The sequence below is a fragment of the Chelonoidis abingdonii genome, chromosome 5 (genome assembly GCF_003597395.2).
Source record: "Chelonoidis abingdonii isolate Lonesome George chromosome 5, CheloAbing_2.0, whole genome shotgun sequence".
NCBI lineage: Eukaryota > Metazoa > Chordata > Testudines > Testudinidae > Chelonoidis > Chelonoidis abingdonii.
The window spans coordinates 103,008,804-103,080,892 of record NC_133773.1 but is presented as its reverse complement, the minus strand read 5'-3'; the positions used below and the strand labels follow the sequence as shown (position 1 = coordinate 103,080,892).

Below are 72,089 nucleotides of genomic sequence, written 5' to 3'. Positions count from 1 at the left end.
TACAAACATCTAAGAATTATGAAATATTCGTAAAAGAGTATCTTGTGACAAACTATTGCTCAATGTTTACTCTTTCTGTTGCAAAATGCTCATCTTTTAGAGTCAAATTCTTCCACTTTTGCTTCTTTTGAATAGTACTTCTGCCGGCAAGAAATCCCAATAGAACTATTGAGGAATAAGGCTCCTTGGAGTAAGCAACTACTCAGCCTGAATAAGCAGAATATGACCTCACGTAATTCACTTCAAGGGTAGAATTAATTCAGTGAGGTTTGCCTAGCTGCTGCAACAGCACTTGTGCATAGTTACACACACTGTGTCTTGCCTAGTGCTTTACAAATTGTCATAATTACTGTACAGGTTTTTCAAAAACTAAGGTTCATTCATCATCTGCTAATACTTCCACAGATGCATGATTGTTTACAAGCCGTCTGTATAAATCTGTCCAAACTTCTGAAAATAATTCCCCATTAAGGAAGCAAATAGAAAACAAAACATAACAATATTCAAGAAAAACACAATTCTTTTAAGAAGAAGAGAAAAAAAAGCGCACACACCGATTCCAACGTCCTACCTGGCTGCTCAAATAAAACTAATAGCTCTAAAAGATTACAAAACAGGAAATTGGATTCAACATGCCTACTAAGTTAGACTCTATTTAACATCAACTGTAAACAATTTGTTAACCACAAAATATGAACTGCCTATTTCTCAATCCAAGCCTTACAGTGCTACTGGTGTATTATATTATATTAATTCTTGTCTGTAATATAAATGAGTTAATGGTGATAGTTTTCCTAGATTTCCGTAACTCGTCCATTAGTTATCGTTAATGAGCGATCTGATCTGATAGATATTAAAGAAACAAATCAGCTGAATAAGAAAATCCTCAGACAGCACGGTGGACTGGGGCTGGTTTCCTTTCCGAGACTCCCACGCATCAGACGTTCTTGAAACTAAACATGAAATTAACCAAAAAAAAAAAAAGTGGCAGGCCGGAGCCGAGCACATTGTACTTTGGGGAGTTACAGACGTGGGAAGAATCACCCAAATCCTTGCAAGTAATGAAACTTGCAAGCTCCCTTCCTCCCGTTGGACTTACCTCTGTGCTTTGGAAGAGACAGAGCTGGAGGAAGGAGGAAGAAAGTAGCACTTTAAATTCCTCTTTTGTCTATCCTACTTTCTCTTCCTTGTCCCCTCCTCACCTTCCGCCACCGTCTACCCTGTGATTTGCCCTAGAAGGCGGCGCGCTCGCGGGGTCCCATCGGGGTTCGGCACCGGGCGCCTGCCTGGGCAGGGAACTCCAGAAAGGCGTTGCTTGCAGCACCAGGTGAGGAAGGGAGCGGCCATGCCGGAAGAGCCTCCTGCTCAGCACCTGGGACAGGAAAGCAGCCCGCCACCAGGCCCGGCGCCGGGGAGTAACCCTATGCGCAGAGCCCTAGTGGGGGCGGATGCTCCGGGCGTGCTGGCTTGGCAGCGTATTTGTGAGAGTGCAGGAGGAAGCGAACTTGCAGTCACAAGCTTTTGCTTTGTGAAAGTTTGCTGCTGCAGCTAATTCCCGGTGGCTTCACGCATGCCTGGGTGCTGAGACACTTCCAATGCAGCAGTAGCAGCAGCATCCTGAAAAAGGTCAGGCTGTTAACACTTAGATCCCACTTCCCCAGGGGAGCCTGCTCCGTACACCTTATGGGATGCATTTACTACTTATCAGTAGCCCTTTGGCTCCAGCTAACATGGATGGAGGTATTTTCAAATCCCACCTCCATGCCCATGTTACTGTCATGTGTGCACATAACCCAACTGATAAACAAGAAACTGTTTCCTTTTACCAACCCGAAGAGCCTTTAATTCTTGGCTTGAAGCTCCAGGGAGAGTGCAGACAGGAACTGCGTTTGGCCCTTAGCAAACATGGTGTGCATCACTGTGTCATACAGATCCTTGCTTTCTGGATGTTAAAGCTATTGTTGGCCACAGGTTTCTTACACCTGTGTTGAGCTATCTACAACCAACATCACACTTGTCTACTGCGCACTGTGAAACCTCCCTGTAGCAGCAGCAGCTCAGGAATAAAATTCCCCTAGTGTAGTTGTTTTTCAAATTTTTCAAATAATGTAGTTTACCTTGTACCCCTCCCCTCCATCTGAGATAGGGTCATAATATACCTATGAAAATGGTGGGGGAGGGAGGTCTGTATGGGATAATACAATCTGTTGTTCACCATGACAGTATTTTTCTCACATACCCCCTGATGAGCGCTCATGTACCCTAGAGGTACATATATCCCACTTTGAAAAACCACTGCCCTAGTGCAAAAGTCCAGAGCACTACAACTTGAGCTAAAGAACAATTAATCTCCAGTAGTATAAGCAGTATGGGCCGCCGATGGGCATGAGTGAGTGAGTGAGTATAAGTAGTGTATTACCTAGGACACAGAGTTTAGCAGTCCTTATAGCACCCACAGCACCAGCTCTAGGCGCCAGCAAATCAAGTACGTGCTTGGGGCAGCAGAATTCCAGGGGTGGCATTCTGGGTTTTTTTATTTTATTTTATTTTGCATCGGCAGTTGCCCTGAGCATCCAGTAGAAGGCAGTGGTACATATGCAGACCCGGCCTTTAATTACACTGCTAGGTTGTGGTTTGCAGTATTACTTGCTAAAGGTAAGTGTTACAAAACAGTTCATACACACTGCACCTTCCTTCTCCACTTCCAGGAATGTAACTGTAACATTCCTAGAAGTGGAGAAGAAAGCTGCAGTCTCCCTTAGCTTTATTTCGTTTCACATTCATTGATGTATGCCATTACCTGCCTTTTCCATCAGCTCGGAATGAATGCATGCAAAAGAATCTAAACAAGCATAAGGGGGTCTGAGTTGATGTTTATGTACTTGTCAGTCATTGTGACCAGAAGTAACCACTGTATCAAGAAAAGCGAACACAAGGCAGGCACAGGAATGTGTAAAATAAACCTGACATTCCCATAATTTGCATATTCTTACAATTTAGTCTGGCTCATCAGGATATATGTTAGACTAGACTCCCTGACATATCAATCAGCAGGTGACATTAAATTCAAGGGAATCCAATGAATGACTACAAGGGAGTACAAATGTACATTTGGCCCCTTGAATTTAGCTGAGTACAGGCGTTAAATACACTTTTAAACAAGCGCAAACTGTCCTTGGGAATTACAGCTTTAAATCTCATATTTTCTTACCGTTACTTTGGTCAGCACTACTTTTAGAAAGAAGGAGGAAGAGAAAGTGCTCCATTCTCAGACCATTGTGGTTTAGTTTCTAATACCACACAGGATACTATAATTTAATATTTTATTGTTTTAATCAGGGATCAAGTTGGGGGGAAATGAAAATACTGTTCTAAGCTACACAGTTTCCTTGCTCCAGCTTCCATCCCATCCACGTTTCTGTACAGAATCTTTATCTACAGTTCTACTCCCCTCTCCACAGCTTCCTAGCCCAGGAGCCATTTCCCCAGTCATATCCATTTACACCCTCCTCTGTTTGGCTTCCTGAACTAAGGGTCTTTGCCCCAGTTCTATTACTATTACCATTCCTCTGCATGTGTGTCTCCCTAACTCCCAAGGTGGCTTGGGCTATGCCGGATGGAGGCAGATCCTGCTAACATAAGTGAGTCAGCAACAGCAGTTCCTTCTATTAGAAAAAGTGCTACAGACATCTGAGAATGGGATTTTGACTTTGGATTTTGACTGCCTCTGGATTGGCCAGTATCATCAGCATTAGTCCTAGGGAAATGGCTAGGAAATCAGAAAACAAATTTAGTCTTCATATCAGTGAGGTGGGTATGCTGGGATTCCCTCCAAGACCTCTTTCCAATTGGCTTCCTAAGAACTCGGTTTGGCTCCAGACTTGGTCCCTCATGTATCTGTATTTGGTATACAGCAATGCTGCACTGAGCAGACTGAAACCCAGGGGGTGGATGCAGGGTACATCACCCGTCCAAAGTTACGCAGAAACCCTCTCCTTTTATATACATTTACACATCTCATTGCACATACTATACATTGCATCACAGAGTTTGAGATTGGCTTGGTTACTCTGTAGGAACCAATACCTGTACAGCATGCTCTCTCCATGCAGTGTCCATGTTCCACCCACTCTTTACCTTATCTTTACATTCCCGACTATCCGGTCTATTGTTATCTTGTTCTTCATAAATGGTTCCCTGGGTGTTCCCTCCCCTTATCTTAGCTAGTTCAGACATTCTGTCTCTTAGCTCCCTGACCCATTTACCTGTCTTTTAGTTAGCACAAATATTCTGTTTTCAGTGTGCTGATCTATTTAACTCCCTAATCCTGTCTTCCAAGAAATGAGGCCTTTCCTTTGTTTCATTACTCATGTCAAGCCAGGCCTACAGGATATACTCTATATATTCACATACACCAACAATTTCAGCTCCGGGGGCAGAATTTTAAAGGTATTTACATGCCTAAAGATTGAGATAGTGCACGGTGGGATTTTCAAAAATGCCTCGATGTCTAAATCATATTGAAATCAATGAGAGGATGCCCAAGTGCTTTGAAAAATCGTAATAGGTACTTCGAATCTTTAAGTGCCTAAATACCATTAAAAATCTGCCCCCAGGTTTAAAAAACACAATTTAATTCTGTTTCCTAAATCTCCACCATGCAAGCAATTTTGGTACAAGAAAATCTCACTTAGCCACATGCTGTGCCTTTTGCTATGTTTTATAATGTAAAAAGATGACCTTGGGAATGTATTCATTATTTTGCTTTGACATTTTTCATTAACATTTTTCTTGCTGTTAGCTGCAACCTAGTCTCATATCCCACTGTACAGTCATCAGTGTCTTGCGAGTGGACCCAATCATTGGGTCTCATGTGGTTCCATGCTGCCCTCTCCAGTCTGATTTTACCCCTTCCTGTGAGTCCAAGGTTCATCAGTATTTCAAGCTGGGTAGAGTCCCTCCTACCCGCTCTCTCTTTGAAGTCCTTCTTAGGTGTGCCAATGGTCTGGTTCCTTTCACAGCAGAATCTTGTTCTTAAGTATAGTCTATGTCCCTCAACCAGGTGCGCCACCTCCTTCCCACAAGTCCCTGTATGGAAAAACCACTGGTCCTGGGGTGGGCCAGCAGTTAAGAGAAAACCCAAGTCAAGAATCCCAGATCATAGCCTTGATGGCTTCTCAGTGATAATCCTTTCTCGGGCAGAGTAGTTGTCTAGAATACATTACCACAGCAAGTTTAGACCTGTGCAGTCACAGTTCTAATATCTTCACTCACAGCACAACATAGGTTCATAAATTAATACCAGATATCAAGAGATGAGAGGTTGATGTTATTTGGTCACAGTACATATTTTTCTTTCTTTTTTTGGTAGGTGTAAACTCTCCAATCTTTGTTTTGTCCTACTTAGTTGAATACCTGTGTCTGCATAAATTGAATGTACAGTAAGATCACAGCATATTCTAATCTAGAGTATATCTACCCATGTCTGCACTTAATTTTTTTCTGCCTCAATCTCATGCCTCCCCATTAATATCAGACAACCTGAAGTTGTTCTGCACTTCCATTCTATATATTCTGTCATTTATATGCCATACGCAATTTGTTATAAAGTTAATTTGTATGTGTGGGGAATGTGTGTTATTTTATGACTTAAGCCCTATATGATAGAAGTGAAAAAGCTTAGTTTATCAGATTCTAGGATCTCTCTCAATTGGATGACTAAAGAATATTGTAAGTTCTCTGTCATTATGATAAAGCAGAGCTAAAAAAAAATCTTTACAAAAATTAAAAAGGAAGTTGCATTCCACTAACTTGATGCAATTGAGATATGACGTAAGGAACAACACTATTTTAAGAGCTGACAGGCTTGAAAACTCCAGAGATTTTATTATCTGATAATATCCCCTTCCCTTGAGTTTCTATGCTACTATCAAAATTATTTGTGAGGCAGTGGGGTTTTTTTTAAGTATATGGAGGTAAAATTGTCAGTTTAAAAATTAATTCTACACAGAAGTTGCAAGGCTTTTACTGCTTCACTAGCAGTGTTGATTTGCATATTTTATACATTGAGCAAACAAACCAAACATTTGAAAAAAAAATAGAGAGAGCAAACAGGGAGATATTGGGGCTGTTCCAGCCTAAAATATACACAGAGCTTTAAAGAAGGTTATGCATGATGAATATACAGATGTTTGCCACTAAAAGCAACTATACTCACTAATTTAACCCTTAAAACACCTTTGTTTCTCAAAAATTGGCAACAAGCATGATTTGATTTGCACACTATCTAGTCCATAAGAGTGGCACACCCAAACCTATGTTTAAGTAACTAGTAAATATTGACATCTAAAATACACAGGGGCAGATCCTCCTCTGGTGTAAATGGTCATAGCTCCATCACCTGAGGTTCTGCCCCAGACTTCCTCCCTCAGAGGTTTGCCCTAGGATTTGAGAGATTATTAAACTAGCATTACATTACTCTAGTGTGTTCAGTCAGTTTATAACACTGAGAAAAATCTTCCAATACACCTATATTTGCTTAAAACCACACCCAAAGGAAAACAAGTTATAAATGTCTATGTCCTGCCTATTTCATTTAAGAACGTCCCCAAAATTGATTAAATACACCAACAATTAGCTCCAGTTATAATTTAGGGGAAACAATTACCTCTCCTGTTATTGTACCCACAGATCTGATACACTAAACTAGGGCTGCCACCTGTTTCCAATTTACAGGGGGAGCAAAGTTTTTTATAGCTTTATTATCATTGCTATTATTATAAAGTCAGTATGGTCTGGAGGACTGCACACAGAGCTGGGGGGCAGAAAGGCAGAATACCAATCCTGGGTCTGCCACTGTGTCTTTAGGGAAGTTAGATCGCCTTTCAGGGTAAGTTTCTCCATCTTTAAATCGGGGATAATAATACTTACTAACATACTTAATAAGGGTGTTCTGAAGATTAGTTAGCGTCCATACAGTTTTTGGAATGCATCAAGCAGTATGAAATTACTATTACCAATGTCTCAAAGAACCAGCAGATATATATTACACTGTTTACGTCTTTTGTGATTCTGATATTAACCAGTATATCATGGTTAATCAAATATTGTATAAACTGACCATGGAAATTAAATAGCACCATTTTCACAGGAAATATTGTAGCATCATGTGATTATGAGGAAAAAAAAAAGTGAAAAGATTTTGCCCCTCAGGAAACATACAGGCAATTGAGTAACCTTAGCACAGAAATAAAAGATAGTGTTGTGACACTGGTCTGGGACTCAGGAGAGCTGGGATCAGGTTCTGGCTTTGCTACAGACTTTCTGGGTGGCCTTGGACATTTCACTTAGGGACAGATTACCAAAGGCATTTGAACACCTAAAGGTCCAGGTAGGTATCTAGAGGGATTTTCAAAAGTGCCTAAACTGGTTAGATGCCAAACTCTCCTGGGTTGCTTTTGTAAATCCCACTAGGCACCTATCTGCAGCTTTGTGCCTAAATACCTTTGAAAATCTGCCCCCTAATCTGCCTGCAAATGGGGCTACCTGCAAAATGGGGCTAATAATACTTCCTTTCCCCCACATATACTTTTGTCTTCTCTATGTAAGCACTTAAGGACAGAAACTGGCTCTTTTAAATGTGTTTGTGCAACACCACAATAGGTCCTGATCTAAACTGGGGCCTCTAAATGCTATGTAGTATTAATAAATAAATAAATAATACAGTGGAACAATTTACTAAGGGTCATAGTAAATTCTCCTTCGCTGAATTTTTAAAATTGGGAGTGGATGTTTTTCTAAAAGATCTGCTCTAGGAATTATTTGGGGAGGTTCTATGGCCTGTGTAGGAGACCATAATAGATTGTCACAATGGTTCCTTGTGGCTTTAGAGCCTATGAAGCTTTTGTTATTAATCTGTCTTTCCTTTTCTACATGACTGATTCTGTAGGAACAGAATACAACTGTCTTTAGCTTGTTGACACCATCCTTTGTAGGAATCCCTTCTTTAGGCCTGGTCTACACGACGAGTTTAAACCGAATTTAGCAGCGTTAAACCGATTTAACCCTGCACCTGTCCATACAACGAAGCCCTTTATATCAATATAAAGTGCTCTTTAAACCGATTTCTGTACTCTTTCCCAACGAGGGGAGTAGCGCTCAAATCGGTATTGCCATGTCGGATTAGGGTTAGTGTGGCCGCAAATCGATGGTATTGGCCTCCGGGAGTTATCCCACAGTGCACCATTTTGACCACTCTGGACAGCAATCTGGAGTCGGATGCACTGGCCAGGTAGACAGGAAAATACCCGCGAACTTTTGAATTTCATTTCCTGTTCGCCCAGCGTGGAGAGATCATCAGCACAGGTGACTACACAGAGCTCATCAGGTAACAATGCAGTCTCCTGAGAATCGAAAAAGAGCTCCAGCATGGACCACACGGGAGGTACTGGATCTGATCGCTGTATGGGGAGAGGATTCCATGCTAACAGAACTCCGTTCCAAAAGACAAAATGAAAAAACATTTGAAAAAATTTCCAAGGCCATGATGCAGAGATGCCACACCAGGGACTCAGTACAGTGCCGTGCAAAAGTTAAGGAGCTCAGACAAGCCTACCAGAAAACCAAAGAAGCAAACAGAAAGTCCGGGGCAGGGCCAAAAACATGCTGCTTCTATGAGGAGCTGCATGTAATTCTAGGGGGGTTCGCCACCACTACCCCACTCCTGTCTGTGGATTCCAAGGTGGGGGTGGTAATCGCAGCCATGGCTGAGGATTCTGCGGATGGGGAAGATAAGGAGGAAGAGGAGGTCAAGCTTATAGAGAGCACACAGCACTCCGTTCTCCCCAACAGCCAGGAGCTTTTCTCACCCTGACGGAATTACCTTCCCAGCCCTCCCAAGCAACTATCCCAGACAATGAAGCCATGGAAGGGACCTCTGGTGAGTGTACCTTGTAAATATAAGACATGGTTTAAAAGCAAGCATTTTTTAATGATTGATTTGCCCTGAGGACTTGGGATGCATTCGCGGCCAGTACAGTTACTGGAAAAGTCTGTTAACATGTTTGGGGATGGAGCGGAAATCCTCCAGGGACGTCTCCATTAAGCGCTCCTGGAGGTACTCCAAAAGCCTTTGCAGAAGGTTTCTGGGCAGCGCTGCTTTATTCCGTCCTCCGGTAGGACATTTGACCATGCCATGCATTTAGCAAGTAATCTGGTATCATTGCATGACAAAGCCTAGCTGCGTATGGTCCCGGTGATTGCTGGCATTCAAGCAACGTCTGTTCTTTATCTCGCTGTGTTATCCTCAGGAAAGTGATATTGTTCATGGTAACCTGGTTGAAATTCAGGAAGTTAAGTAAGGGGACAGAGATGGCCATTCCTACTGGGCTGTTTGTCTGTGGCTTAAAAGAAATCCTTCCCTGCAGGTAGCCAAGTAGGGGGAAGGGGAAAGGAGGGCGCTGGATAGATGAAGGCTGCAGAAGACGAAAGACAATGGCTTACCATGACTGCATGCAAGCCGAATTCTGCTGCCTGGACCTGTGTCTGTGATCTGTAACATCAAAGCCGCAGGCACTCAATATTAAGATGCAAAATGCAACCTTGTAATGAAAACACATGTGCTATGTAAGGTGAATAGTGTTGTTCACCGTGAAAGAGTATGACCATTGTTCTCTAAAATGTATATTTTTAAATACTCCTCTCCCTTTTTTCCCTCCTCATGGAGCTGCAAATTTTTCAAGCCTTCCTCTCTTTCCGAAGGCTATCTCAGATAAGGCAGTGAAAAAAGACACGAGAAGAATGTTTTCGGAAATCATGGAAGTGACCTGCAATGAAAGAGCTCATCTGAATGAGTGGAAGGACATGGTAGCAAAGTACAGGAAAGATGTCAGTGACCATGAGGACAGGAGGGACCAACATGAGGAGAGGAAGAGACGCTCGAGATGAGAGGAGAGAAACTCAAAGTGAGAGGTGGCGGCAGGAAGATCAGTGGTGGCAGGATGCAACTCTGAGGCTTCTGCGTGATCAAATTGACATGCTCGGCATATGGTGGAGCTTCAGGAATGGCAGCAGATCATAGAGTGCCGCTGCAGCCCTGCATAACCACCCTCCCCCTCACCATGTTCCTTAGCTCCTGACTGCCAGACGAGTAAGAACTCGTGGGGGTAGGCTCCATGCACCTGCCCACTCCACCCAGTGGATAGCCAACGAAAAGCTCTCATTATTATGAAATTTTTTAGTGGCCTTTTCCTTCCCTACTATCCTCCTCCCAACCCCACCTGGGCTACCTTGTCCGTTCTCTCCCTTTTTTATAATTAAGTAATAAAGAATATATGATTTTTAAATGACAGTGACTTTATTTCCTTAGAAAGCAAGCTGTGAGTCAATCAAGGAGAGTGGGTTTCATCAAGGAGAAACAAACACAACAGTCACACTGTACCCTAGCCAGTGATGAACTGGTTTTCAAAGTTCCTGATGCGCACCGCTTCCTAGTGTGCTCTTAATCTCGTCCCTGTGTCTGGCTGATCGTATCAGTCCTGCAGGTGATTTGCCTCAGTCTCCCACCCCGTCATAAAGGTCTCCCCCTACTTTCACAGAGATTGTGGAGCACACAGCAAGCAGCAATAACAAGGTGACATTGGTTTGGCTGAGGTCTGAGTGAATCAGTAATGTCGCCAGCATGCCTTTAAATGGCCAAATGCACATTCTACCACCATTATGCACTTGCTCAGCTGTAGTTGAACAGTCCTGACTACTGTCCAGACGCCTGTGTATGGCTTCATGAAGCCATGGCATCAAGGGGTAGGCTGGGTCACCCAGGATAATACAGGCATTTCAACATCCCCAACTGTGGGAAGTAATTTTCTTGCTGCAGCCATTTAAAAAAGTAGTGTTCCTGAAGACGCGAGCGTCATGAACCCTTGCCGGCCATCCCACGGGATGTTGGTGAAACGTCCCCTTGATCCACCAGTCTTGCAGCAACATGGAAAAGTACCCCTTGTGATTATGTAGTGGGTGCTCTGGTGCCAAGTTGGGATATGGGTTCCATTCTATTGCCCCACCACAGTTAGGGAATCCCATTGCAGCAAAGCCATCCACTATGACCTGCATATTTCCCAGAGTCACAACCTTTTGTAGCAGCAGGTTAGTGATTGCTTTAGCTACTTGAATCACAGCAGCTCCCACAGTAGATTTGCCCACTCCAAATTGATTCCTGACTAACCAGTAGCTATCTGGCATTGCAAGCTTCCAGAGGGCTATTGCCACTTGCTTCTCAACTGTGAGGGCTGCTCTCATCTTGGTATTCTGGTGCTTCAGGGCAGGGGAAAGCAAATCACAAAGTTCCATGAGTGCCCTTACGCATGCGAAAGTTTCTCAGCCGCTGGAAATCGTCCCACACCTGCAGCACTATGCGGTCCCAACAGTCTGTGCTTGTTTCCCAGGCCCAAAATCGGCGTTCGATGGCTAGAACCTGTCTCATTATCAGCAGGATCTCCAAAGCACAGGGGTCAGCGGTTTGAGAGAATTCTGTGTCCATGTCCTCATCACTCTCGTCGCCGCACTGCCGTAGCTGCCGCCTCCTCACCTGGCTTTGCAGGTCCCGGTTCAGCATTGAATGCACGAGAATGCGTGAGGTGTTTAAAACGTCCATAATTGCTGTCTTGAGCTCAGCAGGGTCCATACTTGCCGTGGAATAGCGTCTGCACAGTTCACTCAGGAAAAAAGGTGTGAAACAGTTGCCTGCTGCTGCTTTCGCAGAGGGAGGGGTGAGGCTGTACCCAGAAGCATCAGCGGCAATGTTTTTTGCCCCATCAGGCACTGGGATCTCAACCCAGCATTCCAATGGGCGGGGGAGACTGCGGGAACTATAGGATAGCTACCCAGTGCAACGCTCAGGAAATCGATGCTAGCCTTGGTACATGGACGCACACCGCCAAATTAATGTGCTTAGTGTGGCCGCATGCATTCGACTTTATACAATCTGTTTTACAAAACCGGTTTCTGTAAAATCGAAATAATCCCACAGTGTAGACATATCCTGAGTAAGCATCTATCCCCTCCAGTCTGAGACTCTGCTTTCACATGTCCCTCAATCTGGAAGCATCCTCATTTTATCATTTTACCACGTTATCTGTGTTTCACACTACTTTGGAGTTCCCTTTCTTTTTCTGGTGATTATTATTATTTTTCAGTAACAGAGTCATGAAGCTGAGGTTATAGAGAGATACTGACAATTTAAAAAATGAATCCTAAGGTATTATGTATGTTTTCTCCTTTTTGGTCTTTGTCACACATTGAGCCATGGCAGACTGAAAAGCATGCTCTGACAAGATCCAAAACATCCTGCCAGGGAACAAAATAGAAGCCTTCATTGACATGGAGGATGTTCGTGAATATGCTACAGTTTTGAAAAGTAACTTTCCTTTTCTTGTGTTGGGCTTGTTTTGTTCTACACCATCCATATGATAAGCAGATCAGTACAATTTCACAGAGCATTTGATCATGAGAGCACACTTTTTCATCACATGGAAACTCCACTCTGTTAGTGCTTCAAAGCCACCATACATTAAGGGAAGGGCTGTGAATTAGAAGTCTCTAATATGTTCCAGATTGTTGTGAAAAAATTGTACACAGTGTATGATTCTAGTGCTCATACAGCTGGACAAAAGAAGAGCCTCAGCAGAGCCACAAGCTACTTTAAGCGAAAAAATCTAGTGGATTTACTCCAAATTGTGGGCACTCGTGAATCAGGCTGTCTGCAGCCCATAGTGGATTCATCAGTTATTTAGCTGGATGGCTTCTCATCATTATTTGTAAGGAGATTAAGCAGATGGGGAATAATATGTGGTATCTATGGCAGAGCAGAAGGGGCTGATCAGCCTTCCTCTGTAGGAGTTTCAAACTCACTTGTTGACACTGAGCTGTAAAAGATCGGTAAGGAGGCAGTGAATACTTTGGCTCCCTGCACTATGAGAGCTATAGTATGACCTGTACCCAAAATAACATCCTCTGGGCAACGAGCTCTTAGTGAATCACAGGGTTTTATTTTTATTTTTTTAAGTGATGATTATGGAGAATGTTCCATCACTCCCAGTTGGCTCAGATTTTTTAATTGTTTAATGTTCAAGCTGATTTCTAGATAGCATAATATGGTCCCTATTATAAAAGTGAACATGTTTAGGGAAAAACTGTCACTTCATGATCATCTCTCTGGGGTAGGATGACATAGCAGCTTTATGTTATACCCCCTTCAAACATTGCTTAGATGTGCAAACCATCCCATGACTTGACTCTAACTCGCTCTATCTGCTTCCTGTGTGTATTCAGAACCAACACTACCACCCGATTACACCATCTTTATACCAATGTAACTGTTGAAATCAATAACAAAATTGGTCTAACCTAGTAGAGAACTAGCATAGGTATTTACTGTTTTTCTTTCTCCTAATGGTCCTGGAAACCTAAAACATCTCTGGGACAGCAAACTGGGTTATCTTCTGGCTTATACATTAGCAGAATTGTTAACCAAATACCAAATGAATAAACTGTCTTTGAATTGCAGAGTGTTGTTGTTGTCATGTTGGTGCCAGGGTATCAGAGAAACAAGGTAGATGAGAATATCTTTTATTGGAAGAGCTCTGGATGAGCTTGAAAGCTTGTTTCTCTCACTAACAGACGCTGGTCCAATACAAGAGATTACCTCACTCACCTTGTCTCTAAATTAAACTCAGAGTTACCCCTCTGAAGGCAATAGGGTTACTTAGGTGTGACCAAGTACCTACGCTGAGAATAAAGGGTTACATAGATATAACTGAGGAGCAACAGTTGACTTACTGGTTTTTTATTTTAAACCACAGATTGCTGATGATACATGAGTCAGTAAGAACCCAGCTTGGCCTTCAGGCCTCAAAGAAAAGCTGCAGAGCTGGCAAGTAGAAACAAATCCCCATCTTATTTGTTGACTGAGCAAACTTTGTATACGTTTAAGATGCAGTAAACATAGAAACTTGTAATACCAGTTTTAAAGAAATACTTTCCAAAGTACAATGCTTATCATTAGCTTTATAATAGCCTTTTTTTCTTTATAGACTGTATTTGGTAGAATCCAGGATACATCACCCCCCACCCATCCCTTTCACCTGCACAGAGGAACCTCACGAAAGCAAAGGATGATGTTTCTATTCAAGGGGCTAGATAGGAAGTTTGCTGTATTCCCCAGTTATCCTTTACTATTAGTTTCATATTTAAAAAACTCTCTATCCATGAATAGCTATTGGAGAGGCAGTGGCTGGGTTTAAAGTAGCTGGTCTTTAAGATTGTGAGATTCTAAAAAGGAATTAAGTGAGAAGAACCCAGTCCACCTGGGAAGCACAGCTGGAGGCAAGCATGAGAGGCTGATGCCGCAACAGGGGATAGGCAATCACGTTGCTTTTGAAGTCTGGTCTGCTTAGGGGGTAAGCCATTTTCAGTCTTAAGTGTTAGGAACAGACTAAAGGAAGCCATTTTAGTCAAAGAGCAGCTATGATTTTTTTGCTTCTGATTGCAGTTGAGTTATGCAAACATTTAAGAAATTCTGATTATCCTCAGGTGAGGAGTTTCAGATTTATTAGGACCAGACCCTCAGCTGGCAGAAGTCACTAAAGTTCTACCAAAATTTTGCCGGGCTACACTAATTGGCAAGTTCAGGATCTGGCCTCTCATCTCTTCTTCAACCTCTCCACACAAATTAAGAGTCAAGTTTTCCTCTCACATTGTGTTCTACTAAGGTATCAGATACCAACAATAAAGGCTAAATTCCATTTTTTATGACAATAGCATTGCTGCAAGCAGAATTTGTCCTTTAGACATTGCGCTTAAAAAAAAGCGGGTGCTGACAAGTTGAAAACAGAGCTCTTTCATAGCAGGCTTCCACAGCCTCTCCCATTGCAAAATTTAATTAAATACATAATTAAATAAGCACTACATTAATAACTGGATAGAAAAGGCCAATGTTTTTCTTACATAGTCGAATGATGTAACACAAACATCAGTCATGCTTAACTAGAAAATATTACCACTGACCTCATCAAAAAAGCAAACCTTGATCCATCAGGAATAAATCTATTCCAAAAGAACATAATATTGTACCTACTCTAAGAAAGAGAACCAACCATGAACAGAGAAATCTCATTCCTATATGAGAATAACAATGCTCTCCAGTTAAATAGATAAGAAAGTAAGACGCTTGACTATTTTACAGTTGTGCTATCCGTCTTTCTTTAAGTGAGAACGGGAGATCTGATTTCTCAAACTCTGTCCGAATTCAGCAAAAATCATTTTTTATAAATAAAGGCATGGGTAGAACCTCTCCATTCCCCTTGCATCACTGATCCCTCCTTAAAACGCACTTTTGATGCCTGAAAGAAACTACCCATTGGAATGGAAGCAAGAGTACAGTGATACATATTTATTTTATAAAACAAAAGTGTGTACAGGTGCTCAGGCAGATATGGGCTGGGTATTATGTAGGACTCCAAGTAGGATAGTATAATATAAGGTTTATTTTTTTAAAAAAGTACATTTTTGATTTTATCTTCTTCCTTCACTCTTCCTGTATTGCTTGTCTTAGGCCCAGATCCTGCTGTGAACTCATTGTAACTGCTCAGAGCCACTGAAGTCAATGGGGCTCCATACAGGTCCCTGCAGAGCTTACTGGAGCACTGGAAATCCAACTAAACTTGTAGGGGCAGAAAATGCATCTTTGGACAGGACTGAACACAATGTTGGTACTACCATAATACTAATAATAGTTAATAATAAGCTATGGTTACGCTAGCTAGAATAGAAATGCAAAAGGAATATAAACCCTCATACTTCAGAACATAAACTGACCACTGCCTGGGGTTAGAAAGAAGTTTCCTCTTTGCCATATTATTGGACAATTGCCCATTATGGGGGTTTTATGGCTTCCTTTGAAATATCTAGTACTGCCCACTGTCAGAATCACAATGGTGGATTGAATGGACTACTGGTCTGATAAGATATTTTAATTGCTATGTAATACCTTTATATGAAGGTTTCTGCTTGTCTCATTGTGCTACTATGAACTGTTCTCAAATAGCAGAGAGCATTTTAACACCAGAGGCAGAAAAGTCCTTACAAATATACTCAGATACAAATGGAACTATGAACTCAGCAGAATGCATTTGTTTACAATCAAGCACTGAACTTTGCATTTAAAAGATGCAGTATAAACATAAATCTTTGTCTCTCCGTAGCATGCTGTAACCTACAATTCAACCAGCACAAAGTCCACTTCCTTTATGATCAGCAGTGCTTTAATGTTAAGGTATTCTGAAAGGAATGTGTATCTTCTAAACGCTAGTACCTTCATCTAGCAATCTATTTTGATCCCTACATTTTAAAAAATGATTTTATTTTTAATTCCTCAGATATAAGTTGACATGAATGTCTGTTTACATATTCACTTGAATATCCACTGCTATTCACTCTGATGAATATTTGATCAGTTTAAACCTCATACCGTTTATGAAAATTAAGTTTGGGGTGAATTCAGAATGAGAAATATCCAGCTAAACATGTTATTTCAAAAGGAAAACAAAGACACAAAGGAGCTGATTGCCGACTCTGTTACACCAATTCAGCACTGATGTAGATTCATAGAAATTAGAGTTGCAATACTATAGAACTGCCAAAATGGAATAGAGAACTAGGTTCTAAAGGTGAAACCCTGGCCCCATAGAAGTCAATTAATGAGTTACAAAGAAATATACCAGCAAAAATTACCATTTTAAAGAGCAATCCCCTATCTACTTCAGTGTTCATTCTTGAATTGCTTTGATTTTTCAAATGGGACAGTATCACTGGGTATCATGAGGGTGCTTGAGTCAGCAGTGTTTGATGTCTGTAGTAAGACCGAGAGGCCATCTACAGATTAAAACACCATACAATTAGTGCCATACTTACATATAACTACATTTTTCAGATTTCATATCTAAAAAAAAAATATTTTCTAAGTACCTGTTCAGCATTTATCATTATTTTTAACTGCTAGTCTCTCAGGACGAAAACCTCCCACCAAATCAGATGTAAAGGAATAGGCCAGTTCTGCTGTTCTGAGGTGGCTATTTTAGCAACTGGACTTCATGCATCTTGCCCATTATTGTACAGCCCTTTCATGGGAGGTCTTTAACAATTATTGCTAGTTAGCACCTACTATATTCATGTAAAGACAGCATGGTCATATCCTTGTCCCACTTCCCAATCCCAGCTGTCACATACAGAGGGTGCAGAATCCCCTCTGCATCTACTTCAGGGGGTCCATGCTAGGCAATGTCCCTGAATAAATTTCCCCTTGTGCAATCCACCCCGATATGTTACTCAGGATCTTTAAGAACTGATCTGAAATTAACACAGTTAAACTCAATAAATACTACACTTAGGAAGAAAAAAACAAATACACGACTACAAGAAGAGGAATAATTTACTAGATAATAATATTGCTGAAAAACATCTTGGGGTTATAATGGTTCACAAACTAACATGAGTCATCAATGTGATGCAGTTGTGAAAGGCTCATACACTGGGGCACATGAACAAGAAAATCAATCATCCTGCTTTACTTGGCATTAGTGAGGCCTCAGTTGGTGTATACTATGTAAGCGTAGAATACTCAACGAGCTGACTGAGGAGATATCTGTTTATCTTTGAAAAGTCATGGAAGATGGGAGAAGAAAAGGGCAACTATAGTGCCAATCTATAAAAAGGTGAATAAGGAAACCTGGGTAATTACAGACCAGTCATCTTAACTTCAGTACCCGGAAAGATAATGGAGCAAATAATTAAGCAATCAATTTGCAAACATCTAGAAGATAATAAGGTCACATGTGCAGACCACTCTGTTTTATTAGCGCCAGCCGCTCTGCCAACAACACCCAGATAATGTGAGTGCCATGCAAGACCAAACACGTCTATTTATACAGATAAAAGAGTGGGATTGAGACAAGGGACAAAGGCTATGTCTACACACGGATAATTTTGAATTACATAAACCAGTTTTATAAACGAATATTGTAAAGTCGATTGCACGTGGCCACACTAGCACGTTAATTTGGTGGTGTGCGTCATGGTCCGAGCAGCATCGATTTCTGAGCGTCATCGGGTGCTATTGCCGTACCTATCCATAGTTCCGATCTCCCCCGCCCCTTGGAATCTGGGTTGAGAGCCAGTGCTGTGGGGCAAAATCATTGTCGCGGGTGTTCTGGGTACAGCCTCACCCTCCCTTCGTGAAAGCAGCAGACAACATTTCGCGCCTTTTTTCCTGGCGAGAACTGATTAAATGCCATGCACAGCAAGCATGGACCCTGCTCAGATCAGTATAGCAATCGTGATGTTGTAACCACCTCGTGTTCTGTTCATGCTGTCTATGGTGACCATGATCTGCAAGGCAGGCGAGAGGAGCAGCTATGGCAGCGCGGCAAACAAGTGATGAGACATGGACACTGAATTCTCCCAATTGCGGGCCCTTGTGCTTTGAGCTCCTGCTGGTAATGGGGCAGGTTCTACCCCTGAACGCTGTTTTGGGCCCGGAAACAAGCACAGACTGGTGGGACCGCATAGTTTGCAGGTTGGGACATTCACAGTGCCTGCAAAATTTCACATGCATAAGAGCACTTTCTTTGAACTTTGTGACTTCTTTCCCTGCCTGAAACGCCATAATACAAGATGAGAGCAGCCCTCACAGTGGAGAAGCGAGTGGCAATAGCCCTCTGGAAGCTTGCAACGCCAGACAGCTACCAGTCAGTCGGGAATCATTTGGAGTGGAAAATCTACTGGGGGCTGCTTTGTTCAATAGCCAAAGCAATCATTAAGCTGCTGCTACAAAAGTTGTGACTCTGGGAAACGTGCAGGACATAGTGGATGGCTTTGCTGCATGGGATTCCCTAACTGTGGGGGCGATAGATGGAACCATATCCTATCTTTGGCCCGGAGCACCAGGGCACCAGTACAAAACCGAAGGGGTACTTTTCAATGTGCTGCAACACTGGGGATCCCAAGGGACGTTTCACCAACATCACGTGGGATGCAGCCAGGAAGGTTCATGACGCTCGCGTCTTCAGAAGCACAACTCTGTTTAAACGGCTGCAGTAAGGGAATTTACTTCCCAGACCAGAAAATAACAGTTGGGGATGTTGAAATGCTTGTAGTTATCCTGGGTGACCAGCTACCCTTGATCCATGGCTCATGAAGCCATACACAGGCCCTGGACATTGGTCAGGAGCTGTTCAACTACAGGCTGAGCAAGTGCAGGATGGTGAAGAATGTGCATTTGGCCATTAAAGGCTCACTGGTGCACATTACTCACTTGCTCAGACCTCAGCCAAACCAATGTCACCTTTGTTATTGTTGCTTGCTGTGGTGGTCCACATCTCTGTGAGAGTAAGGGAGACCTTTATGCGGGGTGGGAGGCTGAGGCAAATTACTGGCGCTGATTACGCGCAGCCAGACACCAGGGCGATTAGAAGAGCAACACCAGGAAGCCGTGCGCATCAAGAAGCCTTGAAAACGAGTTTCATCAAAGCCGGTGTACAGTGTGACTGCTGTTGTTTGTTCTCCTTCATGACGCCCACCCCTTTATTGACTTCTTCCTGTGAAACAACCGACCCTCCCCCTTTGATACAGCTTGCTTAAGGAAATAAAGCCACTATCTTTAAAATCAGGTATTCTTTATTAAATCATTCCCTGTAAGCAACCACCCTCCCCTTTGATTACAGCTTGTTTAAGGAAATAAAGTCACTATCATTTAAAAATCATGTATTCTTTATTAAAAGTAATTTTAAAAAGAAGCAGAGAATTAACAAAGTATCCTGGGTGTGGTTTGGGAGAGGATAGGAGGGAAGGAAGAACCATTAAGCACATTTCAATGTAATGACAGCCTTTTGGTTGAACTGTCCCTGGTGGGAGTGGGGGGTGCAGAAAGCCTTCCCATGCGTTCTACACGTCTGGGTGAGGAAGATATGAACATTGTGAGTGGTGAGGGTGGTTAACAGGGCTTGGCTGCAGCCAGCGGCACTCTGTGACCCTGCTGCTCTTCCTGAAGATCCACCAGACATCGAGGATATCATTTGATCACGCAGCAGCTCAGCATTGCATCCGCCACCGCAGATCTTCCTGCCTACACCTCTCCTCTCGAGCGTCTCTCCTATCCTCACGTTGTCCCTCCTGTCCTCCGTTCACTGGCATCTTTCCTGTACTTTGCACCACATCCTTCCACTCATTCAGATGAGCTCTTTCATCGGTTACTTCCATGATTTCAGAGAACATTTCATCTCGGTCCTCTTCTTCCTTGCCTTATCTGAGCTAGCCTTCGGATGGAGTAGGAGGCTTGAAAAATGGCGCTGCATGAGGAGGAAACAGGGAGAGAGTATTTAAAAAGATACATTTACAGAACAATGGTTATACTCTTTCACAGTGAACAACACTATTCACCTTACATAGCACATGTGATTCACTACAAGGTTGCATTTTGCATCTTTACTATTGAGTGCCTGCGGCTCTGGTGTTACAGATCTCACAGACGAAGGTCTGGGCATCATAATTCAGCTTGCATGCGGCCATGGTAAGGCTTTGTCTTTGCTTCTCCAACCTTCATATACACACTGCCCTCTGATGCTTCTTTACTGTTAACAAGAGCCAGCATACGTCAACCCCCCCCTTTCCCATCCAGTTCTCTGGATTGCTTACCCCCCCTCACCGCACGCTGGTATCATGGAAGATCACTGCTAATCACCCCCTTCGCACCCCCCACCGCATGGCTGGAGATGGGAAGTTCCTGCTGGCCAAACGCAAAAAAAGCTCAGCGCTATCCTTCCTCCCTCCCCCCTCTTTGCTATGTGCAGGAAGATGTTTTAAGCAACAGCCCAGTAGGAAAATGGCCATCTCTGTCCCCTTAATTAAATTCCTGAATTTCAAACCAGGTACCATGAACGATATCACTCTGCTGAGGAAACAGAGCGAGGTAAAGAACGGATGTTTCTTGAATGCCAGCAATCACCGAGACCATACGCAGCTAGGCTTTGTCATGCAATGATACCCGATTACTTGCTACAGCATGGCGTGGTAAAGTGTCCTACCATGTGGACGGAACAAGGCTGCCTTGCCCAGAAACCTTCTGCAAAGTTTGAGTACCTTCATGGAGATCCCTTGGAGGATTCCACTGCTCCCGGACATGTTAACAAACTTTTCCAGTAACTTTACTGGCTGCAAATGCATCCAAGCCCTCATGCAAATCAATCATTAAAAACGCTTGCTTTTAAACCATGTTTTATATTACAAAGGTACACTCACAGAGTCGCTTCCAGGCTTTCACTATCTAGGCTAGTGGCTTGGGAGGCTGAAGGTAATTCCGTCTGGCTCACAAAAAGCTCCTGGCTGTTGGGGCTAACGAGTGCTGTGTGCTCACTGCAGGTCGCCTCTTCTTCCTCCTCCTCATCTCCCCTCCACTGAATCCTCAGCCATGGTTGAGATATAACCTCACTCGGAATCCACGGACAAGGGGGGTAGTGGTGGGCAGCCCCCTAAAATTGCTGCAGCTCAGCGTAGAAGTGACATGTTTTCGGCCTGACCCTGATCTTCCATTTTGCTTCTTGTTTTCTGGTATGTTGTCTGAGCCTCCTAACTTTCACTCTGCACTGCACTGAGTCCCTGGTGTGCCTTTTCCCATCATAGCCTTGGAAATTTTTTCAAACATTTTTCATTTCGTCTTTTCGAACGGAGTTCTGTTAGCACTGAATCCTCTCCCCATATAGCGATCAGATCCAGTACCTCTCGTGCAGTCCATGCTGGTGCTCTTTTTCGTTCTCAGGAGACTGCATTGCTACCTGTGCTGATGAGCTCTGCGTGGTCACCTTGCTGATCAGAGCTCCATGCTGGCCAAACAGGAAATGCATCAAAAGTTTGCGGGCTTTTCCTGTCACCTGCCAGTGCCTCTGAGTCAGATTGCTGTCCAGAGCGTCACAGTGGTGCACTGTGGGATACGCCCGGAGGACAATAACGTCGATTTGCGTCCCACTAACCCAATCTGATATGCTAATATCGATTTTAGCGCTACTCCTTCTCGTTGGGGAAGAGTACAGAAATTGATTTAAAGAGCCCTTTAAACGTATAAAGAGCATTGTAGTGTGGACGGTGACAGCGTTAAATCAATTTAACACTGTTAAAACAGTTTAAACAGCGTAGTGTAGACCAGGCCAAAGAAAGCAAAACAGTAAAATCACCTGGGCACAGCATGCATATCACTTCCCTTATTAACTCTTATGGATCTAAGGCTAATACTTCACCAATTGCCCCCTTAAACGGTGCAATTGTTCTATGTTAATGTCTGTATTCCTGACACCTGGATTGCAGCATTCCAACAGTTTTGCTTAAAGGTACAGACAGCATTTCTTTAATCCTTTCTATTTTCACAATATAATTCATTCTACTTTCACAGAAGGAACAATCAGTTGCAACATACAAAATGGGAAATGACTGTCTAGGAAGGAGTTGCATGGAAAGGGATGTGGGGGTCATAGAGGATCACAAGCTAAACTTGAGTCAAAAGTGTAACACTGTTGCAAAAAAATCAGATATTCTGGGATGTATTAGCAAGAGTGTTGTAAGCAAGACACAAGTAGTAATTCTTCTACTCTACTGTGTACTGATTAGGCTTCAACTGAAGTATTGTGTCCAGTTCTGGGTGCTACATTTCAGGAAAGTTGTGTACAAATAGGAGAAAGTCCAGAGAAGAGCGTTAAAAATGTTTAAAGGTCTAGAAAACATGACCTGAACATGAAGGAAAATTTTTAAAAAATAGGTTCATTTAATCTGGAGAAGAGAAGTCTGGGGAGTGAGGGCATGATGACAATTACATAAAAGGTTGTTACAAAGAGGAGGGAGAAAATGCCTCAGTGGGTCACAGCTGAGAATACCAGATTCAGGACAAACTGTTGAGGAACAGGGTACACTTACCACATACTGGTGACAGGTTTCAGAGTGGTAGCCGTGTTAGTCTATATCAGCAAAAACAACGAGGAGTCCTTGTGGTACCTTAAAGACTAACACATTTATTTGGGTGAAAGCTTATGCCTAAATAAATGTGTTCGTCTCCAAGGTGCCACAAGGACTCCTTGTTGTTTTCACATACTGGTGGTTATTCTATCATTAGATATACCAAGCCGTAACAAAAGTAAACTTCTGTCTCACCACAGCCATTAACTTCATCAGATGCTCTACTTTGTCCTCCTTGTTTTTCAGTTTTAATCATTTCAGTGATATTTAGTTTAATACCGGACTACAATTGCTCAAAACATTTCAAATATGACCTTGCTAGTCCCTTACATTGCCGTGATGAGATTATTTCTTTAACATAACATCTAGGCCCAGTGTTAAGCTGTCTGTTTGCTATGTCGATGGTTATTTCAGGGGCATAAGCAATGCAGAAACCAGCTTTTTCTTCCTAGAGTTTTAAAGCAAATAACCGTTTAAAGTTCATTCTTTTTCAACCCTAATTTTGTAATTTTACATTTCTCCTTCTCACTGCTGTTAATTTGAGGGAGAATTTAAGTTTTATCACTCTTGCTTGCAAAGGAAAAAGGCTTACTAAGGGTCAGATCTTGCAACTGTTACTCAGCTGGAGAATCTGAGGAGTAAGGGACTACTCACATGTAGAAGTCAGACTACTCTTGCAGTAAGAGAATACTCAGCAAGAATAAGAGGGTTGTGTCTGGCCCTACGATACCATCATGTAATATTTATATTTATATTTGGCTCTTTGGTGCTAGGCACTATATAAACATTTAAATAAGTTCATGCCCCAAAGTGTTTAGTCATCTTATCCAATCCTTGCTAGTACAGTACAGGATTGTTTTACAAATCTTAAATCTCTCCCCTCCATAAGAACATCCTGTAAGTCTTAAACGTGTAATTCTTCATTATTTGTATCTTTTCAAACAAGGAGCTATTCTGGTACAAGTACAATATCACAAAGAACAATCTGCCACAGTTATAATTCATCTGCCAAAATTAATTGGGCATGAGGCTATTTTCTTTTAAACCAAAACAGTGATTGTGTTACGTAAATACCTGAATACAACAAATTCTTTAAAACAGCCCATCGTACAGCCTTTATATACATTGCTCTAGCATAGCAACTACTGTTGCATTGTAAACAAGCTGTGAAAGGCAACTTACATTTGAATACATTGCTCCTTCATCTTCATGCATGAGATATTTCTCAACAGCAATCAAGTGTTCAAATGCAGGTGTCCAACAAGAAAGTTGTAATTTCCTGGTGCTCTAAGGGACAAAAAACATAGTAATAAGTGTGTAACTTCCTTAACTGTTCCTATAGTATATAATGATAAATTCCCATAGAGAACTTTCTGAATATGGACTTTTATACCACAAAGTCACATTTTCATAAAGGTCTCCTTATTTCCATATTGTATTCAAGATTACAGAGAGAGCCAAAATAACTTTCAATTCCAAGGTATAATTTAATCTTTCAACCACATATTGGAAAAACAAATTGTTTCACCTTGCATTATTGAATGGGTTTTAGATAAATGTGTTTTCTAAGTTAACTTATGTATTCTCCCAAATATGCATAGGGAATTCATGAAGGTAGCATGCATTAATTCAAATAGGAGTTGGGTGTATAACTCTTTGACAATAACCATTAGGTATCTCAAAGCCTCCACGTTCTGGAAGAACTTGTATATGTAACACTGTCATTTCTGAGGGATATGATAGATTACAGATTCTAATAAGATCTCCTACAATTTGTTCCAGCACCCCTGATTTTTTTTACATTAAAAAGTAACAACTATTCTCTTCAATCATATTTGAACACCCACTAATTAAGCAACATATTTTGGAGAAGTTAACACAATAGACCCAGATCCTTACCTGATGTAAACTGGCATTGCTCAGTTGAAGTCTAGGAAGCCACATCGATTTCCACCCTTGAGAATCTGGCCCAGTAGCACCGATGACATCACACCATTGATCTACATAATAGCATTGTATTCTTCCCCATCCTGTTCCTTATACCTCCTAAAATTTTGTCTCAGAAGAGGAAATCATTCACTTCTAGTCTAACAAAATATGACTGATCTGCATAACATTGTATGGCTATCATAGAAACTGTTTCTTGCTCTCCCTATCCAAATCCCTCTCATTGAAAGTACAGCTATTAACTAAGCCTTGGATAATCAGAATTTCTAATGGGTTAATGACTACCTTACATCTTTCTGAATGTTAGTGTCACATTTGTCAGCCTAATCAAGCAAACTATTATGATTTATTTAGCTTTCCTTTTCAATGTAGTATCACTGCTGTTTTCAGTTTTACATTATAGTCAGTCCTTTCAATTTGATCAAGGAGACTTCACATTTAATAGTAATTCTTAGCATTCACTCAGTGATTGACATCCTCAAAGTACTGAGCTGACATTACCTAATTAATACCCACAATACCCCTGTGTGAAATTTTCCTTCACTTTTATACTGAAATAGTATTAAAAAAAACTAATTGGGGCTATGTTAATTGTATTAATAGCAGTTCTTATAAAGAAAACCATACAGAATGATTGCATAAGACATACTTGATAAGTCTTTAATATACATTATGGGTCAAACCCAGCACTATCGTATGCTGCACTAATGGAGATTAGAGACGCTCTTTCCCATTCAACATCATAGGAGAAGTCTAATCTACTGTTAAGGGAGAACCAAGGGTTACAGTGGTAGCCAACTCCATAATTATGAAAACTAGCAATCTGCTATTTTAGGGGTATTGTCCACTACTGTTCAGCTAGATCTGGATTTAAAACTTATTGGGTGAAGTGTTGGCCCCATTTAAGTCAATAGAAGTTTTGCCATTGATTTCAGTGAGGCCAGGATTTCAGCTACCGAAGTCAACAGGAATCTTTTGACTGACTTCAGTACGCTTTGGATTAGAACCTAGAGTACATCTACATTTGATCTAGAGGTGTGATTTCCAGCTCAGGTAGACTACCTGCACTAGCTCTCCTTGAGCTAGCATGCTAAAAACAGCACTGTACCTAGGGTGGCATGGGCAGAGGCTCAGGCTAGCCACCTAAAAACATACTCAACTGGACCCGTTTTCTGTAGCACACATTAGTAGAGGCATAGGCTGCCTTTTTCTTTGAAGGAGCAGCAGCATATTCCCTCCTCCCCACAGCGGAATTCCCTACCGTCAGCCATGCTGCTCTGCTTCAGCAGGATGACTCAAGTGTCACCAGCACTCCTCAGCTCTCCTACTATCTTGCATAGGTTCTCATAAGGACAGTTTTCCCCTGTAGAAGAGACATTGTTGACTCTTCATGGTTTGGTATTAGTTAAAATACAAGTGAACAGTAGTGCTTCACACTACTATTACTCAGTTTTTACAGTTTTAAATGAAGCTTTAGATGTTAGTACTTCAGTTTTTTCTTACATGTTCACTGCTATTGGAAAAGTGTGTTTGCAGATCTTTTTAGCCATTAAGTATATATTTCAAACTCAGTACTGTTACCAGATGTGTGGCTATTTAGACCCCAGAATATCTTTACAATATCTCCAACTGTAAAAGGGTTCACTTCCTGCAGAGCACCTGCTCATGACTGGATGTGGGATTAGCTATTGCCCCATCTGGTACCCCATTCTGTCAGTTACTAACACATGATCCCTCATTTTCTCTTCATGATTCATCCATCTAGCTAGGTCACTGTGTAGGTAGCCCTCCCCTTCCAGCATAACAGAGCAGGTCTTCAGCCCCAACTCCGGGCCCCACTGTCTGTTTACCCTCTTGGCTCAGGACTTCGAGTGTTTCTACACTGGGTCCAAGCCCAGCAACCCTCCACAATCCTACTCCTTGCTGCTGTTTCCCTGGGCTTCTTCCTACCCCACCTTTCTTCCCCACAGCTTCTCTGAGATGACACTTCTTTCAGGCTCAGAATCCTCAGATTTCCATGTCTGTTTCCTCCTCTGTGTTCCCAGAGAGTAACCGCAGACTCCCTATCTATCCACACCCCTCTTCTGCTACAAACGTCCTCTCTTTATAATAACCAGCCTGCTCCTACCCATCTAGGCTTCATATTCAGCTAAGCCTGGCTCACCCTGCAGATTCAGTAAATAACATAATTGATCTCTCAGGTCTGCATTCAGGGCCTGTGTAGGGTATACCCCTTCCCACCAACTGATAAAACACAATTATAAATTAAATGGATTCACTTGAAATTTATGAACTGGCATGCCTAGGGACTCTTTGTAATAGTTAATGTCAGTTTGTTCTCAAGAGCTTGAGGTCATTCATAGAGATATGCCAGCCACATTCTACACTGCAAAATCACAAACAAATTTATGGTCGGATTTTCAGAGATGTTGACAATTTTCACTGAACTATTTTTTATTTATTTTATTGAACATTTTTTTATTGAAGTGCAGGTGCTCAGATCGCTTGAAAATCATACCACTGCTGTATACTCCAGTAATATAATCTTGCCACACTTATGTTCTAAAATCAGTTTGGTACACACTGATATCTCTTTGTGCAGTAGTCCTTTCAGTTCCTGGAAAGCCACTCCTTTTTGTCACCTAGTAACTTTTTAATAGTCAACATCAAGCTCAGAGTTTCAGAGCTAGGTACTTGATTTTTCAGTAGGACTAGGATGCAACATTTTTCTTATGCCCTGATTAAGTTACAAACAGAAGCTACAATATTTTGGAAGTGTTCTGAATGTGAGAAGTTACAATAATATTTTCTATATTTAAAAATGGAAGTAGCTGAATGTAAGCTAACACCTGGTACAGTTAAACCAAGTCAAGTACTGGAACAGATTTGGCATCTAAACCTAATGATAAGAGAAACACTTCTAAAGAGTGACCTTCAAGATAATGAAGCTACAGCAGAATATGTGCCTAGATTGACCTTCCTCATGCAACAGCTCAGCAGTTCCCTCAGCCAACAGTTACAACACAATACAGAGATCCTACAAGACACCTGCCAGCTACTGAATACTCTTCAGAGCAAACACAAGCAACTGGTTTCAAGGCAAGGCAAGTAAAGATGAATTTAACATAAAGAGAATTTATTTAATATATAATAAGACAAATTTTGCCCTCTGACACTCATGTGAAGTCACATTTTACATTCATTGGAACTTCAATATTTGTTCTTTCAGTAGAATATATTTTACTTTTTTTTTCTCTCAGTGTATTTTTCTGAAGATATAGTGAGCTAAAAAAAGGTTTCTATGTAGAATAATGAATTAAACTTAATTAATATAAAGTTTCCTTGTCTATATCGTTTTGCATTATGATTTGTATTAAAAAAAACAACAACTAAGGGCTAATTCTTGGGTCTTCTGCCCTCTGGTCCTGCACAGCTCAAGCAAACCAGAATGTCTTCCTCCAATCTTTCCTGAGGAAACTAAATTACTCTAGATTTTTCCCTTCTTAATGCACTGTTAAACTAGTCTGCTAATAGTATTTAATTACACAAATTTACATTTAATGGGTCAATTATGTGATTTAGTGTGGGATTCACATTAAAAATAGTTTCCTGAACAAAGGATAGCATGGTTTTGCAAACCAAAAGTCTCCCAAAAATCCCACCACTTCAAGAATATTTAGCAAAATATAGCAGAAAATACAATTTCCGCATTAAATAATATTTTAGTTTAGCGCACCAGAATTGAGAAACAGAGATATAATTTCCTGACTCAGATCTTCAGCTATGCCTGTAGTTATGAGTGGTAGCTCTATGGTTTTTGTAAGATATCCAAGATCATACAAGAGCTTTCTAGTGAGACAAGATCTGCTTACAATTTGGTTTTTCCCTAACTATGTCTATGTGATCTGTATTGGCTACTTTTCGTTCATTCAGAACTCTCTGATTCTCTTTTTCCAAAAAGATTCTTTTCCAAAGTGTCTCTCTTTCAGATAAAACAACGAGTTAGTTAAGAAGTTAGGAGACACTTAAACATAGACTGCCACTGTATTCTGAAACTGGGTTATCTCAGGTCAGAAAAACAAGGAAAGCATAGTCCTTAAAGTGATCACGTTTTAAAAAAAATGCACAGAAGGAAATTTTAAGGTTAACATTGTAACAACATGTGGAAAGGCTCTTTTAATACAATGTTGGTGAATAGTCTAAAATTACTATGCATTGATATGGTTCAGCTTTTAAACACATACATGTCAGGAAATTCAAAGATACATAGGATAGACAAACCTCAGTTTTCAGAATGGCTCAAGAATATATGAAAAAAATGGAATTGGGGAAAATTGAAAGTTTCAAATAAAAATCTACATTTTTATTTCCAAATTTCAGGTAAAGGGAGTTTATATGTAATATTCATGGCATCTGTAGCAATATTTTGTATTACTATATCTAGTGCCAGCTTTAAAGCCTTAATATGCATGTTCACTGTACATAAACTCACATGTAGGCTGTAAGGAAAATATGAGACAAATTTAAGGTGAAATGGCTTAATGGCTGCAACTTTATTTAGCAAATAACACACCAATTGAAACCACTTAGATGCAGGCAAACAGTTTCTGCTGTAGTGGGGCAACCATGGTGATGTTTTTGTAATAACCTTATGCTCTGGATCCTACTTATCGTATTAGGTAACAGTTTGGTCACTTAAATATTTTTAAGATTGCTCAATAGGTTTTGCGAGCCTTGTCGGGTGATATAAGCAGTATTAACTCTTTGCTTAAACCCCTGAAGTGAGTTTGTATCCTGCTACTGCTCCCTTTCTCTGTAACGCCAAGTGGATCTCAGATGCAACTGGAATCATCTTCCTCATAGCGCCATTATCCATCCATCCATCCATCCATTCTGTAATCCCTCTCTCCATACACTTAGGATCCAAAATGTAGATTCCCCCACATATGGTACCAGATGCAACCATATACACGTGTCTGATGTGTGAGAGAGATTATGATGAATTTAAATTAAAAAAATCCCATAATTTAATTGCATGTTGTCAGCAATTTTCCCAAGTGGGTGAGGGAGAAGAATACACCTTAGCTTTTCAAGTGCTTTTTTTGGAGTCTACTCTGAGGGTTGAGAAAGTATTGGACAAAGAGTGGAAGGGATGGAGCACATCCCCCACTGCCTTTCTTATTCTGTTTTACCTCAAATACAATAGGAATTTTTACCCTAGTAGGGCATCTTGAAACCACACTTGAGCTCCTCCCATATCATGTTCCTGAGATGACCATTGGGATATTCTCAGAATGATTGTCCCAAAACTGATAATTTTGTCAGTATAGGATCCTTTTCTTGGTATTAATTTTTAATTGTTGTGAGTTACAGTATGAACTGATTTTTTTTACATATGGTAGAAGTGCTTAGAGCTTTAAGACTAGACACTTACATTACAAATCAAAATACATATAAATAAAATCACTTTTTTCTGTTATAAATGGACAGAATACCTGACCTTTACATATTGGCTGAGTTGCAGTTGCAGATATTGCAAGGGCATTGGGTCAGGAATCAGTTGTGCCTCTGATGGTGTGTTGATCAGGGCTGTCCAGGGCAGGGGGGCAAGAGGGGCAATTTGCCCCAGGCCCTGGGCCCCACAGGGGCCCCCACAAGAGTTTTTCGAGGCCCCTGGAGCAGGGTCCTTCACTCACTCCAGGGGGCCCAGAAAACTCTTGCAGGGCTGGGCCCCGGAGCTTCTTCCGCTCCTGGTCTTCGCCGGTGGGGGGTCCTTCCGCTCTGGGGTGGAAGGACCCCCTACCAGCGAATTACCGCCGAAGCGAGACCCACCGCTGAAGTGCAGCTCGGTCTTCCATGGTAATTCGGCAGCGGGGGGCCCTTCTGTTCCAGGACCCACCACCGAAGTGCCCTGAAGACCTGCGACGGGGGCTCCCCGCTGCCGAATTACCGCTGAAGACCGGCTACACTTTGGTGGCGGGTCCTGCTTCGGTGGTAATTCAGCGGTGGGGGGGGGGGGGTCCTGCCGTGGTTCTTCGTGGCACTTTGGCAGTGGGTCCTGGAATGGAAGGGTCCCCTGCTGCTGAAGACCCCAGCCCCCCGGAAACCTCTGGGCGGCCCTGGTGTTGATGGGCTGGAAATGGCTAGTGTAGATAATGAAGTAGGGACCATACTCGTTGACTCCGTGGGTGCTCTGGGGCTGGAGCACCCACAGAGAAAAATTAGTGGGTGTTCTGTATCCACTAGCAGCGAAGCTTCCCTCACCCCCTGCACTTCCTTCTCCTCCTCCTCGCCCTCTGAGCATGCCATGTTCCCACCTATCTCCCAGTGTTTCCCACTCAACCACCACCAAACAGCTGTTTGGCAGCTTCAGCATGCTCCAGGAGGGAAGAGGAAGAGCAGGAAAGTGGCACACTCAGGGGAGGAGGCAGGGAAGAGGCGGGACCAGGGTGGGATTTGGGGAAGGAGTTGGAATGGGGGCAGGGAAGGAATGGGAACAGGCAGGGCAGGGCCTCATAGAAGGGGTGAAGTGGCGGCAGGACCGGGGGTTGGAGGGGGTCGAGCACTCAAGGAAAAGTGGGGAAGTCGGGACAGGAGAATCGGACTTTATTCTAAATGAAGTTCCTTTTCAGGTCAGAATGGTATAGAGATATTTAGGGACATTTTGGGATTCCCTTTGTTCCCTTACCAAGTATATTCTAGCTGGTCCATAAGGTGAGATATCTTGAATGGATTAGGTTTACTGTACAAACCATGCACCAAATTCTTCTAGTAAATCTGTAAATGCAAAGTATTTCTCATGAAGCCAGTGGAATTGCTCAGATTTACATTAGCAAACAACATGCACAATTTAGCCCCATAATTGCACATACTTGAGCCAGTAAGGGTGCATGCAGATCATGCTATATACCCTCTTTCATTTCTTTATTCTGCAGCTATTTTTTCCACATTATGAAAGCATTCATTCTTTATTGAAATCTATATTTTTTGAAGAGTGAAATCTCAGATCCAAGCCATTTTAGAGTTGCTAGAGTGAAAAAAATGCATCTGCACAATTTTTTTCCAACTTCAGCAATACAAAATATATACTTTTCATACTCTGGTAATTGAACAAACATTAAACACATTTTCTTTGGATCTGTCAAATGTTAATTCCTTGGCTGAGTACAAATATAAAAAACATTCTTCCAAAATGTAATTTTTGGATATAAGCCACTGAAAACGAGAACTGAAAGGTAAGGCCCATCTAATCTATAGCATCACACCAATAACATTATCATATAATAAAATTATTTTTCATGTAGAAAAAAATAAGGTATTGATTTACCCAGACAGCTTACTCATTAGGTGAGAAAAAAGGAACAGTGAATGCGAGTCATTGGATTCTATTCAGAAGAGAATCACCCTATTTGGTGTCCTTTCCTCCTCTCTCTCTCAATCTTTTGCAAGTGGTAAGTGTTGCATATGGTGTTTCATCTGTCGCTTTTTTTATTTGTATTGACTTGCACTGGATTTAACCTCAAAAACAAGCCTGTGAGTATCACACAGTAGTGAACAGAAATATGCTGAGAAATGCTCTTAGAGGTTTGTAATGCATCTGATAAATGAGGAGAGACAGTTCCAAAACTCTCCATTTGCGTCAGAGTTGACAGCAAAAGGCTTGAGGGTTGCTATAAAAGTAATACTTCTACAATCCTTGAACATTTTTCTTTGCAAGTATTTTCAGGAAAGGGCATAAGACAAGACAAATCAGGAAAATAAAATAATCCATTTTTCTTATAAGGTCACATTGTGACAGATATGGCAATTTCCCGTGGTGTGCTTGGGAGGCCTTACTGAATTAAGTTTATGTATCTTTGGAGTCCATTGTGTTACATGCATGGTTTACGTATTATTGTGAGCTGGGATTGTATGTAACCTCTCGAGGGATGGAATTGTGACACATGTGAGACCCGGGGGTTCAAAAGACTGTATTGAACAATGTGCCTGAGAATGTACTTTTGGAACAAAAAGTGTTAAGTGGTTTTCCTGGTGAATTCCTAATGGGAGGTGAATGCACATTCCTCACTTCTGGTTATTAAAAAATACCCAGCCCTTCGAAGCTATGCCCTGAGGAGTGAGCCATTGTCTATTGATTGTCTTGTATATGAGGCCAAGATCTGAGGCCCAAGGTTTAACTGGGGCATACCTAATGGGAGTTGAATGTAAATCCCCCACCTCCAGTTATGCCAAAAAAAAACCCAACAAATCAAACCCAGCCTTTTGAAACTATGCCCTGTGGAGTGGGCCATTGTCTGCTGATCACCTTATACATGAAGCCAGAAAGGCCCAAGTTGTGCAAAGGAAAGACTGAAATATTCATGGTTGTTCTGATTCTGAATCTGAGAAGGTTCTGAACTTCTAATCACAAGGAAGACCCAGTTATGAGTTTTGAAGGACTGACACCTGCCAGAACTCGAGACTTGAGCTGGTGTGATAAGCTTTTTAGCTTCTCAGCTGTCACATCTCTTTTGGGTAGAGACACACATCTCTCTCCCTCTTGACAGGGGCTTTTCCAGGCTGCAAAGTTCCTTGCCAACATTGTGATATTCCCAGCAAGCCAGACTGCCTAAACAGAGCAGCACCCATGCTTTATTTTCTCTCTAGAGGCTATGAACAGCATAATCACCCTCAGTTACAAGTTACCATACAGCTCTCTATAAGCAAGCACATTTATTCTTAAGGTGAAAGAATATCGATCCCAGGATATTAGAGAAACAAGGTGGGTGAGGTAATATCTTTTATTGGACTAACTTCTGTTGGTGAGAGAGAGAAGCTTTTGAGGCACACAGAGCTCTTTTTAAGGTCTCAGAGTACCTTTCTCAGACCTGAAGAAGATCTCTGTGGGACTCAAAAGCTTGTCTCTCTCACCAACAGAAGTTGGTCCAGTAAAATGTCTTACTTCACCTTGTCGTATCTCTTGTGTATGTATTGACTTTTTTTGCACACTATCACTAATATTTCACAGTGACATTCAATTAATTACATTTTTTCTAGAGATCATCACTCTTGTGAGCTGTCTTCAAAAAATAAATGAAATCTTTCTGGATACAGTTACACATCTTCAAGAGGCAAAAAACAAAATTTATGATATTAGATGCAGACATGATGATAAATCTCAATCCCAGATTGTTCAAGATGTTTTCAATGAAATAGTTGTGTGTGAAGGAGAGACACATTCTGGGAAAGTATCTGCTGGTGTAAGTCAGCCACTCCAGGTAACTTCTCCCATGAATGAAAGGAAAAGTCCAAACATTCACCAAGTCCAGCCAAGTGAAAACAAAACAGTGGAAAAAGAAACTGCTATATCATTAAGTGAAAAAAATCCTGATCAAGAACAGGCAGTAAGCAGAGACCTCCCAAACCTAATGGAAAATGAAGATCACAAGCTACTACAGAGTTCACATACAGAGCAAAAAGATTACAACAGAAAGGAGGAAAGTCATGGAGCAGGATCTTATAATAAGAAATGCCCAAACAGAGCTTTTCAAGAAGTTCCCGGGAGCAATGGAGATGATATAATTGTATCTGGAAAGTCCAAAGACATCTGTGATAGATCTGTAATTAATCTTTCTGATCAAGAACAGGCAGTAAGTGAAGAACCCCCAACTCAGATGGAATATGAAGATCACAAACCAACAGAGAATTCATGTGAAGAAGAAAAAGATGACAACAAAAAGGAGGAAATTTATGAGATTACTGGGAGCAACAGAAAAAATACAATTGAGTCTACAAGGTTGGAGAATATATGGAATACACCTGCCATGAATCTTTCAACAATTGATTCAGAAAAAGTGGAAAGATCAAGTCCCTGGATGAACAAAGAGTAAGTATGCAAAAGTTGACTATTTGTAAACACACCTCTGCATACACTCCAGCCATTGGAGATGCATAAAAGGCAGTTCGCCCTTTAGTATGGACACTTAATAAAAATGTAACCCTGCATTGAAGATTTTAATGTAGCTTCCTGAAATCTTGAGCACATAAAGGGTCAGATTCAAAACTTACTGAAATCAGTAGAAAGATTTCATTGATTGATGTCAATGAGCTTTGGATCAGGTCCCAAAATTAGGCAGCTTTCCAATAATTTGTAACAAATTTTTAATCAGTGTCACTTATATTTTTCTAGGTCCTATGCACTTGCTACTTAATGCAAGGCATTACTGATAAGTTCCCTGTGTTTTATAAAAAAATGAAAAGATAGGTGAATAATTTAGATGTATTTATTATGAAAATATATGAAATGCATACATTAATTGCTTTATTTCTTACATAATATAGGTCGAAAAAAGAAAAGCCCAATGAATAATACTGTGTATTTTTCTGCAGATTTGTAGCAGAAGTGAGTGGTAAGATTGAACCTGAAGTTGCCTGTTATATTACAGCACCTTCCATCACTCTAGAAAATTTAGCATGCAGGATCATCAATGACATGAGTTCCCTGGTGGTGGAAGATTCTGAGGAGCTGGTCAGCAATGTCATCAGTGTTGCATGCTTAGACCATGGAAAACTAATTCCCTTTCCTATCAACATTGCAATCCCATTCACTGCACGCTACAGAGGAAATTATCGAGACATCATGGTGAAGGTGACTGATATGAATTTTCAATCAAGTTACTTAACTCCCATTTCCTTTGATGGGTGCCAGGGAAACCAGAAGGTTGGTGAATTCTTATTTGAGTATTATGAAATGATCTATTGTGGTTGAACAGTTAAGGTTGAGTTAAATTTTGCAATTAAAGCAGTGATTAATAAGCCACGCTTTCCATCATGAATTTCATATATTGCCAAGGTTACCTAAACACAAAGACCCACATTTTCTAAGGTGACCACTACTTTTAGGTGTCTCAATATTCAGGTGCTAATTCACTCCCTCAGAACAACCCCCAATACAGGGAGGCATAAAGGTGACCTAAAGTTGCCTATCTTCCCCTTCTCCCTCAGGTGGCTCAGAGCATAATTTGGTTCAGCATGGATCTTTTTCTAGACTAAACTGTATGTCTCTCTCCAAGATTCCCCATGGTTGATTGGATACAAAACTCACCAATTAACATCTCTTCAGAAACATTAATTGGAGAAGTACTTTGTCCCAGAATACAGATGAGTCTACAGTTTTGTTTTGTTTTAAATGTGAGCATTTGTGTGAAGTTGACAATTCTTTGGTAAATGAAACAGAGGAGAGATTACTTTGCATTTAACCTAAAGAAGAGTAACAATTATATCTTCATACACTCACCTCCCACATACTAAACATAGGATGGCAATCGTGTTAATGATGCTGAGCCTTATTCACTATTGAAAGTTACCGGAGTAACACAGTAGGGAACTAGGCTCTCAAAATGGTAATAACCTTGAATTTATTTTCATTTTACTTCTCGGAATATAGTTATTTCATCCACTGGAAATGATAGTCTACTCACATTTGTAACACCCTTTTTCTCCCACAAAGGGGGCCTTTGCAGAAGTGAAAATTTGCCAGCTTGGTATTTTTTCTGTGGTATCATGCTTAAAAAAAGAAACATTCACCATTCCAAAGAAAGGGCTCTCACAAAAGCTAAGCATGGATTCTAGAATCTCTTTCTACTACCCTCCAGAAACGTTCAGTTCTCCAGTGACCATGCAGTTAAAGGTAAGTGTGAAATATTCATATTTTATTTCGCATCATGTCCATGTCACATGAGTAGTTCCAAAGAGAAACCCATCATAATGATGAAGGCCTCCAACCAGTGTTATTACTGTGGTTCCACTGCATAGACAGCTGAGTGGCTATGAAGTGGACATTCAGGGGGACTTTGCAACCTTTATGCATAACAGTCCTGGGTTTCATGTCAACCCCAACTTGAAAGGAGGATAGGGAAGTTTTGACAGAACATCCACAACTATATAGATCCAGTGCACAGGGTGATGTGTGGGTTACAGTCCATAATCCAGCTCAGGGGCAGGGATAAGAGTCAGATAGACATGTGACACTTGTCTGACATCTGCCTATAAGGGAGAGGTGGATTCCAACCCACTACAATTCTTGTAAACTTCCCCTGGAAAAAGCCTGCCTACTTCAGCTTTACATGTGGATGTTTCACCACTATGAACAAGGAAGTCAAAACTATGTGAAATGGATCCTTTCATTTTAAGCATGGAGTAAGAACAGAAATACAGTGTTAATTTTTACTTCACATTTTGAGACGATTAAGAAGGCCACTTACAATAAATTGCTCACTTTCATGATTAGCCTTGCTACAGAGTAGAACCCTTGAGGAATAATAATAACTTCATTAGCAGAATCATGCAGACGTTCTTGCTGCTTTATATGAAAGTGTCCAATATGTATTTGAAAGAGGTCAGTCACTTCATTTTTGAGTGGTGGCAAAAACACAGATAACATTTGTTAAAACCATTTAGTGTCATAGTAAACATATCATCTGCCGATATAAATGAAGCAGTAGCTATTTATATGCTTGCTATGTTCTGGGAAACAAGATTGTTCCAACAATAATAATAATTATTATAATTAAAAAAATCTACACAGTGCATGAAGTCTTTGGGTCAAGCAGTGGTGTATTTTGTAGGCAAATTTTCTCTGCTCAGATATATTCCCTTTAAGCTAGTCTGGAAGTGAAAAAGAGTCATCTCCCTATAAGTCAGTGGTCCTCAAACTGTGGGGCGTGCTCCCCTAGGGGGCACGAGGAATGTTTGGGGGGGCATGTGGTGGAGCTCTGGCCAGCCCTTGGCTGGCAGTTTGAAAGCCACCTCGTTCTGCTCTGCCCCCGGACCAGCTCCGACCCCACCTGCAGGTCCACACTGCCTCCAGTACAGCTCTGCCCCCAGACGCAGCTCCACTATGACCCCTGTTGTGACCCCAGCCCAGCTCTGATCCCAGCCGCAGTTCCACTCTGCCCTCTGCTCCACTTCACCCCTTGCTCTTCCTACTGCCCAGCTTCATTCCACCCCAGCCCAGCTCCAATCCCAGCTCCATTACACCCGTAGCCCCGTTCCAGGCCTGGCTACTCCGGCCCCTGCTGTGATCCCAGCCGAAGCTCCACTCCAACTCCTGCTCTGTCCCCAGCCCAGCTCTGTCCCCAGCTCCACTCCATGCCCAGCTCAACTCCAACCCTAACCACAGCTCCACTCCACAACGTGCTCTTCCCCCAGCCCAGCTCTGCCCTCATTTGCTCTCTGCCCCAAAGCCAGCTCTGCCTTTAGCCTCAGCTACTCTCCGATCCCCAATTCTGCCCCCTGCTGTGCAGTAATGGGGTGGTTGAAGACTGGTTCCATTACTGGTAAGAGGGGGCATGACAGAAAAAGTTGGGGCACACTGCTGTAAGTCCTATGCTGGGAATACCTCATTGTGTGGGTGTCCCCAGCAGGCAGAGAGCCAATAAAACCTGTTCCTATTCCTTCCTCCGTGGAGTCACAAGCACAGATGGTGTTCCTAGAGTAGGGAGGTCAGGAATGGCTGGACTATGATATGCTTCAGCTATTCCTAGATAGTGTATTTCTCCTAGGGGATTATAACTAGCTGGTCCAAAGTTAGAGAACTGAAAAGCTGTTGTGCTAGGGACAGAGAATCTGGGAGATAAAACTGGCTACCTTATAGCTTCCCTGATCTGGTGCATCCAGAAAATCTGACCCTATGTTTGCAAAAATGTGTAAATAATTACTTTTAATAATAATGATATGAATACTCTTGTCCTCACCTCCATCCTTTCTCAAGCAAAATTCCCAGTGTAGTCAGTGAGATTTTAATCTAAGAACCTCAAGATTTGGCCTAGCTGTAATATGTAAATGAAAACATTAACAAGTTAAATCAGATAAGTCGCATGACTTTAAAATTCTTCGCAAATAGAATGTGTACAAAAAGAATCATAAAAAATTAATAAGACTACAGACAAAAAGGTAGTTTATAAATTCTACCTTGCATCTGAAGAAGTGGGTTTTTTACCCATGAAAGCTTATGCCCAAATAAATCTGTTAGTCTTTAAGGTACCACTGGACTCTTGGTTGTTTTTGTTGATACAGACTAACACGGCTACCCCCTGATACTTGATACCTTTTAAGACAATCACACACAGTAACAGTAGTCCAAATTATTTAATTAACAATGGCAGAAGGTTCTGATGACTCTGTTGCAAAGCACTTGGTTGTGCATATGGTAAAATGATAGAGAAAGGAAGAACCTTAAAGCTCTTCAACAAAGTTAAAGAAAAAAAATCTCTATGGTCTCAATTAAAAAATGTCAAGAGATTTTGTGAAATGCAACGCTCCTCCAGTTCCTGAAGTTAAACTAAAATGATTTTTTTAAAAGCAATTTTGTTTAATTACTTGTAAATTAATTATTTTGTTACTTCCTATACATAGGTCCAGCCAATTGAGCCATCACTAGTTTCCATATTAAAGACAAAATATGACATGTACCATTCAGTAGTATCTACTAGCCCATTGGTTCATATCCAGCATCCTTCATTCCAGCCATTTAACAAGTCAGTCAGTGTTATTCTACCCTGTCCTCCAAATCTAGAAAAAAAGAGAACAGGAGATGCAACAGAACATGCAAGAGCGTCTAGTGCCACTGTAACCAGGGTTACAACTGCATATCATCTTCGGTAAGTGAGAACTTCTACCTACAAATCCAGCAAGATCAAGATTACAAAAGAATTGCAAAAGTCCTGACTAAATCATTTTTATATTAAAATGTATTTTTCACCTTAAAGTGTTCTGAAGGTGTCCTCTTCAAAAATATAATGGTCCAGATTTTCAACTTATGTAAAACAGCATAGCTCCATTTTCTTCAATGAAACCACCCTGACCTACACCAGCTGGGGAACCTCATCCAATATTTTTAACAGAATATGGGGACAAACTGAGACATTTATAGCAAAGAAGAATTTAGCTGTTTTCTTTTTATTTAACACCAGATTTTGCCACCTTGACTCACATTGAGTAGTATCTTACTCCATGTGTAGTCCAGAATACAACTCAATTTGAGTCAGGGTGGCAAAATTTGATTCTTAATGTGTAACTACAATCATGTCCAGGATTCACCCTTCATTGCTGTACACATCTGAATTTATTTCCTAGCAGAACAAACCAAAGAAAGCCACTCACTCTAAGTCTTCTTGTTTCCTACTCTATGCTTCTTCATGGCCATTAATGACATCAAGCACAATGTGAAACTTAAATAGTCCAAAGCACAAAAGAATCAATATTTCCTGCTGCCCAGGACAGCAACCTTATAATCAGCAGGTGGCCAGCCTGGTCTCCAGGCTCTGCTCTAAAAGATCAGAAGGTTATATGGGTCAAGAGTTCCAAAACCTAGTAATTTTTTGTATGCCTTAATTTCATGGTGCCCAGCATTACTCAGCTTGATCAGGAAGTGGCCACACAGCACCACAGTTCTTTCTGAAAACCAGCCCCTCCCCCTTAGAAAATAGAGGCAACTATAATCACTAGTCACTTTTGGTAATCTTGGTGACAAATCCTAATAGTAGTTCTTAACTGTCAGGTTAATGAAGTGCTCCTGACAAAGAAACCCACTTGTCTGCTTCCCTGGGTAAAGGCCTGGATAAAACCCTGTAGTAGGAAGAGAAGTAGTGGGATTTCTTTTTAGGGACCGATTGGAGGAGGTTGCTGTCAGCCTAGAAATGTTTCTCCCCTAAACCCCAAAGAAGTGTTTAACCCCTCTTACTGATCCTTTGAAAACTGTCTTTACATGATGGAATATTATTATAAATAGGCTTCTGCACAAGCAGAGGTCTAGGTGGTAAAGGGAATAATTGTTCCTATTTTTTACTTCTGGAAACCTCCTTAGATCACTTTATTTAAAAGGATTAAGTCTCATTCTAATCCTGTGTAGACCCTCATCCTCATCACAGATCCACCCTGTGATTTAGCAATGTTGGTCATCACTGCTTGTAGGAAGTTCCAAACTGATATCCTGAACCAGGAATGTTGGATTGTGCACAAATGCTTGCATCTCATCTTCCCACACTTAGCAATGCTGTCAGCGTAGAGCTATATAAACTACGTCACTTTAACTTCAGAAGTACTTGAATTTATGCCGGTTCTAATTTGAAGTGTGCCTGTAACATGGATTCTGTTTTTTGAAGACCCAGGATATTTCATTACTTCAGTTAGTACAAATACACCTGTAATGCAGAGCAGAAAGAGAGTGCTCTGTACAAAACAGGGGTCAAACTAAAATGTCTCAAACACAATTTAATGTGGCTGAATAACTTGATTCAGTCTCCTAATAATAGTGAGCCACATAGTTTTAAGCTTTTCTGCTCCTATACAGAACATTGTGTTCGAAGCCTGGACTAATACAAAATAAAACAACAAACTGCAACTTATTTTCACATATTCCTTGTCCTTTGAACCATTTTATGTTTAAACCAATAAATGTCTTAAAACTCTTTAAAGCATAAGCTTCTACCACACACATAATGTAGAGCAGAAACAGACTCAGGGTCTATATGAAACAGGGTTCAAACTAAACTAAAACACCTGGGAACATAGGTGTGTGTGTGTGTGTGTGGTAGGGGGCAGTTTGTCCAAAAAGCTCAACTACTGAATTTATGTGTCCATGAAACACTGTGCAGCATCTATGTGATCTTGATTCAAATTCTTTTGCTTTCTTTGGATATCTGCAAAATTTCTCAGGCCATTTTTAGGCTGTATTTAGGTTTTTTCAGAACGCTTGATTTCTCACAGCTCTAGCTGAAGTCCATAGGAGGTGAAGGAGCTCAGCTTTTTTGGAAATCGGGCCCTTTAAGGTCAAGTTTTGTTCATAGGAATAGGCTGGGTGGAGGTAATCACATTGTGGTTTTTTTGTGACTGAATGAGTCTGTCCCATGTGATCAGATTGTTCACTCCAGTTCAGCAGAAACTATTTTAATTTTGTTCTTTCTTGATAAGTGGCTTTTCTGCTGAGGTCTCTGTCTAGCTGAACAAGTCAGAAATAAACCATATCTCCTAGCCGCTGTGTTTCTCTGGCTCCGATAGAAAGGATCTTAGTATGCTATTGCCTGTAATTTCCCCACTTGTTGTTAATTGTCTTATTATGAGTTTATATTTTGGTTCACATAACAACTATAACTAGTTTTGGAAGGCTAGTTTTATTTTCTCCAAGATCAGACTTTTGGTTTTGCACAGGGCTAAAGCATACTTCCACTTCTGGTGAATCGGAGCAAACCAGATGACCCTGTCAAAAGCAAATCTAGATATAAGTTTTGCTCAATATTAGACTATAGGTTAACTACATTCATTTGGACACGAACCTTTCCAAACTACAGAGCCTGAGTATACCTGGAAACCAGTCCATACATGCCATTTTCTAGATGCAGTTTTTCAGTAAGAGACAAACTGTCCCAGATGGTCTGCAGTAAGGCAGGTTAAAGAGAAGGGGAAAGACACTGCTACAACACAAGTATTTAATAACCACAGAGCTTTATTTTAACCTTTGTTATGATTTCTCATGTTTTGTGGTTGTCCAGGGCAATGAGTGCCTCGGTGAAAAAACATGGAGAGAATCTCGGTGAATCCTTGAAAGTATTGGGTTACAGAAACAAAGAAGAAGAGTGGGTTGTGCTTGATGATGTTATCGTGCGGAATGCACAGAATGGACTTGTATCATTTGAAGTAGATGAGTATCTAGAAAGGTAACATATAAACAATTGAAAGAAATGTAGGTAAAATATTCATATCCAAACAAATTGATGAATGAGAACTTACTAGAGTTGAGAAATCATTCACTAAGAATTATTTTGCTTGTCAAAGTTTGGCTCTTCCAGTCTGTAAATGTTTCATGAGATATTGATGACTTTCTTAGATTTGTATGTTATGAATAATTATGCCAAAATTTTTATTTTGGTAAATAATTCTTCATCTGCATATTGTGCACAAACATAACATAGAATGCACTTGACATTTGAAATTTGAGTTATAGTAATTAATTTTGATTGGACAGTGTGTGTGTTTCTGCTCCCTGATTGGATGAGCATAGCTCTCAGTTTTAAGATTTGATGTTGACGTATATTCTCTAATATTCACTTAAAATTCTCTGTATGTAAAGATTCTGCCAACAAACTTTGTACGATAGATGATGTCTGGGAACGAAAACAACATGAGTCTAACCACAGTTGACACAAATGCATTTAAACCTTACAAAACTCAATTTGTGATTTGTTTTCCCCAGAATTTATGCACATGACTTCATAAATATTGGGCTTAGTGCTGCAATCTTTATGCAGGATAAACCCCTATTGATGTCTATGGGAGTTCTGCAAAAATAAGGTCTGTGTTCTCAAAACATTGAACATTAGAATAAAGACCTTATTGTGTTGAACTGGGAAGTATTTGAGAGAATGCTGAAAGTGCAGATTACTATGTACATGTGCAGCAATTACCTCCATCATTCACTGTAGTTTATTACTGTATGATTTTAAAAGCAAAATAGATGAGTTTGTGATAGTCCCTAACACACAAACACCTAACACTTAAGTTTCATACAAGTAGCGGCAAGTTGTGTATCTTACTCGTGTCAAATATCCAGATTTACATCTGAGTCTGTTGTTAGAGAGGCTCATCTTGTATCTTGCATTATTGTTCCATCCAGCTAAATAATCTAAATGGCTCTAGAAGTTAAAAGCTCTGTAAACACGTCAGGAAGAAACATGGGGGGGGAAAAAACAGTTCTGTACATACTGAATCATAAATATATTGCTATTAAAATATGTAATAAAATTGCCTCAGTTTCATTATATCTTAAAAATATAAAATGAAACTAATATATAAATTCATACAGTTTTAAATACTTATTTAAAATCTTTAATTTAGTATGATATAAAGGTCTGAAATGAGACTGCTTTTGTATTTATCCTCTCTAATGTACATACTACATTTTGTAATTACAACATAGTTAACCAAATATAAGTATATATATTTCAGCTGAAGATCCTACAAACTATGTTAGTTATCATTTCTATAAATTTTTGATACACATTAATTCTACTTCCCTCAAAACCTGCTAGTTACTCTCTTATTCCAATTATAATATTTTGATTCATCAGCTGGATTTTGAGTTTTTATGAGAACTGAAATAACATAGGGATTAACATACCTGAACTGACCACTGAGAATTTATTCTAATATTCTGTGTAACAGTAGTCAATGCCACTGGTAGATGTTTCAGATGAAAGTATAACCTTCCCATTACAACCAAGAACATTTAGTTATTCAAAACTGTATTGTAAGAGAGCAAGAGCATTTTTCCTGCCCCCAGCTTATGGTTATCTTGCGCCCTGCAGCATGAATTATTCATATACATATCTAGCCTTTATACTTTGTTTTAACTCAATAATATCCTCTGGCAACAAGGTCCAAAAGGTACACAGCACAAAAGACATTTCATTTCCCTTTCAAATGTACTACTAAAAGGCCCAGTTATTTTTGTTGAAAGTCAATAGGACTTAGGATAAGTGCCAAACTCACAATTGAAAATTTTACCTATGGCCTTTAGTGGGAGAAAAATTATGTACAACAGGGAAATGTCTCAATAAAGCTTTCAGTCCTGAACAGCTTGACTCTTGGCCTGATGTCATACCCCAGGAAACTAATCTGAGCATTTTTTTCCTACCTTGAGGAGGAAAAATGGTCCTCAGTTATCTGAACCACTGTATTATCTTGCTTGATAAGTTGCAAAAGGTAAATAAAACTATCGTTCAATAAAGAATTAAGCGTCACCTCAGGGACTACTTATTTTCTTCTCTCTTCTTTTCTTCTTAATGCAGCTTTATTGTCATTCGCCTCTCATTTGCAATGGACAATACACATCTAGTTCTGTTTATCCAGGCTCTGGAGGAAGCCATTCACAGCACCATGGCTAATGTCGTACTATATCGGAAAAAAGAAAACCCTCATAGAATAGTTGTTTTACTGGTTCTGTCCAAAGAACTGAACTGGGAGCTGCAAAGCCTGCGTGAGGAGGGATACTTTGGTCCTCCAGAACCAACGCAACAGTTTCAGCTAAGAGAAGGAGAGCAGATTCATTTTAGATTTACTGGCAACATATTTGCCTCAGGTAAACTGACCATTTCTTATACATAAATACGATCTATCAAGTGAACAAATTTGATATATAAACCTTTGTCTTGCTTTCACTTGTTGCAAATAGCAGGCTTGCGTTTAGGTAATTCTTTGAAATAGCACACATAAGTGTTCTCATTCAATCCTTATCTTTTGTAAACTTGTAATTTGATAGGCAGCCACTCCACTATGACTACATGAAAAGAAGTTCATATGGTGAAATGTTGGCCCACTTGACGTTAATTAGTATTTTGTCAATTCCTTCAATAGGGCCATTACTTTACCCTTTTCTACTAATCTCCTTTTATGGTTGTTTTAAGAACATCTCATTTGGGTTAAATGGATTTTAAATCAAAAAGGACAGATTCTGATCATTTACATCAGGGTAAATCTGGAGTAACTCAATTGACTTTAATGGATAGTGGCATCTAGGGCATACTAATACTGTTGCTGGTGGCCCTCTAACTTAATTAATGTGATGGTGGCCTATTGTTTAGAAATTTTACAAGTGCTCATGGTTGGCCTAACTACTGTCATTCACTACTGAAGTGGTAAGAACCATTCACTGCAGCGGGAGCAGAGGTAGCTCGACACTAAGCACTTTTGAAAATCCTACCAAAAATATTTATGCTCTTCTTTGCCAGGTTTTAAAATGAATGATGAGTGTGTAGTTTACCATCTTCAGAGGTCACATTGTAAGACAATCCTGGAAAAAGCATACTGAGAACTTTGAGGGGGTGGGTTCGGGGGATGGAGGGAATGCAGGCTGAAGGAGTTCGCACCAGTGTGCAAGGAAACTGTCTCCTGTTTTTTAGTTCCTCCTGGGTTCCATCATCAATTTTCCCTCCGAACTGGAACATCCTGAAGTGCCCTGAACTTTGACCAGATGCTCACCTCAAAAAGTGTAACATTTAACAAAATAGCACACATTGTTTCCTAGAGCCTTAGATACAAGATCTTCTGCTTGTACTAAATTCATTGTCATCATGAATTTGTATTTCATTAATGTATGGTTTGTATTTCATTAATTTTATCATTCCTGTACATTGCTTTTCAATCAGCAGCACATCTCTCCTGAGAGGCACTTTGAGGCCGCTAACTGCAAAGCTAATGTAACTGTTAATGTAAATGGCCAGGAAAGTTTAGCTGTTGCTCTGTGTTTCATACTTATGTCCCAATCCTGAAAACAATTTTATTTGTATAAGTCCTATTGACTTTTCTTGCTCCCCAAAAGATTTTGTGTTTATATTCCATAAAATCAGACATTAAAACTAAGAAATACATCTTTTTATACTGAATACAGATGATGGGAAGAATTTTGGAAAAGTCTACAGGCTTATTTTTCATTCACAAAGAAAGCCCAGACTGGAGCTCCAACTCAAAGAAGTGGATGAATTTGGTAACTACAGCTCACCTCATTACAAGGGAATGGCACTATTTTACAAAATGACCAGAGAAACAATAGCCAAGAACCGGGGTCAACCTCTTCTGCCTGCTGACTATCAGAACCAGTCACCTTTATGCAAGTTAGCACTAACCTTACCAAAGGTAATTTCTACAACTCCTTACTATTTGAAGTCTCTCTCTTCCAGACATTTTTACGAGATTGATATATCCTTTCTCAGTAAGGATCCTAATTTGCTTTACAAACTACAGTCAGATACAGGAATAGCCCACCTATAAAACGTCGCTGCTGGGGGCAGGGTTGAAACAGTAGCTTTTTCACCTTGCATAGCACCACCGGATATTAATTTAGGCCTGGAAATAAAGAATTTCATCCAACTGAAATTGTGAGGAGAATGTAATTCCCCAGTTGAAGTTTATCCAGGATACTGCAATTCACCTCTTTCTCCCCCATCTCCAAAATATACCATAGAATGGCTACAAGTGGTCAGTATTGGAAGTTACTATTAAATATATAGGGGCTAGATCATGCCTTTAAGGCAGAGATCTGTGTTTGGGAAGGTGCAGAGCCACAATTTCAGGAGGAGCTCAGGGAAGAATTTAGACTACCCGTTTTCCTTAAGTATCCATAAATATACTGTCATCTTTGAACCTGAATACTTCATCCCCTCGCATGCCCGGTAGGTCTCTATAACTTTGTCATGTGTATTATTGGCTTGTCTCCATCTTGAAGACATGCATACGATTTTCAACAATCTTCTCTCACTTTGACCATTGAAGTGTCACTCTGTTGACTCCTCAAGACCCAGATCTCCAGGCTCTAAGGTACAAAGAAATGCCAATTTACTTCCAATACCAATATTGTATCACCTTCAGCCTGAAACTTCTTTACTCCATCTCCCAATTTATTACAGAACTCTTCTGTTTGTATTTAAAATCCTTCCCAGATTTGCTGCAAGACCTTGTGAACCATGTTGTAAACTGCCATAGCTCCATCAAAGTCAAGGCCAATTTACATCAGCTGTCAATGTCTCTGTTTCTCATTGTATTCCTCCCACTTTTATAGCACTGGTCTCCCACCATTGTCCCTTTCCATAGTTTCACCACTCTTGCTATGAGTCCCTTTTCTGCAGATCTGAAACAGCTTTCTTTGCTGTTGTTTCCCAATTACCATACTCTTTATTTCTCTCTCCTTCCGCTATTTTTTGCTATCTAAAAGGTTGAAACTGAATGATTAAGTTGTGTACATTTCTGCACCAGGATAGGTTTTATTTAAGTGAAATATAATACAAAATTCTGTTATAAGACAATATATTCCTTTGCCTTTTAAAAAAGACACTTTTCAGAAAAGTTAGCCTTCCTTCAGGGCTATCTACAACAGTGATACGTGACACTTCCCTGGAGAGTCAAAGGGGATGCTTAAAGAAAATCTATTTCTTTGGACCCAGGCTTCTCTTTGTTTCTTTCCCTTCCTCTCCTAATTCTGTGGTCTACACCATCTTCTTTCATTTTGGTGCATAATAATCATATTATGTATGGCATGGGATGGTACTTGCAATAACCTGCATTTGCACCTATCATGTGTCTCAGCTTTGCTTTGGCATTTAATCACCTGCCAAGGCCTTTTATTGCTTTCTATATTCTATTGCAAAGACCATTAGCCCGTAAATGTCCTGGTGGGACTTTCTAGCAATTTTCAGTAATTATATGTGACATTTAAATTTATGGTCATCTTTGCTATCTATACAACCTTCTATTCTCAGTGTGGCAAAGAAGTTAAGGTTGAACTGATACCAATGGTTATGAAAGAAGAAAGCACAAGAACATTGGTAATTTGGTAGTTGCTCTGTAGTGACTGGAAAACTGTGTGCTATTACTGGAAAGACCCCCAAACCCAGTCCCTGGAAGTAAATTTGGGAAGTTCAAAATCTAGCTCCAGATGTTTAAAAATAAGCTCTCTCTTTCTGAATAATTTCAGTTGAGGGGTCTAACCTGAGGTATAGAAAAACAGTCTGCTTAGAGTGGTTTCCTTAAGTAGAAGCCATCATGGGGAATTCTGGCTGAAGCAGCAAAAAATTTCTTCTGAAGTTCCCAGATAAACACATGCAGTAGCAGAACATCTGCCATCCTCAGAAAGGTGCAGCATGCTTTCCCCCTTCCTACTTGACCAGCAGAGCTGGCTTGTGTGGGGAGTGGAGCCATGTCCCTTTTAGGATTCTAGCAGCACAAGTCATTTAGCAGGTGCTGTATTCACTAGCCTCACTGTGGCTTGCCTTTTGCAAATGGGCACAAGTGATGGGAAAGTCTGCACAGGGCCAGCTACCATATGGCTCAAAGTGTCCTAATACTATACCCGCCTCTTGAGAATCCCACATGTGTAATCAGGCTGTTTTAAATAACTCTGAAATTGCAGTGTGTGCATTTATTCTACAGATTAGAATGGAATAGACCAGGAATAAGTCTGCTCCTTCCTTGCTTATTTGTAAGCATTGATGAAATGTCAGAGTTGTAGTTCTTCTCTGAATCTAGAATAAGTTAACCTTTTTTCTACTATGCAGTTGCTATACTGAATATAGCAATTTCAAAATTCCCTGGAGCAACATAGGCCTTATTACTCTCAAAATGTTTCTTGATAGGAAATATACAACAGACATATGTAATACATCACTTCAGTGGATCAGTGCAAGCCCTGGGTTTCCAAAGAAACTTCCTCTTGATGGTGGTGATGAGTTTACTTAGGAGAGACTGAAAGGGGTCAGATTCTGCCCTGAATCAAAATATTAATATGAAAAAAGTACATTCTTGGAAATGCTCACATATTTGTGGATAGTTTGCTTACATATGGCAAGATTTGCACTTCATTTTCCACCCCAAAAATGAAATGCTTCCCTATAAAAGACTACGAGTAGAAAAAAAATAGCATCATAATCAGATGTCTCCATGTTGCAAATATTCTTTGTGTACACAACTGGCATCTGTTTAGAAACAGTTGGCAAGTATTGCTATTTTGAATTGCTTTCTGTCCTTCCTTTTTAACCTTAGCAAGAAAAAGAACAAATACTTGAAGTACTTCAGTTAAGTCAACTTCTGTCTCTTAAAAGACATTGGTCTAAGTACAAAAGGGCAATGGGAATTTCATATGCATGATAGTGGTAATGAAACCATCATGAACACAGATTTAGACTTTGGTCATGTCTACACTATAAACTAGAGTTGATGCAAGTTACATTGGTTATACTGGCACTAGAAAAGGTTCAGAGAAGGGCAACTAAAATGATTAGGGGTTTGGAATGGGTCCCATATGAGGGGAGATTAAAGAGGATAGGACTTTTCAGCTTGGAAAAGACGAGACTAAGGGGGGATATGATAGAGCTATGTAAAATCATGAGTAATGTGGAGAAAGTGAGTAAGGAAAAGTTATTTACTTATTCCGATAATACAAGAACTAGGGGCCACTACATGAAAGTAATGGGCAGCAGGTTTAAAACAAATAAAAGGAAATTCTTCTTCACACAGTGCACAGTCAATTTGTGGAACTCCTTGCCTGAGGAGGTTGTGAAGGCTGGGACTATAAGTGTTTAAAAGAGAACTGGATAAATTCATGAGGTTAAGTCCATTGATGGCTATTAGCCAGGGTGGGTAAGGAATGGTGTCCCTAGCCTCTGTTTGTCAGAGGGTGGGGATGGATGGCAGGAGAGAGATCATTTGATCATTGCCTGCTAGCTTCACTCCCTCTGGGGCACCTAGCTTTGGCCACTGTCAGTAGACAGGATACTGGGCTAGATGGACCATTGGTCTGATCCAGTACAGCCATTCTTATGTTCACATTGTCATTAAGCCACTGAAATTAGCATATTGCATGTGTACAGGCGTACTTGTATCCTCGTGTCAGCACTTCACATCCACACCCAGAGTGCTTGTATTGATGCACAGTGCAGTTCACCATGGATAGGTATCCCAGTGTGCAGCTTGCCAGTGTCCAGCACATAGTCTTTTAGGAAGTTTTAGCAATGAATGGTGGGGTTGAAACGAGTCACGTAGGGGTGCCTGGGACCAAGGTGTCAACTTCTCAGTGTGCAAGTTTCCATCCCATCATTTTCAAAACTTTTTCAAAATTCCACAATCCTCACTATCCACCATCTTTGACAGAACCATGGAGCCTGCACAGCTCTGCGCTATTTTCATAAGCATTACAAGCACAGGATCCATGATCCTCCTCTATTTGCCGAGCTGCAAGAACAAATCAGCAGGGAACATGATGATTTCTTGGAGGACCAATTGCTGTGGGTTATAGTGAGAACCAATTCAAGGTCATTGATGGCCTTCATGATGCAGCTGCATATGGTGAAGTGCCATTTCTGGGCCTGAGAAATGAGTACTGAATTGTGGGATTGCACTGTAATGCAGGCTTGAAATGACAAGCAGTGGTGGCAGAACTTCCAGATGTGAAAGGCCACATGCCTGGATCTGCGTGCCACACTCACCCCAACCCTCCAGTGCAGGGACACCAGTAGGAAAGCTGCACTAACAGTGGATCAATGGTGGCAATTGCACTGTGGAAACTTGTAATGCCTGATTACTCACTGACTGGAGCAATCAGTTTGGAGTTGGGAAAAGCCACTGTGGGGCTCTTATCATGCAAGTATGCAGGGCCATTAAATCAACTCTGATATGCAGGACTGACTCCCAGAAACATGCAGGAGATACTGGATGGATTTTTAACAATAGGGATCCCAAACTTTGGTGGAGTGACAGATAGCATGAACATCCCTGTATTTTGGCACCAGACCACCTTGCCACAGAAAGAACTACTTTTCTATGGTTATGCAAGCACTGATGAATCACCAGAGATGTGTGACCAACATCAGGGTGAACTGGTCATGGAAAGTACATGACACTTGTAGCTTTCTGAACAATCCTGTCTTCTTAAAGATACAAGCAGGGACTTCCCCACCCTCTTCCAACTAGCAGATGATTATTAGCAAATGTTGAAATATCAGTCAATAGTGATCTTGGGTGACCCAGTCTACCTTTTGCTCCCCTGACTCATGAAGTCATACACAGGCCACCATGACAGCAGCAAGAAAAGATTCAGCTACAAACTCAGCAGGTGCAGAAGGAGAGTTGAATGTGCTTTTGGTAGATTGAAAGGATGCTGGCATTGTTTACTCACAAGATTTGATCTCAGTGAAAAAATATCCCAATGGTTATAGATACCTGCTGTGTCCTGCATAATGTGTGAAGCAAAAGGGGAAAAGTGGCTATCTGCTGAGTTTGAACAGCCAGACACAAGAATTCAATGCAGAACTATACAGCTTAGTGAAACATTGAAGGAGCTCTTATTTTAACAATGAGCCACCATATTGCGTTGTACTGTGCTGTATCTGGCCTGGCTGTTTGGGAGCCTGTTAGGAATTGTGTGGTGCTTGATTTATGATTATGACAGTGTGTTTGTCACTGATCTTGTGAGGTGTGTCACACTGTACAGCAACAAGTGGGTGCTTTCAAAATGGATAGGCACTCTGCAACATATGTTGTGAACTAATAGAGATGAATTATGTTCCAAATAATAGCATTTTATTCAGTAATAAGGTTAGTGAAAGCAGCAGAGAATCCTGTGGCACCTTATAGACTAACAGACGTTTTGGAGCATGAGCTTTTGTGGGATGTCTGTTAGTCTATAAGGTGCCACAGGATTCTCTGCTGCTTTTACAGATCCAGACTAACATGGCTACCCCTCTGAAGATTAGTGAAACAATCCATGGTGGCGTGCAGAGTGGTTGTAGGGTCTCCGCCAAGTCTGACATGCATCTTTTTGTAAAAGTGGCAGGTCTGCAGCTTGGCACTGCATTGACAGAAGGCCTCCCTGGCATGCCTGCCTCAGTTCCTTCGCTTACAGAGCACTGCTGCTGGTCCCTGTCATATTCCTTCTTCTGCATCCCCCATGAGATCTGCTTATAGATGTCAACATTACTTTGGCTGGTCCAGAGCTCTGCCTGCTCAGCCACTTCTCTCCAAGAGCACAGAAGATCCAATATCTCCTGTCTACTCCAAGTTGGAGCATGTAGCCAATAGCCAACAAGGAGGGTTGGGAAGTTGCATAAAACAATGAAGAGCTGTTAGGTGTGCTCACTAAGCTGGGCACTTAGGAAAAGGTATTTTAAAAATGTGCAGGGCTTTAAATGGGAGAGGGCCTTCCAGTCTATGTGATTCCTGGGCAGTGGAGTTTACAGTTGAGACCAGAGCAGTCAGTGTTGGGTATTGTGGGACAGCTGTTGGAGAACTGTTAGGGTCGACATAGGAACGTGTGCACTCATGCTGCATCAACCTCAGCACATCGACCATCAATGCTGCTCATTGGAGGTGGTGTTACCATGTTACGATAATAGGGTACTTTCATTGGTGGAAAACAAATGTAAGTGTAGACACATGCACAAGTAGGTCAACACAAGGCGGCTTACGTTGCTTTAACTTTGTAGTGTAAACCAGGCCTGGTTTATGAATCTGCTACTGTTCCATATGGGGAATTCAACTGCTATGAACTGTAGACATTTGGGATTCATTTTCCCAGGAATGGGTGCAGCATAGTTCATAGAGTATTTTTGTCCTCCTTTACTGGCTTGTCGATGTGAAGTTTGAGGCTGCTGCTATTTCCAGCTAATAGGTTTAGTTTAAGCAGCGCAGGCTTATATTTTGATTGTTTGATTCTGGATTCAGTCCCTGCTAACAACCGATCCAAGAGGCTACAAAGAGATATGAGCCAAAGAAAGAAACACTCGTGCAATGATTTCTGCAATGCTGAATTTGAGTAAGCACCATGCCTTTCCTTCCACTTTGTTTTGACTAAAAGTCAAAAGTGGGTTTACAATGAACGTCAATCATTTTTGTATTTTTATCAATTTGTGTCATATTCTTTTGATCTTTATATGAGGTTTGGGATAGCATGGCAAAGCTAGAAAGATATTATTTGTTATTTTATAGCACCAAAAATTCTGTTAGGCATTTCACAAAATACATAAAAAAAATTCAGTCCCTGCCCAGAAGAACTTACAGGGAAGTCAGTGGGTACAGGTCAAGGGTGCAGTTTGATTCATGCCATTGAAAGTGAGTATCAGAGGGGTAGCCGTGATAGTCTGAATCTGTAAAAGCTGCAGAGAATCTTGTGGCACCTTATAGACTAACAGACGTTTTGGATCATGAGCTTTCGTGGGTGAATACCTACTTCGTCATCTGATCGTGATCCAAAACGTCTGTTAGTCTATAAGGTGCCACAAGATTCTCTGCTGCTTTTATTGAGAGTGAGGGTGACAGAATGAAAAACAGAATGGCATACCAAAGTCTGATAATATGGATTACTCAATTTAATATTCTAGTAGCTAAAAGGGAGATTTTGATTAGCTAAGGAGCTTTATAACCTGATCTAAAACTACTAACATGGCTAAAAAGTCTGTAGGCCAAGTTGTCATAAAATGTTTGTCCTAATTTTTAGACTCAGTGGTGTGATCTACACATTTTAATTATATGTAGGTCCTTCCCATTGATTTTGGCTTCTAAAGAACAAAAGCATCTCAATAAAACAAGTAAAACTAGACAAGCAAGGATAGGTAGGCATGTAAGTCAGGGGTGGGCAAACTACAGCCCACAGGCTGTACCCGACCCACCAGCTGTTTTAGTACAGCCCTTGAGCTCCCACTGGGGAATGAGGTCTGGGCCTTGCCCTGCTCCAGTGCTCCCAGAAGCAGCAAGATGTCCACCCTCTGGGTCCTATGCATAGGGTCAGCAAGGGGGCTTTGCTACCCCCACCCCAAGCACTGCCCACATAGCTCCCATTGCCAGTGGGAGCTGCAGGGGTGGCATGCAAAAGAGCTGCCTGGCTGTGCCTCTGCCTAGGAGCCAGACAGGGGATATGTTGCTGCTTCCAGGAGCTGCTTGAGGTAAGCACTACCTGAAGCCTGCACCCCTGAGCCTCTCCCCACACCCCAACCCCCTGCCCCAGCCTGATTTCCCTACCACCTTCCAAACCCCATGATCCCAGCCCAGAGCATGTTCCTGCACCCCAACCCCTCATTCTCAGCCCCACCCCCGAGCCCATACCCCCAGCTGGAGCCCTCACCCCTGAACACACACTCCACCCCTGCTACCCGAGTCCAGAGCCCCTTCCTGCACCCTGAACTCATTTCTAGCTCCATTCTGGAGCCTGTGGCCCCAGCCAGAGCCCTCACCCCTCCCCCTGCACCCCAACCCCAATTTTGTGAGCATTCATGGCCCACAATACAATATCTATATCCAGATGTGGCCATTGGGCCAAAATATTTACCCACCCCGATGTAAGTGATAAAATGTAGTAACTATGCACTACGTAGCCAAAACAAATATAAGATGCAGTGAGGTGGTAGAGTTGCAATAAGCATATAGTGTTACTATGCATAGGCTTACAAATGTAATTACAATAGCAATGTTGCTAACTTACTACAGGCAATTTCAAATTCCATGTGATGTTAATACAACAGTGTTTGATGTACTTAATGAAAGAGTTACGAGACCCTTATCACATTACTGTGCAGAGAATAAAATTATGTAATTTCATCTAGAAGTTTAATCAGTTACTCCCCTCCGCAGTTAACTTCCTGCCTATATTACACACTTGCTATACTACAGTAAGTACATAATACACATCTATGGCATTGTTTCTTCAGAATATGTTAATCCACTTCTGTTTTTCAGATACCCTGAAGCCACATTGTTTCTTCTCTACGCAGTTCTATGAGGTTTATGTTAATCCTGTACAGTGGTTATAAAGCCATGAATCTCAGGCACAGTAAATACAGTGCTCACTCTGTTCTGAACTGTTCAGCTCTGGCATATTGATAATGCAGAGTGTGTACATAGTATTGGTGTTATATGGATAACAATATAGCCTAGTCTATTTGTAGACTACTATTCCGGTTGTTATAGCCCTTCTAAAAGGGGCTGTCCTGGTAGCATGCATTAAGTATTAAAGCCCTTAGCATCATTATGTACATGGAGTTTATTTTTGCTTTCAAGATGCATCTTTCTTCTCTTTGGTTGATTTGGAACAAGAGTCACATTAGCAGTCAATACAGAATGTTGTTTCAAGTTATTAGTACTTTGCACTTCCTTGTGCTGTAAGATGAGATTTTCAGAAGCATTCAGCATTAGCTCTATGCTGTTCCTACCAGCTTCAATGGGAGCAGAGTTATGCCAGCCATAGTTCCTGATCTTGCAAGAATTCAGTTTTGCATACCAATTAAAATTAGTAAGCTTTTCAGTACAACAAAACAAAACAACTCTCCTTTTCACCAGCTGAGAGGGAAGAGGTTATCTGCAGAAGACAGACAGGAAAATAAGTCACTTATCCTATCCCTTAACAGCACTGCAGAATCAAAGCCTCACCCCCTGGGCACAGCTGTATCTAATTTGGAGCTTACTCATTCTTTTCTTTGAAGGCAGTGATGTTCAGGAGAGGGTTTCTCCTTTCTCTTGGCTAGTTCACACTGTATAAGATTTAGTTAAATGCCATCACACCAAGCATGATCCCTTCAAAGAAACCACCTCATATTGTCTTGCTAAGAGCTTCTAACATCTTGCTTTTTATGAAGAGGATAGAGCAGCTTTGGAAAACTAATTTTTTGTTGGACACTCATATAATATAGACATGGTGTCCACAGTTAGTCTTTTTGTGCATTTCTTACTTTTGTTCATAATGAAAGGTCCCAGCCTATCTCCCAAAAGGTTGTCCTGAAGCTTTTGTCATATTTGGATTAGCTTGACACCATGTTGAGGTCAGTCATCCTAAAATCATGGATGATAAATCTTTCAGATGGTTAATATAAAACGTCTCTGAATTTTTTCCTGTATTCTTAGGGCCCCTCATTTTCAATTTTTATTTTATTTATTTTTTTTCCTGAAAATTTATCAGTGTTTATTACAACCACAAAAAAAAAGAGGGGGGGATCAGTGCAAAAGATGATTATTTTTCTGGGTAAATATCAGGGTTTATTTTGGTGGATGGAAAGACGGAGGGGGGGAGTATTCAGTAGATTAATGCTTTGAATTCTGTTCAATGTGGTTTGCTGCGGAACTAAAACAGAACTCAAAACACAATGCCACCTCTGAATTTAAGAAAATATGTCTAATCTCCAAATAAAACTTTTAATTTGAATAAACAGTTTACTGTTGTATGCTTAGAACTATTAGCCTGTAAATATTTGCATTTAATAATTTTGCCACACCATTTGTAGCGCATACACTCAATTTCATCCTTTTCTCCTGTTTTTGTTTTTAAAACTTTCAAATACTTGCATTCTAAAAACATATTCTGACACACTAAAATTGGAAGGAAAAAATCTATCAAATCTTTACATCATCATCTGCTAACAGCTTGAAATGTGTACATGGTGGGTGAGAGATTCATCAATACGTTCATACACACACACACACACACACACTTCAGAGCTTGTGTGTGTGCCTGTTCCTTGTGTGTATCTTCTAGACAAATACATAGCCTTACTTCAATGGGCAGCTTTGCACACACACACAGACTAATATACGATATATGTATTACAATAATACAATGTATTGCATTTTCCTAAAAAATATATTTATATATGTGAATGATACTAAAGATGGGTGAAAATTCAGAAAAAAAAATGAATACTTTCTATAAAACAAGAATTTTTCAGTAAAAGTCAGTTTAACCTGAAAATGAAGGGGCTTCTGTATTCTTAAAACCAAATGTGTGCCCATCCCTCAAATTCCGCTAAATTTACTTCAGAGATCCAGTTCTAACACTGGCTTTTGGCCTTTTGGGATAATCAAGGGCCAATTCTCTTCCAGTTAGAGAAATAAAATGCATTGCAATCTACTACAACAAAAAAAGGAGTCATGGTCATTTTAACAAAATATACTTACACCTAGATCAGTGTATCTAAGCTAAAAAATATCCAGTTTACAATAATGAGCATTCCTTCTATACCACAACTGCTTATTCTTTAACTACAGGCTTTTAATTTTTTCTTCTCACAGCATATTTCACATAAGGCAAATGTAGACATGACAGTGGCATCTAGAGGATGTTATGTTTAACAGCATTTAAAACATCTCACATCCACCAATATGATGCAGTTACCCCGGAATTGCACTGGTGTAAATGAAATGAGAATCTGGCCCCTCAGTTCATGTAGGTTTCTCTATAATTACTATTTGGAACTGTAAATAATTATCCCTTTGCTTTCACTAATTCTGAATTTACTTTAAATATTGTTTCAGAGTGGTAGCCGTGTTAGTCTTTATCAGCAAAAAGAATGAGAAGTACTTGTGGCACTTTAGAGACTAACAAATTTATTTGGGCATAAGCTTTCGTGGGCTAAAACCCACTTCAGATGCATGGAGTGGAAAATACAGTAGGAAGATTATATCCACACACACACACACACACACACAACATGAAAAGATGAGGGTTGCCATACCAGCTCAGGATTTGAAGGATGATCCCTCACTCAGACCTTGGGAGACAGGTCAGTCCTCGCTTATAACCTGAAGCAAATACTCACCAGTAACCACACAACAAAAACACTAACACAGGAACCTGTCCTTACAAAGCTTGTTCTAAACTCTGTCCACATATCTTTTCAAGGGACACAATTATAGGACCTAATCACATCGGCCACACCATAAGGGCTCATTCACTTGCACATCTACCAATGCAAAATATGTCATCATGTGCCAGCAATGTCCCTCTGTCATGTACATTGGCCAAACCGGACAATATCTACACAAAATAAATGGACACAAATCAGACATCAAGAATTATAACATTCAAAACCCAGTCGGAGAACACTTTAATTTCCCTGGACACTCAATTACAGACCTAGAAGGTGCAATTCAACAAAAAACAACTTCAAAAATAGACTCCAATGAGAAACTGCAGAACTGGAATTAATTACAGTTCTGCAGTTGCAAATTAATTTGCAAATGGGATACCATTAAATTAGGCTTGAATAAAGACTGGGAGGGGATGGGTCATTACACAAAATAAAAATGATTTCCCCATGCTAATTTTCTCCCTATTGTTACTCACACCTTCTTGTCAACTGTTTGAAATGGGCCATCCTGATTATCACTACAAAAGTTTTTTTTTTCCCCTCATGCTGATAATAGCCCACCTTAATTGCTTTGTCTCCTTAGAGTTGGTATGGCAACCCCCATCTTGTCATGTTCTCTGTATCTATCTTCCTACTGTATTTTCCACCGCATGCATCTGATGAAGTGGGTTTTAGCCCATGAAAGCTTATGCCCAAATAAATTTGTTAGGCTCTAAGGTGCCACAAGTACTCCTGTTTTTTTTTAAACTATTGTTTGTGGATTAAGCTTCATACTCATTAAAGTGAAAGACCAATAGCAATAATAAAGGAAAACACTGAGCAATTATCTCAGCACAGAGGCCACCATTATTTTGACCCACAACACTTTATGCCAGTCAATGATGTCCCTGAAGCAGACACTGTGGATTGTACCAATTATTTGGTTGTTTGTTGACATGGACAAACGGGGTATCTTTTAAATGACCCACTACTTACCAACTTGACAATGTTTTCAGTTATTTGGTATTCAGCTCCCTCTTAAGTGTGTTTAATTATAGCGATATGATAGTGAGTTAATGTGTGGTGAGCTAGTTTTCCCTATATACCGTCTGCACCCTTTAAAACTTTGAAAAAAATTAAAAAAAAAAAAACACCAAGTTCTTTACTGCCCAGAATGTTTCTTGTACAATCTCTGCCCAAAAGAATATTTTTGAAAGTTTGAGGTTATTACATGTCATTTTTAAAATTATGAGACTTTTAACAGTAGTTAACATTTAAAAAAAAATAGTTTGTCCCCCAACTCTGACCCCCAATTAAAAAAATACATCCCATGAAATGCAAAAGCTTGTGTGTTTTAGATGCTAATGGTGAAATCCTGGCCCCATTGAAGTTAATAGTTTTGCCAGAGATTTCTTTGAGGTGAGGATTTCACCTTAATGCTCATTGAGAATAATTGCACAGGACAGAATTATTTTCACCAAGTTAGACTGCAAACCACTTTGGAGTTGTTATAGCTTCCAAGATAGCTCTTGTTTTACACCCAACCTAATGTATTTTTTAAAAGATATTACACTAGCCCTTATTTTATTTAGATTCAAAATAATAAAAAGATGCTTATCCAAGGCTCTAGGCACCCAAATACATTTAATACAATGAAATTCCAGCTGCATTAGATAGTCATTTCAACAGGAACTCAGCCAGCTGGAAACCTACAGAGACGCCTTTTCAGTCTTCCTCATTACAGGAATCATACTCTCAGCCCTCTCCAAAATCCTTCTCAGCAGATTTCTTGAATAACTTTGATATGTACACTGACCATTGGAATTCTAAGTGTCAAAATCCTTTTTCCTAAAAATTGTTAGACTCAAACCTTGTAACCTCTTCTTCACATTGAATAGTATCTTCCTCCACAGTTAACTTTAGCCTTAAATTCTCTCTTCTGACAGCAGACCCCTTTGGGGAGAACCAGTAATGGTGGAAATGAAATACTCCATGTACCCCTGCCTTTTCTGGGCTTTAGCTGTTTTCTCAATTATAGTCAGAATGACACTGAGAACTGGCCATATCCCAGACCTTAATAAGTTAAATTATTGAAAGAAGTTGCTGCTAGCTTGCAAACTTCTGCTTAAGTTTGGACTTCAAATGGGCTACCTTCCTAGTGTTGTATTAATATTTTTCTTATTTTTTATTTTTCCACATAAAACTCCTGAAAAATGGGTTTCTAAAAAAATAATGAAGGTATCCATGCCATGACCATTCTCCTCACATTTGTATTTTCATGTGCTGCAATATCACAGATTATCACAATGGTCTTCAGCAGCACTACCCAGCGATGGAGCTATCTTGTTTTAACTGCATTTAAGAATTTTGTTGCCTACTGTGACAGGAAAACTCACCTCTCATGGGTACCTCCTATCAGCTTGATGTGATGCTACAAGCTCTCCTGTCCCAGGCACCTCTGTAGGTTGTTGACCTCATTAGGCATGCCTTCAGTAGCTCAGCCCTCCAGACAAGCCACAGAGTCTAAAAGGGATGGTCTCCTTCCAGAGGAGGGAAATCTAACAACCTGACAGCCTTCACCAGAATGTTCAGCCCTGTTTCTGGGCCCTTTAATTCCAGCTCTTTCTTTGAGCTTCTAAAAGAGACTTGTCCCCTTCTCAGGGCTTAGGCCACTGCTCTGTGGATGGTGGGGGGACCTGGGCCCAAATCACAATGCTGGATCCCAGCCCAGGGACCCTTCTCACAGCAGCTACATATTGCTTCCTTCAGTTATCTGCTGCTATTCTCTGGACCTTTTCTCATGTAGCCCCTTTCTCTTCACTCTTACCTCAGCACTCAAGTTCTCAAAGCCTCTTCCTCCTCACTAACTGAAAATGTCACCAGAACCCATCTACTGATTCTCCTTTTGAGCTCCTGTGACCAGCAACAAGTGAGCTAACAAGCATGCACCCACCCAAGAACTGACCTAAGCAGGCCTTGCAGTTCCTTCTATGAGCCAGCTGGGCTCTGCCTTGCTGCTTCTGTGCAGCCTTTCTAGGCAGGCCTGGTAGATCCACCTTCACTGCTCCTTTCCTGGGGCACATCTACCTCAACTTGTTCCTTTTAACCCAAAGAGAAAACAATAGGCCTGTTTCTGAACTCATGTCTACTGGTATAAATCAGGACTAATTGCATGGGGGAAAAAGTGGAGTAAATAAGAGAAATCAATCAAGTGATTCCAAGAGGTGATTCTACCCTCCCCTTTTCCCCTGTTCTGCTTCTACTGCTTTAAATGCTAGTGCAGTCTGGTTGTGTGTCAGAGGTCCAAGTGACAACCTTTTGTAATTTTATATTACTGAACGAGTGAAAGGGTTGTCAGAGTGATTTCCATGTACATATTGTAGCAATATCTTCAAGCATTGTCAAATTTCTATTCTGCTACAGTTTTATCCTTAATGACGGTCTCACAGTGAAACAGCATGTGATCCTATGCTTCAGAAAAGCAGCTGGTTTTGCTAATTGAATGGCCTTCTAGGCTAGAAAACCATTTATGACTATTCTAGTACTTACACTGTCAACTAGAATATTTGGAGCCAAAAGTCAATGGAGTTACAGCCTGGGTGAATTTGATGTTTCATCATAGATTGTAGTCTTTTAAGGCAGATTTAAATTTTTTAGATATAATACATATTACATTAATATACATCATTTTCACTTTTTTTTTTAAACGGAGGCGTATAAAGTGGTTCAGATTAAAGTCAACCCATAGTAATTGTAGATGAACTCAATTGCCTTTCTGTGGAAACCTTTTTCAGAAGTTTGAGGCTCTAAATCCCCATTAGCAAATGAAAATCCATATTTAAATATAACTGCCTATTTAAGCAAGACAAAAAGACCATTGTGGTATTGAAAGAAGAACAGTGCCCCTCTCTGAAAGAGATTCTCATCCCAGTCCATTTAATACTTTATTTTTCTAGCACGTTGATTTATATTGGTACAACTCCAAGCAAGTTGCATTGCTGTAAAACTTGTGTGTTACAATGATGAATTAGGCCCTCAGATCCATACAAGTTTGGTTGGGCTTTGCACTGCCATGCACAAAATCCACATTAGGATCCCTACCTTCGGGACTGCTAGCAATCAACCTCAGAGTTGAGATGAGTAGGGAACTCACAGTTGTGGTGGTCTTTAGAATTCGTAACTCTATTCCAGGGTTCGGCAACCTTTGGCACGCAGCTCACTAGGGTATGCACACTGGCAGGCCGGGCCGGGTTGTTTACCTGCCGTGTCCGCAGTTTCTGCTGACTGCAGCTCCCACTGGTTTCTGTTTGCTGCTCCAGGCCAATAGGGGCTGCGGGAAGCGGCACGGGCTGAGGGATGTGCTGGCTGTCGCATGCCAAAGGTTGCCAATCCCTGCTTTATACCCATGGATCTCGGTTCCTTCTTTCCAATTTTTAAACATTTGAAGTCACTCTTTTCAAAAGGTTGTTGATGTAAGGTCAGACGGTCGCCAAGTCCAATATTCACCGATGAAAGCTCATGCTCCAAAACGTCTGTTAGTCTATAAGGTGCCACAGGATTCTCTGCTACTTTTACAGATCCAGACTAACACGGCTACCCCTCTGATACTTAAGTCCAATATAGTCATAGTCACACAGCCCCATGTTAGTAGTAGCTGCAGCTAGAGAGGAAGGCAAGAGCAGGGGCTACATACCTGTAATTCCCCCATCCCGAGCAGGTAGACAGGGAGCAAGGAAAGGGGAATAAAACAGGCAAAACTTTGTCTCTGTGCCCCAACTCAGTTAATCAAGGGCAGCAGGAAAAAGTACTGCACTTTATCATCGAGAATACAGACTGATGCTCATAATGATCTTTTTAATGTGTTAAAATTACAGGTTGCACCATACAATAAAAGAATAAGTACAGCTGCAGAGGTGGCATTATTTATTAATCATACATCTGAGAGTTTCCCACATTTCCTCATTTACAGTGAAACCCACAAACTTTATTATTGGAGTGTTCCCTTCCTAAAGCTTGTGCTGAGAAATTAATTAGCCAACAATTTCTAGGTATCATTATTGTCTTTGAAAGCAGTGATACTTGCACTTGCTTCTACAGGTTGAACCTCTCTAGTCCAGCACCCTTGGAAGCTGACTGGTGCCAAACCAGAGAATTTACTGAACCACAGGAGGGCAATGCAGCGTGCCAGCAGGCAGGGCGGTGCAACCACTAGGTGAACTAGGCAGTGGCCTAGGGCGGCAAGTGGTTGGGGACACTCAGGGCTGTCCTTAGGCATACGCAGCTGCGTAGGGCACCTGAAAATTTAGGGCACCACTGGGTCTCAGTGTCCACCCCGCTAGTTTTCCTATCCCTGTTCTGACCCTTCCTGCAGGCTGAGTCTTCCTGGGAAAGGGATCTAATAGTTAAAAGAGAAAGTCTCCAGCTTGCCAGACCTATTAGCACAACACTGAAACTGTTAGGAGACCCATTCAAGGGGGAATGAAGACATTTAACAGGCATTTGCCAACCCCAAGGTATCTATTGTCAGTTTCTGAATGTACTGACAAAAACAGTTGTGCATGACTGTAATATTTACTCAGAACATGTCAGTCTACAGGACCTTAGTTTAAAATTTGCTTTAAAAATATTTCATTAGTGAGTTGGTGAAGATTATAAAAATCACATCTCTAAAAAATCCTTGCATAGATTTTTAGATTCACAATCATCTTTAACCTTAAATGCTTGGATCTTCAGACATATGGTTTTTTAAATAAATTCTTCAAAAGACCACCCTTATCTAAAATAAGAATTTTAATTGCTATAGTATATTATAGTAAAAAACATACTTCCAAAGTCTTCCTGTCCTTTCTGTCCATCCATTTCTCCCTTCCCCCAGAAACCAAGGAAGCAACAGCCCTTTGCTTCCAGATAGCTAGACAATGAGTTTCCCTGTCTTTACTTCTGACTATCTGACAAACTAGTTTTAAGCAAAATCAGTACCTTAGTAAGATATAAAATCCTTTGTTATGCCTAAAATCTTTGCAAACATATTTTTTAAAGTTGGTGAAATTTCATAAACGTGTATTGTTATGGAGATCACACACAGTAAATTAGTATTCTTTTTTCTAAAAGCAATGAACATTCTTATGAACACACTAAACTTCTGACTGATAAATTTACTCATTCCAGATTACTAGATATTTACCTCACTGGAACAGACATTATTTTAAATTAAAGATATAAAATCAGTTTAGAAATACTGACTAAGAAAACGTAAAACAGAAGAGCTGCATCATGTATTCCATAATATTTAATGTATTCAGCAAGACAGCTAACTCACCCTTACTACAAAGGGTTTGCAAATAAAATGTCTGACAAATTTCAGGGCATATCAAAAAACCTGTGACTGACATTTTTTATTCTCAATTTTAGTGCTTTTAATTAGATACCTTCTGCATGTCCATTCTGCGTGAGGGAGAGGGTACAGGGGTCTCTGTGGGGAACTGTGACTCTGCCACCATGAGGTGGGCAGGGCATCTTGTTATTCTTTCTGCCTTGTCCCTTGGCCTCCGCCGGGCTGCAAGCTCAGGCTGCCATTGGGCATATGGGCACCAGTTTAATAATACTGCATAGGGCCCCATAAATCCTAAGGATGGCCCTGGGGGTGCCAAAAAGCAGTGCCCTGGCTCTGCGGCTCCTGGGCATGTAAGCCACCGCTGGGGCGCGGGGCCTTAAGCCTGCTCCAGGAGGGGCAGGGGCAGCAGCATCTCACACTCCTGGGAGCCACAGAGCCCAAATGCAGCAAGAGGGGAGTTGGGGGGGGTGCACGGGGGCCTCTGCCCACATGCATATGCTGCAGGAGCCCCCGGAAGGCAGCTCCTTCCTGCCGAGCTGATGCAGTAGCCCAAGTCCAGCAAAGCCAGTCAGTAGACTCAGGGCAGGTACCACCAGGGTGGGGAGGGCTGATGGGGGGCTGTGCACTCTCCAGGGGAGTTCAGGGGAAGGAGGGAGGAAACCTGGTCTGGGGAGCATGGCTGGCTCCTGGGGTCTATAAAGGCTCACTGAGATTTCCCCCTGAATGAACCTATGTTATGGAGGGGGGGAAGGGGCGCAAGGTGCAAGTTTTGCCTAAGGCACAAAATATCCTTGCACTGGCCCCTGCCAGCAGATCTCCATAGGCACGGAAAATAAGAGTGCGGGGAGTGCTGCAGCACCCCCAGGCTTTGCACCCATTGTGGCTCCCCATCTGGGGTCTCAGCCGCCGGCCCCAGTTCCTCCCCTTCCCTCCCAGAGCTTGAACAGTGTGAATCAGCTGTTTGCAGCTCTCCAGTAGCACTGGGAGGGGAGGAGGAGGAGGTGGTAAGCGCAGGGTTGCTGGTGCACAAGAGGAAGCGGCAGCGCGAAGAGCTTGGTGCCGGTGGATGATCCACATCCACTAATTGTTCCCCATGGCTGCTCCAGCTCTGGAGCACCCACAGAGTCAGCGCCTATGCTGGACCATGGATGTTGTTGGACCAGAGAGTGCTGGATTAGAGAAGTTCAGCCTATACCAAGTGCACGTGAGTGCACAGGTACATTTCTTTCAGTATCTGAAATTTTTATTTTTATAATATGAATATAATATGAATGGAGTCTAATATACACATAATATATATAGACCCACCCANCACCGGAGCCTTTCCAGCAGTGGGCCATCCGCCGAAATGACTGCGGTAGGTCCACCAGAGCCTTTCCAGCAGCGGACCGCCCGCCGAAATGACTGCGGTAGGTCCCCCAGACCCGCGTGCCGCCCCGCCCCGGTAAAATAGCGCCCCCCAAAAATTCTGGCGCCCTAGGCCATTGCCTAGGTCGCCTAAATGGTAGCGCCGGCCCTGGTAGTGGAAATTTCCAAGGGTAGGTATATATATATATAGGTGCCACAGGATTCTCTGCTGCTTCTGCTGCTTTTAGTAGCCAGAAAACAAAACCTAGGACGAAGCTAGGTAACCGCCAGGCTGCCTCCTGCCTCTACTCCCCAACTAGCTCTTTGAGCCTCCTTCTGCTTAGGCAGAAAAATGTTTTGAGAAAATAACCTTTGGAAATAAACTCATCCATTTGTGCCCCTTCCCTACCCTCCCACTCTCCCCGCATCTCTCTAGCCAAGCCGTTTATTCTCCAGTGCCCTGCCCTGGGGAGTCGACTGAACAGATGAAGATTCCATTGTCTCTCTTTCTTTTCTACAACATCTGCATTGCAGAAGCAGCACGTGTCCTGTCAGCTCACTGGGAGGAAGGACCGGCCTTGCATTCAGGTTCTAGGCATCAGGACTCCTTGGTTCTCTTCCTAGTTCTGTCAAGGGTTCACTGTGTGACCATGGGAACGTCGGTTCCCTTCTCTGTGCCTTGGTTCCTCCTGTGCGAAGGGGAAACCATGACATCGACCTCCCTCCTAGGGGCTGGGAGCAAGGCTAAGTGATTTAATGCTTGTGGAGCGCTCAGACCCTAGTGTGACAAGGACCAATAACTGAGTCAATGGAGTTAAAGCAGGGAGGACGCTGGTATACAGGACCCAGAGCCACCTCTTAGCCTTCAGACCCACATGGTCTCCACATTTGCCCTAGCTCAGAAACTCCCATGTTCTCAGCCTCCTGGAGTTCTCCTAGTCTAGGGCTGGTCCTTTGTTCTGGTCTCTGCCCCTACCTCACCCTATACTCACACCACCTCCCAGGCCCTAACCACCCTCACTCACACCCTTTAACTGGCTTCTCTGCTGGCTGCCAACCTGACACTGCTGAGTAACAAAGGGCACTGGGAGAAGGACCATGCCCCTCTAGGCACATTGCACATGAGCCACCTAAGAGGTGCCAGGTTCCAATGAGGATTAGTTTCTGCCAGCCTGGCCCAGAGAGCAGCTGGTCACCTGGATGTGCAAGGCTCCATGTCAGGTTCTCAATCACCTAGGCCAGTTAGAGATGACTCCTCTGCATCCACTCAATGAATTACAGTGTTATTGTGTGACTAGCAATTAGGACACCTGCCCCATTGGCTTGGCTTTTAACTCACAGCTTCATTCCCTCTGCCACTTTGTTCATCCTCATTGTAAAACAGGAACACAGCTCAGCTCTCGCCAGAGACTCCAGGTCCAGAAAGGACCATTGTGATCAGGGCCGGCTCTATGTTTTTTGCCACCCCAAGCAAAAAAATTTTTGGCTGCCCCCCATCCCAGCCCTGGGCTCCCCGCCCCCCGTACCCTGCTGCTGCCCAAGCCCTGGGCTCTCCACCCCACCCACACCCCCACACCCCTTCCCAATAGATTTGTCATATACACAACTCACATTGCTATCTATCTTAGAACATTTCCTACTGTGCATATCTGCACAAATGCAGCAACTTATTTATAAACAATACCAAAGCTATACATACATACCTGAAATAACTAATCTAGATCAGTGGTTCTCAAACTTCATTGAACCATGACCCTGTTCTAACAACAAAAATTACTACATGACCCCAGGAGGGGGGCTACAGCCTAAGCTCCCCCCCTCCTCCAAGTCCCACTGCCCATGGGGGGTGAGAGGGGGGCACAAAGCCTAAGCCTCCTGTCAGGGTGGAAGTGGGGGTCCAAAGCTGAATACCAAGGGCTTCAGCTCCAGGCAGGGGGCCTGTAACCTGTGCCTTGCCACCCGGGGCTGAAGTCCTCAGGCTTCCGTTTCGACTCCAGGCGGAGAGGCTTGGGCTTCGGCCCTGGACCCCAGCAAGTTTAGAGCCAGCCCTGGCAACCCCATTAAAATGGTCTCATGACCCACTTTGGGGTTCCAACCCACAGTTTGAGAACCACTGATCTAAATGATGTGGGTACCTGAGCACTGAGGTAATTACTTGAGTAGCTAGTCAGTGCTGTAGCCCATGGTGCCACATCTTCACCTCTAGTGTCCAAGCTAACTAGGTTAAAGCTAAACTGGGCATGTCTACACAAGCTCAAAATCATACCCTATGATTGCAGTGTAGACATACCATCAAATACAATGGGCCCATTGTCAGCTGGTGCAACAGACATAACTTCAATTATTTCAATCAGAGTATGCTGATTTACAGTGGCTTTGAATCTGGCCCAGCATGTGGTAATGGCATAAGCAGCACTAAATTTGAAATGCTGATTTACTGTTTTCCATCCTCATATTCCCCTCCCCTGGCAGATTTGTTCATTCTCCCTCTCTAAATACTTTTTCTTTGCTAGCATGAAAAATCAATCAACCGTCCACAAAGCACAAAAAGAATTGCTACAGATTCATCAGGTAAGAGCTATTTTTTGCACTAGATGGTTAAAGTTAATAAAATTAAGTTACACTAATCTAATTGTTGCCAATATATTCATTCATTAAACTGACCCTTTCATATTCCAGTTAGAAGAATGTAAATATATTTAAAATTATATTAAATGAAAAGGGGAAAAAATGGTTTCTGAGAAACTTTACCAGGGAAACAAATAGCTTATATAGCCCTGTGAAGGGGTCAGCTCAGTACTGGTGCCTCCTCGTGGCTGGGCATGGTGTGGCAGCCCTCTCGCCACTTGAGTCTGCTGCTGCTGGTTGCTCCACCTCTGCAGTGGCCTCCATCATCCAGTGACATGGCCTTCTAGGAGGAACCTTCAGGCAGTGGTTGTCAAGGAATTTCCTGCCTTCCCTCAGGCCTCAGGAGCTGAGGGTTGAAGGTCTGTTCTCTTCCCTGGCATGTTGTAGAAAATATGAGCTGCTGCATTTTGTTGCTGATTTCCTCTACACAATTTTAGTATAAAGGATTGTTACTGAGTCAGGGAAATTAATAAGCCAAGTTTGTACCAGAGTGCAAAATTACAGGCATAGACTGTAAAATTCTAACTCTGCTTAAGTCAATGGCAAAACTGCCTTTGACCTCCTATAGTCTATAGCATGTTCAGCTCTGGAAAGTTAAACATTTGTCTAGGAGAAGGCATTAGGAATAAATGATTTTATAGCTCTTAAAATATATTTGTAGTAATATTTTTAAAAGTCTAAACACCTTTAAGCATTTACATTCTGACTAACAGAGGCCCTGTGGGATAACTTGTTGTACTGGCTCGCAGAGGAGCTCTCAGAAGATAATGCATCATTGCTCTCTCTGCACCTGCCTATCCGTCGGAGCACTCTTCAGCTTGTTAGACTGAAATGCCCTGATAATCTAACACATCAGATCTATGAGCTTCTTTGCTTCTGGAAAAAGAATCTTCCAAGATCAGCTGATAAACAGCGACTCCTATCTCGTTATCTTCGTAAGAGTGGCAGAAGTGATCTTTCTGAAGAGCTCAAGTTTAAGTGGGAGAATAAAGCATTCACTTGGCAAAAGCACTGGTTTGAGATGGACAGCTAAAAGACTGATATCTGTATGTTTTTCTGCATGTGACTGCACAAGTAGTCACTTGGACATTCTGACATTTGCTTTAGCTTAATATATTTTTAAATTTTTACAAGGAATTGGCAAATGGGAAAAAAAGACCAGTCAGGCCACTGAGTGTTGTTTAACTGTTCAGTAAATTTTCATCCTCTTCATGATAGCACAAGTTGTCTGCCTTGACTTCTTTATATTCTTCCCGTTGCCTAATAACAGCTCACGTTCCTCAAAAAAATCAAACAAGTTCCTCAAAATACAGATACCAAGAATTACATTCAGCTTTCAGATATACACATAGAGCTCCACTGATTGTAGTAGGATCTGGTGTTTACCAATATGGCCCCATATTATAGGGGCACATGAATTACCATATTTCATCAGCCCAATGAGTAATCTAGTTCAGTATCCTATTTCTAATGTTGTTCAGTACCAAATTCCTAATAGACCATAACAGACAATTGTTATAAAGCACTAATAGGGGAAGCTTCTTCTAAACTCAAGCAGCTAGTCTTCATCTCTGGGACAAAAATTGATATTCCCTATGAATATTTTATCCTTGTGAGTGTAACTGCCAATTATACTCTTATTCTTCATAAGAATGTCTAAGGCTTTTCTGGATACAATTAAATCCTTTGTCTCAGTGCTATATCTATAGCAATGAGTTCCACAGATAAATACTGAAATCTGGAGAATATTTCTTAATTTTAAATTTATTGCTGTGTAATTTCATTCAGTGTCCTGTGTTCTTATATTATGGGAAGAGGTAAACAAAAATGCCTGATTGACATTTGTACACTATTGATTATTCATTTACTCTGTATCACTTCTTATTCAGCTCCTCTCTAAACTATTACGTAAAATTCATCTCAGCTTTAAAATGGAGTCATGACCAAGGCATCCCTAATATTGCATCTCAATTGCCATACATTATTGCTTTATTTGAATTACGGTGTTCTTGCAACACATTAACTGAAAGTGACAGTGTGTAGGACCTAATCACTAATATATTGCTATCCATCTGGTGTGCCACAAACCTGTTTAAGGGGTCATATGTGCCATTTACATTAGTTGCTCAAGGCTCAAGATAGCTGGAAAGCCACAGTGAATCAGAAGCTGCTGGAAGGAGGATACTGATATTTGATATTTACAAACAACTATCAATTGTACTTACACACACAGCATATATGGAAGTAGTCTTTAAAATCCAGTCCATTTGTGCAGACTTGTTGTTTTACTTATAATTATTTTCCAGCTTGTTAAAAAAAAATTTCAAATTCAAAATAAATCTTGGAAAATATCCTAAATTAAAAGAAATTCTAAACAGTGGGCAAGCTCCTGTTATTAGAATATCCTGAAGTAGCTATCACATGTAAGAAAACTACAGCTGAGTAAGACAAACATCAATCTGAATACTATTTAATTCATCTATTGATTGACAGATTAAGCCTGAAGAACACACACTTTTAAAAAGCAATTTAGAAACAGCACAAGAATTAATTTGGTCCATTCTGTGAGACATAAATGCAAAAATATGCACTCATTTTCTTTTCTTAAAAAGAAAAAAGCCCTCTAAAACCAGCTTACATTTAAGTGGAGCCAATCATTTTGTCAGTAGCAATTGAATCTAGCTCTCTTGTATTTTTGTCACTTACTCTGCTAACACATTCGTCATCAAATAAAAGCAATTATTTTGAGTACTTACTATAGTTACTTATTCTGAAGCAACCGTAGGTCCAGATACCATCAAAATACATAGTTGAAACTAGCATCATGGGATGGTCCATGACAAAGGTTCCTAGGTGGTACAGTAATACAAATATAAATTGTAATCATAATCATGAAACTACTGTGAAAGAACTTTTAACTCTACTTCCAAATTACAAGCATTCTGTGCTACCACCTTCATTCTACCACAAGATGGCCTCTGTGTCTAGCATAAAGTTTATTCAACTACTCTTCAGTTGCAGGAAAACAATAATAAAGGATAAAATGCAGTTTCTCTGTAAGGACCTTGATTTTCCAGTGCTCTGCACTTTGTGCAGTCATTTACATCTGTGCAAAGAAGTGAGAAGATTGGTTTCAATTTCCTGCTCCCCCACAGGTTTCAGCTGTAATCTATCATAGGTGGAGTGACCAGACAGCAAGTGTGAAAAATCGGGACAGAAGGTGGGTGAGTAATAGAAGCCTGTATAAGAAAAAGCTCCAAATATTGAGACCGTCCCTATAAAATCAGGACATCTGGTCACGCTAATCATAGGACTTACATGTGCATCATTGCCTTAGTATATGAGTGCGTTAGAGTTTATTTATACTCACAACACCCCTCTTATCTATGGAAGTACTATTATCCCCATTTTAAGGCTGCAGAACTGAGACACAAAGATGTTAACTGACTTGCCCAAAGTTGCAAAGAAAGTCTGAAGCAGAGCACAGAACTGAAATTGAGTCTCCCAAATCCTAGGCTAGTGCCCTGATCCCTGGCCACCTTTCTCATTCTTGACCTTAGACAAGTCACTTAGTTCTCCTGCAGTAAAAAGTGATAATGATTTACGTGGGGTGTTGTGAGAATAACTACATCCTGAGATGCTCAGACAGTACAGTAATGGGC

General features: G+C 41.2%; 2 protein-coding genes across 3 annotated transcripts in view; one reads left to right on the top strand and one right to left on the bottom strand.

Moving 5' to 3' along the window:
* ARAP2 (ArfGAP with RhoGAP domain, ankyrin repeat and PH domain 2) overlaps positions 1 to 1,399 on the bottom strand; it is a 238,272-nt gene extending 236,873 nt beyond the window's left edge. Inside the window, exon 1 of the mRNA XM_075066537.1 lies at positions 1,100 to 1,399. The gene's annotated coding sequence lies outside the window, so the exon portion shown is untranslated. The remainder of the gene's footprint in view (positions 1 to 1,099) is intronic.
* Positions 1,400 to 27,685: 26,286 nt separating this feature from the next.
* DTHD1 (death domain containing 1) lies at positions 27,686 to 69,476 on the top strand. 2 transcript variants are annotated; one of them, XM_032771721.1, is made up of 10 exons: positions 27,686 to 28,097; positions 34,030 to 34,858; positions 35,362 to 35,692; positions 36,482 to 36,661; positions 39,388 to 39,632; positions 42,522 to 42,686; positions 44,817 to 45,106; positions 46,415 to 46,659; positions 68,313 to 68,370; positions 69,141 to 69,476. In XM_032771721.1, exons 1-10 carry the CDS (start codon positions 27,815 to 27,817, stop codon positions 69,458 to 69,460), a joined length of 2,946 nt encoding a protein of 981 aa, XP_032627612.1. In that variant the 5' UTR covers positions 27,686 to 27,814; the 3' UTR covers positions 69,461 to 69,476. The 2 variants fall into 2 exon arrangements, with proteins under 2 accessions (XP_032627612.1, XP_032627613.1); XM_032771722.1 differs by having other exon boundaries at positions 28,018 to 28,101; positions 34,624 to 34,858.
* The last annotated feature ends 2,613 nt before the right edge of the window (positions 69,477 to 72,089 follow it).

Coding starts and splice junctions, on each gene's coding strand:
- DTHD1 (XM_032771721.1), top strand. CDS start 27,815: ATGGAAGTAGCTGAATGTAAGCTAACACCTGGTACAGTTAAACCAAGT. Junction 35,693..36,481: donor GGTGCCAGGGAAACCAGAAG/GTTGGTGAATTC, acceptor TCTCCCACAAAG/GGGGCCTTTGCAGAAGTGAA. Junction 68,371..69,140: donor AATTGCTACAGATTCATCAG/GTAAGAGCTATT, acceptor TCTGACTAACAG/AGGCCCTGTGGGATAACTTG.